This window comes from Aquarana catesbeiana, linkage group LG01, assembly GCF_042186555.1.
Source record: "Aquarana catesbeiana isolate 2022-GZ linkage group LG01, ASM4218655v1, whole genome shotgun sequence".
Lineage (NCBI taxonomy): Eukaryota > Metazoa > Chordata > Amphibia > Anura > Ranidae > Aquarana > Aquarana catesbeiana.
The window spans coordinates 338416226-338488314 of record NC_133324.1 but is presented as its reverse complement, the minus strand read 5'-3'; the positions used below and the strand labels follow the sequence as shown (position 1 = coordinate 338488314).

The following is a 72089-nucleotide window of genomic DNA, read 5'->3' as shown; positions in this document are numbered from 1 at the left end:
TAATCACTGTATCATTAAATAAATTTGAATTTAGCTCCAACAGCATTTAAATACTAGGAGGTACCAGACTGAATTGGTAACACACCCACCAGTTTGTGAGGGGCATTAAGAGCACTAGAACATTAGGAGCTACAACTAAGAGAAAAGAGAAAAATGGCCAATATTCAAATTTACTTAGTCTTTTTATAGGCAAAGGAACATATGTGTGTGTAAAAAATATGTAAACAGCCTACAATATAGGAGTGCTTTTGTGAATAAGAAAATTATTGTGTAGTACCATTTATCTTCAAAATCTGGCTTTGAAGAAAAAATAATATTATGACATGAAGTCCTTATGGGCATTGAGTGATTAGTGATTGCTAACTTGGCAACCCTTCTTGCTGTTCCACTGGGTTGATGTTATATGCCATTACAACAGCTATTAACTACACTGGTTCAAGTGACATCAGCCTTATACTCAGCACCCGCTTTCACAAATGCCTATGCTCACTATGTCAACCAGTGACCCCGACTGACCAAACATGTTTGGCTTGTTGAAAAGAACTCCTGAGTTACAAAACTGTATTTGAGCATCATCCCTCTGTTCTTCGTGGGTTTTGTTCTCAATCTCATTCCCTTATGGGCATCGGATCTGATGCGGGCCCTGGACCTCTAGGAATGCTCAGCTCTCTAATCCCAGGCTCTCCCTGGTGCAGACTTCTTTCCCTGAACCAGTGGGTTGGACCCAGAAAAACCTGCCAAGAGATCAATGAACTGGGAAAGGCATTACCTCCTACCCTCCCGCCCAGAACAGTACCTAACTGGCTATTTCAATCCGCTTACAAACTTCAATCTTTACTGAAAAGGGATTTATTCCCTTTGCCCTGATGTAAACAGTGGGCAAGAGGTGCAAATATCAAAATGTCTTGATGGGTGGATGTCAGTCTGGAGGAATGGGCATTTCTAGGCAGACTGCATTTGCATGCAGACTGCAATAGGTAGCTCCCATCTGTGATTCTCAGCCTTTATGCTTGAGAGAGCTGAATTTCTATTAATGAAAGGGTTAGGTCAGGGGCAGTAAGGCTTGGGGAAGAAAGCACTAGATCATGGGTACTTAACCTGGGGTCCATGGTTTCAGGGGGTCTGAGAGGGTCAGATAAAAAATAACATTTAAGGGGAGTGTGAACTGCGCCTGGATAATCAATTTAAAAAGATTACTGCTGCTGTCAAAATTGAGACAACCTTAACTTAAAGTTACATTAGCAGGATGACAGCGCTGTGAAAAAGGAAATAAGACCTACCCTGAAAATAAGACCTATCTCAATTTTCTAGGATGGCTGCAATATAAGCCCTACCCTGAAAATAGGCCCTAGTTTAAAGTCCTTGTAAAATCATATAATCCACGCTGTAAAAGGATTATATAATTATTATACATTATTGTAGAAAATACCTTATTTACAGCGTCTCTGGGCGCTCATGTGACCCGCCGGAGCTCTCCTCCTCTCCTGCCAGCTGACATAAGCGTCCCCTCCCTCAGCAGTGCTCGGAACAGGGAGGAAGAGCTCCGGCGGGTCATGCGAGAGCCCAGCAGCGCTGTAAAACAGGTATTTTCTACAATAATGTTACATAAAGACACACACTGGACATTATATAATCCATTTACAGAGCAGATTAAATGATTTTAAAATAAAGTAAATGATTTTACAAGGACTTTAACTGGGGTTTATTTTGGGGATTACAGGGATGCTGACTCCTGAGCTGACAGGGAGGGAGAGGGGGAGAGAAGACAGGGGACAAATAAGACATCCTCTGAAAATAAGCTCTAATGCATTTTTTGTAGCCAAAATTAATATAAGACCAGATCTTATTTTCGGGGAAACACGGTATATGTTTTTCTTATCCGTTATTGCTTTGGTGATTAAATAAAATGTTGCAATTATTGTGTGTTCTATCATTATGTTGTAACTATTAAATACTTTGTGTGCTAATATCCAAACTTGTTTGAGTGTTTTGCCGGAGCCTACCTGGCTAAAAACCTATGCTTATTTCTCTGTGTCAGCTGTGTAATGATTTTTAAATAAAACTGAATATTGGTTTTCAAAGATTTTATGCCATGTAGAGCTTTTTCTCTTTCCTATATCGGGGACGATTGGTTCTATTGAGAGATTGTCCAGCATCCTGGGAACTAGCAGAGGATTGCACCTCAAAGATCGCTGCAGAGGATTGCTCCCGTAATAGGGAAGGCGCTAAAGGCTGACCAGCAACGAGAGTTGGAAAGTTATTTTTGGACATAAATGGTGGTGGATCACATATGGAAGTAAAAAAGAAGAGAGATTGAATAGATATTTTTGAGATACATTGCTGGATAGTACTATGAATCATGCACATTGCTAATTATTTTGGGACTTTTTTTATTCATACAGTTTTGTTTCAGCATATTAGCACTTTAATATTTCATATAGTTTTGTTTTAGGACATTAGCATTTCTAATTTTGATGTTTGCACTACTGCACAACATTATTTGCACATATTATGCACTGAAAACTTTTGGGCATTACATACTGTACATTTATCAATAGGGAACATTTTACATAAGCATGCTGGCACTTTCTCGTGGGAGAGCACGGTTCTACACATGAACTGTTGTTTCTATTTAAGAATTGGATATTAGCACACAAAGTATTTAATAGTTACAACATAATGATAGAACACACACAATAATTGCAACATTTTATTTAATCACTAAAGTAATAACGGATAAGAAAAACAAATAGCTTTTTCACAGCGCTGCCATCCTGCTAATAAAAAAAATAACATTTACATTCACTATACAGCCCTCCCCCTTGTACCAATCAATGGCTTCCCACTGAAAAAATCTCAAGAAAAATGCACCCTGCCACTGCTGATAGTGCCAACCGCTAAGTGTCTCTTGTTGGCCTATGTTTACCATTTAAATTTGTATAACTGTTCTCTGCACAGCCGCCATCTTGGCAGCATCACGTTGTGGGGTGCCTTTCTTCAGCAGGGACAGGAAAGCCAGTCAGAGTTGATGGGAAGATGGATGGAGCCAAATACAGGGCAATCTTAGAAGAAAATCTGTAATGCCCTGTACACACAACCGGTTTTGCCGTCGGAATAAACTCTGAAGGTTTTTCCGACGGAGTTCCGACGGAATTCCGCTTAAGCTGTCTTGCATACACACGTTCACACCAAATTCCGACCGTCCAGAATGCGGTGATGTACAACAGGTACGACAGGACTAGAAAACGGAAGTTCAATAACCAGTAGCCAATAGCTTCCATCTCGTACTTGCTTCAGAGCATGCGTCGTCTTTGGTGCGTCGGAAAGGCATACAGATGAGCGGTTTTTGCGATAGTAATTTGTTCCGTCGGAAAAATATAGAACATGTTCTCTCTCTAAGTCCGTCTGAATTTTCGACAGAAAAAGTCCGATGGGGTATACACACAGTCGGAATATACGATGAAAAGCTCCCATCGGACTCTTTCTGTTGGAAATTCCGCTCGTGTGTATGCGGCATTAGGGTATGCAAAAGACTTGAGACTGGGGTGGAGGTTCACCTTCCAGCAGGACAGAGACCCTAAACAAACGGAAGGGTTTAGATCAAAGCATATTCATGAGTTAAGCCTCGTACACACGCTTTGATTTTCGGACGACAGAACGTCTGTTTTTTGTGGCATGCTAGTTTCAAGTTGAAAGTGAAGAGGTTACTAACAATACGAAAAATTTTGTTTGACAGAATACAACGTCAGAAGTGATGTAACGTGTTGAATAGTTTTGTATGTGTTCTTTCGTTTCTGAGCTTGCGTAGTCTTGCTCTTACGATTTTTTTCTTACAAAAACCATACTAATGAAATGAAAATCAGACGTTGAGTTCACATCCGACAAAAATGTTATAGGCTGCACATCCAGCTTTTGTCTGACAAAAAAGTGAAATCGGCTGTCTAAAGCACCATACTAACAGTAAGATTTGCGGATGATCGGTCGTCGTCACACAATTGATGTCCAAAAATCAAAGCGTGTGTACGGGCCTTTAGAATGGCCTAGTTAAAGTCCAGACCAAAATCCAATTGAGAATCTGTGGCATGACTTGAAAAATGCTGTTCACAGACGCTCTCCGTCCATTCTGACAGGGCTTGAGCTATTTTGCAAAGAAGAATGGGCTAAAATTTCATTCTCTAGATGTGCAAAGCTGGTAGAGACATCCCCAAAAAGATTTGCAGCTCTAATTGCAGTGATAGGTGGTTCTACAAAGTATTGACTCAGGGAGGCTGAATACAAGTGTACACCACACTTTTCACATATTTATTTGTAAAAAATGTGCAAAACCATTTACCATTTTCCTTCCATTTCACAATTATGTGCCACTTTGTATTGGCCTATCACATAAAATCCAAATAAAATACATTTAAGTTTTTTGGTTGTAACATGATAAAATGTGGAAAATTTCACAGGGTATGAATACTTTTTCAAGGCACTGTAGTTGAGTTCTACTGAGGAAGGCCTGTGATTGGCCGATACGCGTCTAGAAGGGAAGTGCTGATAGTGACGTTCAGCCAGGCACTGTGTATGTGGACACGGTGGTGCTACTCTGGAGGTTTTTATGTGATTTTTAATGTTTTTTTTTTTGGAAGTGCAACTTGTCTGTTTGGGGGCTTTGAATAAATTTGTATACGGAGAACACTATGGTCTCTATACTTATTATTTACATGTTCTGAACTCATGGAATCTTGAGCCAAGCTGGGAGGTGATTCGTTTCTTTGGATGTTAATGAGCTGAGTTATCATTAACAAAAGAGCCATCTGGGTTACCCGCCATTGATTGGGAAGAGGAAGTGAGAGCAAAGAGCTCGTGGGGAGATCCGCATATGAGTTTTGACTCATCTGGGAGGTGAGCGCGCATTTTACTGGTGGTGGTGTGCACTCCTTTTGAGGACGAACAATCACTGTGGTGGAATTGTGTGGATACACTGATCACAAGAAGAGTATTTCATGTTTTATTTCTTCATTTTTTCATTTTATGGACTATTTATTTATATGTAGGATTTATTTATTTTAGAGATTTGCACTTTATATTTGTATATATTTTTACATATAGCGCTACATTTATATATTTACTATCCATTTTGAAATTAGTGTGGTGTACCACTTGGAATGTTTAGCAGCTGTGCACGTTTATTATTAGGTTATCTTATTTAAACATCACAATATTTTTTACTTGTGGCGCTGATTGTTTCATCTTATAGAGTACATATATATTTATTGCATGCAAAGTTCTGCCTGGATGTCCTCCAGTCAGGGAAGTAGGCAGACTCTATCTCAACTGCTGCAGTTTCTAATGCACACTGTGAGAAGCTCAGAGCAAGTACTTTCAGTACATTAGAGGAATTATACAAATTTGCAAGACTGAACTTAGGGCTGGGGTTTAGCTTTGATTATCAAAAACCTTTCACTTTTTCGGAGATCTACTTTTCTAGGAATTCAGTGTTTTGCATAATCTCCTTCTCCTCTGTCTGCATGGTAGAAGTGATGAGTTGAATGTTAATAGGTTCAGTTCAAGGTTGATTCACCAAACATTAATAAAGATCGGGTGCCGAATCGGATTGTTGGTACCTATAGTTAAGCTTATAATAAGGCTTACCTATAGGCATAGGTGTGCGCAGCCTATTGCATTAGGGTGTGCACCCCAAAGCTCAAACACACATGCCTATCTCTGCAGCCTCAGCTGCATTGGACAATGAATTAATGGCAAGTGCTGAGTACTGAGAGGCTTCCTGTTCATTCAAGCATAGTAAACACAGTTTAGATTCACTGATTCACTTATAAATGGACACAGTGAGCAAATGTGCTTACTGTGTTCATTTAGAAAAGGAAGGGGCAGGGCCAGGACAAGGGGTGGATGAGAGGGAAGGCTGCCCTGGGTGCAATGGTTTACTGTAGGGCAAAGGTGTATTTTGGTTTTGTGCTACCCTAGGCAAGACTAAAATCTCACCCCTTTCTTCTCAAGTGGCTGTGTGGGGTCTCTAGTGGCTGTGTGGAGCCTCTAGTGGCTGTGCGGAGTCTCTAGTGCTTATGCGGGGTCTCTGGTGGCTATGCGGAGTCTCTAGTGTGTCTATATGGGGTCTCTGGTGGCTGTGTGGGGTCTCTGGTGGCTGTGTGGGGTCTCTGGTGGCTGCGTGGAGTCTCTGGTGGCTATGCAGGGTCTTTGGTGGACTGTGGTGTAGTGATCCCCCCACTAGCCTGCCACAGGCCTCCCCACAACATTTGGTTAATGCATCCCAGCAGTGTGCAAATCCACAACAGTCCCTTCTCTCACACAATGGTTCTGTGAGGATGAGGATATTCGCCATTTGGAGATTCTGACCAGTCCCCTAAAGGATAACGAAGAGAAATGAATAGGACCTTGTCCTACTGCCCCATGGGTCTGACCAGTGGTGTATTTAGGTTTTGTGCTGCCCTAGGCCTGACTAAACGCATGCACCCCCCTAATTTAAATACAACCCACCCCATCCTGTCGAGGCCACACCCCTTCCTGTTTAAGACCCACCCTATCATCTGTAAACCAAGCCCCTTCCTCTTTAGGCTTATTTGGCACCTTTCAGGGGGGAACGGGTACCTGTTTCTGACAGGTACCCTTCCCCACTTCCGGGAGCCTGCGCTGTCCCCTCTGAAGTTTGCCCCCCCTCCTCCTTCCTCCACTGGGCCATTCAGAAAGTGCAACGCGCTTCGCACATGTGCAGTAGGGAACCGGTCGGTTTCCCTTACCATGAATGATAGTGGTAAAACCCGAGAGCCAATCCGAAAATCGGCTGAGGTGTCGACATCGCTGGACCCTGGGACAGGTAAGTGTCCTAATATTAAAAGTCAGCAGCTACAGTATTTGTAGCTGCTGAGTTTTATTGCTATCATGGGGGGGGGGGTCTCACTGTGCCCATCAATTGCAGCCTCACTGTGCCCCATCAAATGCAGCCACTGTGCCATCAAATGCAGCCACTGTGCCATCAAATGCAGCCACTGTGCCCCATCAAATGCAGCCACTGTGCCCATCAAACGCAGCCACTGTGCCCATCAAACGCAGCCACTGTGCCCATCAAACGCAGCCACTGTGCCCTCAAACGCAGCCACTGTACCCATCAAATGCTGCCACTGTGCTATCAAACGCAGCCACTGTGCCAAATGCAGCCACTGTGCCCATCAATTGCAGCCACTGTGCCCATCAATTGCAGCCACTGTGCCCATCAATTGCAGCCACTGTGCCCCATCAAACGCAGCCACTGTGCCCAAACGCAGCCACTGTGCCCATCAAACGCATCCACTGTGCCCATCAAACGCATCCACTGTGCCATCAAATGTAGCCATTGTGCCATCAAACGCAGCCATTGTGCCATCAAACGCAGCCACTGTGCCCATCAAACGTAGCCACTGTGCCCATGAAACGTAGCCACTGTGCCCATCAAATGCTAACACTGTGCCCATCAAATGCTAACACTGTGCCCATCAAATGCTAACACTGTGCCCATCAATTGCAGCCACTGTGCCCATCAAACGCAGCCACTGTGCCCATCAAACGCATCCACTGTGCCCATCAAACGCATCCACTGTGCCATCAAATGTAGCCATTGTGTCATCAAACGCAGCCATTGTGCCCATCAAACGTAGCCACTGTGCCCATCAAATGCTAACACTGTGCCCATCAAATGCTAACACTGTGCCCATCAAATGCCACTGTGCCCATCAAACGTAGCCACTGTGCCCATCAATTGCAGCCACTGTGCCCATCAAACGTAGCCACTGTGCCCATCAAATGCTAACACTGTGCCCATCAAATGCTAACACTGTGCCCATCAAACGTAGCCACTGTGCCCATCAAATGCTAACACTGTGCCCATCAAACGTAGCCACTGTGCCCATCAAATGCTAACACTGTGCCCATCAAATGCTGCCACTGCCAGTGCCCATAACACTGATATAATTTATTTAATCATTATACCTGCTGTCCTGGGGGTTTCCCTCGTGCTCCTCTCTCTCCTCTATCTGACGTCACAGCCAGATCCCGCCCCAGGGCCGAGGAGAAGATTCACTGGAGGGGAGGGGAGGCGGAGCTTAAGGCTCCACCTGTCACCTGCTGATTATAGAGGAGCGAGATACACACGCCGCCCCCCCGCATGAGAAACACCCCCCCCCCCACCTGTCTTGCCGATTCCCGGATGCCGCCTCCCGCACACATGCAGCCCACGGCGGCCGGCTTTCTGTAGCGGCGCAGCGGTGTATGGGCGTGCTTGGCAGAGAGTGGGGGGCGTGAGGTACACGCCCCCACCCTCTGCCAAGCACGCCCATACACCGCGGCGCCGCTACAGAAAGCCGGCTGCCTTGGGCTGCATGTGTGCGGGAGGCGACAGCGGGAGCCGGGAATCGGCAAGACGGGTGGGGGGGCTTCCTCTCATGCGGGGGGGCGGCCCTTTTCCCCGCCCCCCCCAAAGTGCCGCCCTAGGCCTAGGCCTTGTTGGCCTAGGCCAAAACACAGCCCTGCTGTAGGGATGAGGGTGCCTTCCTTCTGCTACAAGGCTGACAAGAGTAGTGACAGAGGCTGTAATTTTGACAAGCTGGTGACTGTTGAGCGTAGGATCCCTTAGGCTGGGTTCACACCTATGCGAATTGGATGCGGGTTTCACATAGCAGGAGATTGTGATCAGCTCTCTATGGAACCCATTCACACATCTCCGCAGCAGCTTCGGTGCTAATTGCACAGGAGCCCTGTGCGTCTTTTGGTCCATTTCATCCCAAAATTCGGACTGAAATCGGACCTGAAACGGTGAATGGAGACGCACCGGACTCCTGCTGTGAGCCGCTGCGTTCTCAAGTGTGAACCCAGCCCTAAGCTTGCATCATGAGTGGTGGAAGGGGGGGGGGCATTTGGCATCTTTGCCCTCTGCGTTGGATGATCTTGTGCCAGCACTGGGAAGGGGCCTGAAAATTACATATTTACTAGCCCCTTACCCCACTCTCCATCCTGAAACATTGCCCGCAACAGCCAAGGGGAGAGGAGAGGAGGGAAGCCAGTGGGGTGGAGGGGCCAACAGGGGAAGCCAGGGCAGTAGGAGGAACCAGCACTGCACGTAGTGATTAGGGCAGTGGCAGCTGGTGCTCAATATGCCCCCCTGACGGCAGACAGACAGGAATGCAGCGATTGATACCCCCATGGGTGACGGATGGGAATACAGAGATCGACTCCAAAACCAACCCCCTGCCCCCAGGAGATGGATGGGAAGGCGATCAGAGGCCTTGCCTTAGAAGGCAGGGGAAAGGAAGAGCCGGGGCATTGATTCTCTTCCCGACCAAACAGGAAGTGTGTCCTGAGACCCGATTGCCAGTTGGTCTCAGGACAAGCTTCCAGATTGGCCGGGAGGAGAATCAGAAAAAAAATAGTGAATATTAATTCGCTATTGTCACACAACTGGGTGGACAGAGGGCGCAGTGGGCAGAGAGCACAGAGGGCGCAGTGGGAAAAAAATTAAAAAGGCAGCCCATTACTTCCTCTTTAACCACTTACCTGCCCAGGCCATTTTTCATCTTTCAGGACTGTCGCACTTTGAATGACAATTGCGTGGTCGTGCTACACTGTACCAAAACAAATTTTTTATTATTTTCTTCACACAAATAGAGCTCTCTTTTGGTGGTATTTAATCACTGCTGGGTTTTTATTTTTTCCAAAAAAAAAGACCAAAAATTTTGGAAAAAAAATGTTTTTTACTTTTTTCTGTCAGTTAATTTTGTAACTAAGTAATTTTTCGCCTTCACTGATGTGCGCTGATGAGTCGGCACTGATGGGCACCGATAGGCTGAACTGGTGGGCATTGATGAGGTGTCACCTATGGGCACTGATGAAGTGGCACTTATGGGCACTGATGAGGTGGCACTGATGAGGAGGAACTAATATGCCGCACTTATGGGCACTGATAGATGGCACTGATGTGTGGCACTAATGAGCACTGATAGGCACTGCTAGGTGGCACTGATGGGCACTAATAGGCACCACTGGTGGGCACTGATAGGCGGCACTGGTGGGCACTGATAGGCAGCACGGATAGGCGGCACGGATAGGTGGTACTGATGGGCAGTGATGGGCATTGATGGGCAGCACTGATAGGCGGCACTGATTGCCAGCACTGACTGGCATCACTAATGGTCACTGATTGGTGACACTGTATGGCTATATTGTAATCAGGGCACTGATGATCAGTGCCCTGATTACATTCCTAGATGTCCCCCTGCGTGGAGATGCCGCTGATCGGCTCTCCTCGCCACACACTCTGTCAGTGTGAGGCAAGGAGGGCCAATTACCGGCATCTCCGTGTTTACATGTGACCGGCTGTGATTGGACACAGCCGATCACATGGCTAAAGAGCCGCGTATGCGGCTCTTTACAGAGATCGGGGTCGCTCCGTGTCCTAGCAACACTGTGCAACCACTATCGCCTCACTGCGTGTGAGAGCAGCCATTCTGGGACGCCGTCATATGACGGCGTCCCAGAATGAGAGCCACATCGCCCCGCCGTCATTTGACGGTGGGCGGGCGGCAAGCAGTTAAAGTCAATGTGAAAAAACAGTAATGCCCATTTTCTAAGCTAATAGGCAAGGGATTGCAAAGAAAATTGACATGTGGACTAGGACATGTACCAAAGCAAAATACTTTTTGGAAAAATTCTGTTCAACGGGAGCAATTTATTAATGCTTAGAAGGTAACATTAACATTTTAAAATTTGTTTGTGTTTGATGTTTTTTTTTTCTCTTTCATTATATATTCTTTGTTGGGTGTTTTGGTTTTATATGTAGCCAATATCTGTAACTGTAAGCAAAATGAAATAAAATCAGAAAAAAAAACTGTAAAATTCCTTCATATAACATGCGCCAAACCAAGTTTTGAGGTTTCTCTTAAAAATACATACCAGACCCTTACCCTTGATAAGGGACTTTTATGGATGCCAAGGGACCCCACAGAAAAAAAAAACAGTATAGGCTCGACCCTTTTGGTCATTTAAGGATATTAAGGATGACTCATGCAAAAAAAAAAAAAACAGCATTGGAATCCCAAGTTTCCTCCAAAGTCCACACCAAACCCTGATCTAAGCATGCAGCCAGGAGGGTCAAGAAGGATAGGGAAACCTTTTACCTTGTGACATCACTGACCACATAAGGTCAAAGACGTCATCCAGTGAACCCCCCCCCTCCCTCTTTGTTTCAAAGTGAGTGACAGGATCACATGCGTCAACAACGTTTTTTTTCTTTCAGCAGGTTGGCATCTTTTATTGTGATTGACATGCATCTATATCACTGGGCAATGTGACTGACCCAGACAAATCTCCTGTAGTGAACAAAGAGAGGAGGTGAAGCTGAGTGGCTGGGTCTACTGGGTCAGGGCAAGGAAGGGGGCTATGGGTACCATCTCCCAGCTCTATGACCAGAGACTGCACCTCAGCAGCCTTTGCAGCACTACGAGTGACTACTAACATTGATAATATATCATCGTTAGAGCTAACAAATAAATTTTTTGTATCGGACATGTATTGGGTAACTGTGCTTGCAAGGTGATTGCTCCATTCCTGTCTCCTTCTTTAGAAGAACTATGGTCCCCTACTCCACTTCCTCCCTCTGTGCATTCCCAAGTTGCCCAGATGTCATCTCATCTTTACAGAGTATATTGGTATGACAGGAGGGTCTGGTTGGTAAATCCTGGGTGTCATCAACAGACGCAAAGTAGGAAACCAGAGTCCTCAAACCTGTGCCCAGCAGCACTGGTGTGGGAATCTTGTTCAAGACTTTGACATCTCTCATACTGCTCACCCCCCTACTTGAAGAAAACTGATGCAGGGGTATACATGATCAAGTTCCCCCAACTCCAGTGAGCAGAGCCACTGACTGGGCAGTACAGCCCACCATCCTGTATGGGGCCTGGGACCCATAAGTTCAACAGGGGGACCCTGATACCTGACAAGCAGGAGAATTGGCTGCACTGCCTTATCGGCGGCCCTGTTTGTACACATGAGCATAAAACAGTATAGAACAGTGAGTGCTTGTGGAAAATAGAGGAGGCAGCCAGCAAAGACAAAGGTTGGTACACAAACCTTAAAAGGTAGTTTAAACATATGTTTTTTAGCACCAAAGATAAAATAGATTAACATTTTGCACAGAGATATTCTTCACCATTTGGATATTTGTTATTTTTCACCTGTTTGCATATTTTCACTCACACAGAAAAATAGGAAGCTATGATTGCCTGTTACAATTTTTATATCATTTTTATTTTAGATTCACATTTTGTTGATCACAGTTTAAGGCCTAGTTCACACCTATGTATTTTTTTTTTGTGCATTTTCAGTTTTGCAGAAACACACTACAGTCCATTTAACATGGTTTCCTATAGGTCATGTTCACATCTGTGCATTTTATGGAAAGGGCCAGGGGCTTTTTTCTGGTTTTTACTTCCATAGACTTCAATGGATCAAAAATGTGTATTGAAAAATACACAATGCACCTGGAATATGCAAACCTACATAGGTGTGAACCAGGCCTTAGTATCTTTGGCTCCGCAAGCCGCCCTCTCTGCACTTACTCATGACCATGAGTATGGTTAAGAGTAAGCGCTGAGGTGGCATGAAATGCATTGACTTCTCCTTCAGCCCACAAAGAGTCTTGAATTGACTTCTCCTTCAGCCCACAAAATGTCTTGCTTCTACTATTGAAGATGTCATCACAGCAATAAAGCAGATGATTTTTTTTTCCAGAGTGCAGCTGTCCAAGTTTCCTGCATTTATCTACCTGTACAGTTCAACGATCTGGGATAGCACCTGTCTTTAGTGGGAGGTGTAGAGGATTGATCACGGCAAGCTTCCCTTGAGCAGCGGCTTTACTGTTTACTATATCCTGTTGTGTGTCTGTTGTTTCTGAGACATTTGAAACAGTACACCACATACTCCAATGAACAATTACTAAACTGAGTAATGTGATACTCTTTCCTTACCCCACCCTTAAATGTTTTTGACTATGATTGACAAAATCACAAGTGAATTATTTCCTTTTTCCAATGGTACAGTCACTTTAGGTCAGCAGAAAAAATAAAATTGGTTTTATTAAGTGCCACCCTTTTTAAAAAAAAAAAAATACATTTGGAGTCTTAGGCCTGATTCATACTTGTGCAGGTTGCAGTTAACATAGTGCAGGTGCATTTTTCAATACACATCTTTAAACCATTGAAGTCTATGGAACCAAAAACCAGATAAAAAACCCTGGACCTTTCCATAAAATGCACAGGTGTGAACTACATCCATAGGAAACCATATATAATGGACTGCAGTGTGTTTCTGCAAAACTGAACATGCACCAGGCCTTAGGACATAATGGTGCCAGCTTGGGATCTTCTAATAAAATAACCCTAATTACTGTGCTGTGAGTAACACACAAACCTAGTAAATTATCTCTCCCCATCCTCTGCGCTGAAACTTTACACTGGAAATTACTGCAAAGATCAAGAGACACATTTTGCAACAAGGGTATTGGCACTTGGCTCAAAGGTATGGCCTAGATCAGTGATGGCGAACCTTGGCACCCCAGATGTTTTGGGACTACATTTCCCATGATGCTCACCTTCACTGCAGAGTGCATGAGCATCATGGGAAATGTAGTTCCAAAACATCTGGGGTGCCAAGGTTCACCATCACTGGCCTAGATGGATGTTTGCGAGGTATGTATGTAACCGGGCGGAAGGGAAACCTTTGGAGTATTGGGCCAGGAGCAGCTGCCCTGCCATGTCTGCCTCTAATTATTAAGATGACTTTGCACTCATGAGAGGAGTGCAGCAAGAGGTAGCACAGACACAGTCACACTTAAGAGGGGAGCAGTGAAAGACTGCAAAGACAGTCTCATACAAGAGGGTGCACAGACACAGTCACACTTAAGAGGGGAGCAGTGAAAGACTGCAAAGACAGTCTCATACAAGAGGGTGCACAGACACAGGCAAACATCAAAAGGGAGCAGAAAGAAGGTGCACAAAATACAGCCCCACATGAGAAAGAAGCAAAAAGAGGGTGCATAAATACAGCCACACATCAGAAGGGAGCAGAAAATGGTACAAAGGTACTGTCAAACATTGGAAGAGAGCAGCAAGAGTATGCACAGACACAGGCAGACGGGCAGGAAGCAGTGAGAGAATGCACAGGCATATGCATTAAGTAAGGCTCCGTTCACACTAGTGTGATTTCAGATGCGACTCACACATGAATCACATGACCATAGAAATCACATTGTTTTCAATGGTGCCTGTTCAGCACGGCTTGATTTTAGACAAGGTTTCTGGACTACTTTGATTCCAGCGTGATTTGGCCCCATAAAAAGTGCAAACTACATCCATGTTGCACTAGATAAATCGCACTAAAAGATTTGTGCAAATTCAGATTTTAGCAGTGTAAGCCTAGCCTAAAAGTGATGAGCAACAGGCTGCAAATACACAACCACACATGAAGAGAAAGAGAGGCTTGCAAATGCATCTCCACTCATTAGGGGTGCAGTGAAATGGTACAAATATGGAGCATAACAAGCATATTACATAGACAGCAGAGAGGCAGTAGATATCCAGTCCCAAGCTGACTCGACTAACACAACACAAGCAAAGTGTGTGATGCAGAGAGTGTAAAAAATGTAGAATTTGTTTGTTTTGGATGGGAATTTACACAACTCATTTCCTCCAAGATGCGTGTCTGGAATGACATTTTGGGGAATAAAGACGGTTGTAGTAGCTAGATATCAAATGTGTTTCTGTGTCCTTGATATAAAAGCAGCTATTGGCTATTTTTGTACTAGAACTTGTAATAGATGAGACGGGAAACAAGCAATCAAGTAAGGGAATCACTAAGGAAAAAAAAAATAGACTGGATGTGGTGCACTTATCCTTAGTGTGTCCCTTTTCTTGTGCCTACAATTTTATTAGCAGTATACTGTATATAAACCTGTAGCTCTTACCTACACTGATTTTTTTTTTTTTAACACAGGTTGCTTGGCACTGCACATCCTTTCAAGACCTTATGAGCTGGTCAGTATCCTTTCCACACAATTTTACAATTATATGCCCTTCCCACATAATCATGAAATTAATAGGCAGCAGAATACATTAAAGCAGTAGTAAACCGCTGAAAAAAACAAAACCCTGCAAGACAATAGCATAGTGTGCTAGAATGCTTTGCATACTAGCACATTATGAAATACTTACCTTAGAACGAGGCCCCCGCAGCGTGCCCGGTCACCGCTGACATGTTCCCTCTGTGTTTCTTTCTGGGTTCGCTGGCTCTGGCGCTGTGAGTGGCCGGTGCCATGATGGTGTCACTCCCGCGCATGCGTGGGAGTTCTCCGTTCCGACAAGGAGCTCTGAATTACCAGCACGATCCGCTGGACCTTCAGAGCGCATGCGCCGCTGACATCAGCGGCTGCATGCAGGGTGAATATCTCCTAAACCATGCAGGTTTAGGAGATATTTATTTTACCTGCCTTATTATAGGCTTACTTGTAGGTAAAAATGACCAAGCGGGGGATGCAATCGCTATCAGAAATAGGCCACTTGTCTGCAATTTCTCTTATAATTATAACAATACTGTAATATCGGAACAGCTATATATTTTTAATATTGCTATATGTTGTGTGAACTCCACAAGTTTCCAGGTTATTTAATGAATAAAGGACACACATTGCAATTTCAAATATATTTTATTTATGCATTCTACAAAAAAGCTCTATACACAGAATAGAGGTATATATAACTTTACAAGGGAATGTTTGGCATAAACAAGAAACTGTTCAATCCACACAGACATGAGAGGCCAGTTCTATGAAGCTCTAAGAAATAGGAGTTATTACTCAACACAAGAGTACAACTACTTCTATTATCTCAAGCGTGTTCGCACACTCCACGTGCAGAGTCCGCCAGGAAGTCGTCACGGCGCTGCGCTAATCACAGGCAGTGAGACATTGTCCTCGATGTGCGGCTGCAGAGATCGGGAAATGTCTCACTGCCTGTGATTACTGCAGCACCGTGCCGACTTCCTGGCGGGCTCTGCACGTGGAGTGTGCGAACACGCCCAAGCCCATCTTTAATCTCAAGGGTGTAGAACAGTTCATTCAAAACTGAATTAGTAATGGAAATATCATAGTAGCAATGCTTTGCAACAGTAATAATATTTTAGACATTAAGAGAGCAATTTGCTACAGAAATAAGCCAATATTATATAAAAAAAATACGATTTCATATTTCCAGCTCTGAAGCAATGCTGTGTGGACGATTGCTGAAAGCCATCTAAGAACTATAAATTCAGTGTTTAAAGTCACTTTTTTCAGTTCAAGAAACTGACTGTCACCATTAAATTTGTATTCTGTGAAACTTTAAATTTACAAAAGGATGCTAACAGATTAGGATCTATTTATTTTGAGTCAGTCAAAAGGCTTTATATCAGGCTAAGTACTGTAAAACAGTAGAATGGGTTAAGAAAGTTAGCCTGAGAAATGTGCATGTGCACCCAGTTGAATAACAAACAGCACCATTACCAGACACTCTAATATGGTCACTTAATGTGCAAAGGAGCCAACAGGAGCATTTTTTTCAACAACATTTAGTATAGTTTCTTAAATCAGCCTGTCACTGCATTAGGATGAATTACTGAAACTATACGCCCTAAAGTGTTACTAAACCCACAACAGTAAAAACAGTCCGTATATGCAGGAAAGCATGCTTGGTATACTCACTGTGAAACCTAAGGGGTTAATCCTGCGCATTGTATATAAAGGCCGTTTGATCCCATCTTCTCTGATCCTCCTCTTTTTTTTACTGTCTCCAAAAAATAACCTGGTATTTACCAAGCCAGGGGACAGTCTGCACATGCTCAGTTTGGTGTGTATTGCTAGAGTTTTTTTTTCTTGGGAGAGTGCATGTGATCAGCACAGGGCCAATCAGCACTGTCCAGACAGAGGATCAGGGGAGAAAGCTTTACTATGAACTGATAGAAGTCACAAGACTGCTATATACTGCTGATGAGAATAGGGTATCCATTTATATTTACTAAAATAATTGCATTTCCATGTTCTGTGTAGTGTGGGAGACCAGATATAGTGAATGCAGGGTCCTGGGTTTAGTAACACTTGAAGTCCCTTGAAAACCTTGATTAGCAACAGATTTTATTATTTGTTACAAACACCTTTAAACAAAGGTAATGAGTAATTGCTAATGATGAAAAGAACAGTTAACATAAAGAATGTTGTGCTGTATTACATGTGTACACATGCATTATGAGTTGGCCCCTACTCCTGATCTTGTACCTCAGTCATTTAACCTTTAAATTATTTATTCTTCCTACAACCTATTATCTTACATGTTTACAATTTGGACCGTCTTTTTAAAAAAATGTAATATGCTCTTAAGATTTTCAATAATAAAAATAAATAATAGTTATTAAAGATAAAGTAGTAACATTATTCTCCAAAATAATTGTCTTATTACAAAAGACTTCAGGATCGAGGTAAAATGAGAGAGAAATGGAGTGAATATTGGACACATAAATAAAAGTATCTACAAGTGTGAAACACGTCGTAAACCCTTAAAGATTGGTACATGTCAGAGTGTGCAGCAGAGGAATGGATTGTGGACATTAGGATAGTTAGAGATTGGTTTGCAGTTGAGGAATGTGCTGTTGTGCCACATGCTGGTATGTGGGTACAGTTAACATGTAGAGAATAAGTTAATGTGTCTTTATGATTAGATGACTCTTATGCTCAACTAAGAGGCAATGAGTGTTTGGCCCTATTTCAAGAGAGCATAGAATAGAGTAGCAGCCTTATGCTTTCTCCATCCATGAAGTTCCACCATCTTTAAAACACATTATTGTTCGGTTCTATGCGTTGAACCAATAGAGAAACCAATTTCTCCAGGAATTTGGCACTGTCTTTTCCAGCCTGCAGCACTTCTTCATGGCTAGCAATTGCTTCGGTGTTGTAATCCATGACAGCCTTGTTTGTAACAAGAGACATGCCCAGGACCCTCAGGCCACAGTGTCTGGCCACAATTACCTCTGGAACAGTGCTCATTCCTGGATAACACAAAAGGCAAAAAAAATAGGTGAGAGGTGTTTGAAACACTACAAAAGCCACAAGCTTTACAAAAGAATACATATTACAAATATAAAATAATTTACACAGGCTGAAGTAAACAGGTTGCCAAGAATGATTGTGCATGCTATTTGTAGATTTCTGCAAGCTATGTAAGCTCAATATATGCAGCACTAAGTTTTATATTTACAAAAGGAGTATATACTTTATATCAGCCTGGCTTTCTTACACATTTTTTGGAACAATAGATTGTAAATGACTTTGCAGCATGTCAGGCTGCCCCTTGTATTTAGAACAATTAGATTATGTTTCCTCTGTGTACATTGTCTATTTGCAGTTTGTTTAGATTGTAAAATTACTACATACCCACTGCATCAGCCCCAAGACTGTTCAGCATTCGACATTCAGCAATAGTCTCAAAGTTAGGTCCCCCAAGGCTACAGTATACACCTTCTCTCATTTTGTCCACGTAGCCCAGCTCCTGCCCAATTCCCAGAGCCAGCTTTCTCAAGTCCTTGTCATAAGCATCAGACATGGGGGGGAAACGAGAACCAAACCTGTTGGAGATAGAAAAGTGAGACAATAAATTAGGCAGTTTGAACGCTGAGTGGTTACTTTAAAATAACTTCACATTCCATTTTAACAGATTGAAGCACTATGTAATAATTTTGGCGTGAGAATTTTTGCATGGATTAGGGCCAAGATGCCATACCTATGAGGGGCTTCAGACAGTCCTGTCCAATCACCCCAATGCTTCTTGGGGAAACAACTGCTTAAAAAAAACCTCACCTGTCTGCAATTGTTTTCCCTGAAGTAAGGTAAAACAGGATTTGTTTGCATCTCCCACTGCTATCTCTTTGGGTAAACACATGAATGTATGGCTGAGCATTCATCTTTATGACAGTATTTTTAGCACTGTGTTGCTCTACTGTATAATAATTACATTTTCTTTTGTGAAAGTCATATAGTGTTCACTAAAGTAACAGGACAAAACCAGTGATTTAAATTGACCTCACCTTTCCTCATTTGGACCAACGAGTGGATTCTGTCCTGCAAAACCTGGCATATTGATGTGATCCATTATGACCATAATGTCCCCAATCTTATAGTCCTGATTCAAGCCTCCAGCAGCATTGGTGACAATCAGTGTTTCTATACCCATAAGGCGGAAGACACGAATTGGAAATGTAACCTGAAAAGAAATATAAAGTTATGTTAACACAGCTTACGATTCCTATGCTTAAAGGACATAAAGTACACCCTATTAGAGTTTAAATTCAACATCACGCACTAATAAATTCTGATTTCTGTCAAACCCCGCTTTTAATCACATTTCCAAAGGCGCAATAACTGGCTACATGCAAGTGACATTACAATCCCCAATTCAAGACATATTTATTGTAGAATTCTTCAAAACATTGAAAACCAATCCTGTTGGCCAGCTCTATCCCGAAAATGAGTGTCACCAGGAGTGCAGGCTAAAGCTAGCTGGGCTGATGTTGGTCCTCTACGGTAATCTCTGTATTGAAGATGTTTCTACAAATAAAGAGTTTTTGTTGGAGATGTTGGACTTTTGCCTGGATGTACTAGTTGATTTGATGAAATTTGGTGACTTATTTCACACTTCATAATGCCACATGAGAGCATGTAATGAGCAAAAAGTAACCGATTTATATATCAGCATTCACCTGGTCTATTAATTGTGAAGTCTGTCTGTTTTAGGTAGGAGTTTTCCTCTCTGTTCATTTATGTTCTGTGTTTTAAAGATTGACTAGCAAAACAGTAACTGTTGCTAAGGCACATAAATGGTCAAACAAAGAACCATGCCTCACCGACTTTCTTTGTATTATTTTGCATTAAACAAATACCTCTGCTACTGTTCTCCAGGCAATAGCCATGATTATAAGCCTTTATATAAAAAGTTCTCACCTTCCACAATGGGTAACCCTCGTAGGAGTGAAACCGTCCCTGCATGCACACACATGGTTTCCCACTCAGTTTCCCGAATATAAGACGTCCAGCATGCCCAGGAACTGTAGAAGAGAGGAAAAAAAGATTAACCAGGAATAGTAGAGGAAAGTGGGAACACATTAGCCAGGGACTGGACAACATTAAAAAAAAAATTAGTCAGAAACTGTAGTAGAAGAGAGTAGAGAGGAGTGGAGAAAGAAATCAATCAGGGATTATAGTAGAGGAGAGTGGGGAATAGATTAGCCAGGGATTGAAATAGAGGACAGTAGAGAAAGGAATAGCTAGGGACCTTAACAGAGGGGAGCAGAAAAAGGATTAGTCATGGACTGTAATAGAGGAGAGTAGAGAAGGGATCAACCAGGAACTGTAGTAGAGGACAGTACAGAACGGATTAGCCAGGAACTGTAGTGGAGGAGATTAAAGAAAGGATTAGCCAGCGACTGGAGCAGAGAAATTATTAGCCAGGGCCTGTAGTAGAGAAAGAATTAAGCCCTGTACACACGGGCCAAATGTCGGAAGACATCGGCCAGTTCAATTAAAGCCGGCCGACATTCGGCCTGTGCGTTTGGCACCCTGTCCGACAGAAGCTGTTTGGATGGCTTCTGTTGGACGAGCATGCTGGAAAACCAGCAGCCGACCGGCTCTGGATCAGCGCTTTCTGCCAATGGTGGAGAGCGCAGAACGGAGTGTTCTGGGGGTCCATCCACCTGTCAGAACACAACAGCTCAGCGGGGGAGATCGCTGCTCTAACTTCGGATAGTTAGTACATCGGCTCCGACCGGAGCTGACAGTTTTTCTTCGTTCAACCCAAAAAAACTCATAGTGTGCACCAGGATTTAGCTAGAGCCTGGATTAGAGAAATTATCAATCAGGAACTGTATCAGATAAGATTAGAGAAAGGATTTGCCAGGGACAGGAGAGTAGAGAAAGGATTTGCCAGGGACTGGAGAGTAGAGAAAGGATTTGCCAGGGAATGGAGAGTAGATAAAATTAGAGAAAGGATTAGCCAAGGACTGGAGAGTAAGGCTCCTTTCACACTGAGGTGCTTTACAGGTGCTAAAGTGCTAAAAATAACGCCTGCAAAGCGCCCCGAAAGAGCTGCTCAATGCACTCCAATGTGAAAGCCCCAAGGGCTTTCATACTGCAGCAGTGCCCTTGCAGGCGGTCTAAAAAGTCATAGAAGCCGCATCTTTGGAGCGCTGTAGGAGCGGTGTATTTACCGCTCCTAAGGTGCCCCTTCCCATTGAAAACAATGGGGCAACGCTGCAAACCCGCCTGCAAAGCGCCGCTGCAGCGGCGTTTTGCGGGCGTATTTAACCCTTTTTCAGCAGCTAGCGGGGGGTTAAAAACGCCCCCGCTAGCGCAGCTAAAACGACGGTAAAGCGGCGTTATATTTAGCGCCGCTGTACCGCCAGCGCCCGCACGCCTCAGTGTGAAAGTAGCCTAAAGAAACTATTAACTATGAACTGCAGTAGAGCACAGGAAGAATTATACATTCCTTTCTGTAATCGGATCAGCCCCTGTATATTTATAGTGCCACAAGTTATCTTTACAAATGTGTTAAATATTTATCACACTAAAAAAGCAATTTAAACAAATGTATGTATTTTTTGTAGGTTCTCAGCCACCCCTTGGTCTTGTACTTAACTATATTCTTAAGACCCTGCGTTAGCGCTAAAGCTCCGCTCGTTTAGCGGCACACTTTTAACCCTAAAGAAGGGGTTTAACAGCACATGTGTTGCAGCACTTCTGAATCGCTTTTCAGATGCTTTGGAAGTGCTGCCCATAAATTTCAATGGGCAGGGCTGCTGCTTGCAGGACTTTTCCTAACGTCCCGCAAGCGCACCACCCCAGTGTAAAAAGTCACACTGAAATGAATGGGAGGTGATTTTCAGGAGCTTTACAGGCACGATTTCTAACGCTAAAACGCCTGAAAATCACCTCAGTGTGAAAGGGGTCTTAGAGGAATAGATCTTTTTATTGCCTTGGTTAACATACCTGTGCTGTGTGGAAAGTTGGGAATTTCACTGTAGGGGAAAACCACCTGGTCCTTCAACAGTTCACCCAAAGCTCCAAGTCCAGAGCCACATACAATGGCCAATGTAGGACGGTGATCTGTGTTAGCCAAAAGCCAGTCTGCAGTTTGTTGGTATTCTTCATAGGTGTACCTAAAACACAATTCAAGATTACATTACTTGTGCAAATGCCTCTTTAGATGCCAAGATCACATCATAATCCTATGAACCAGTAAGTCTCTACCTCCTGTAAGAGCTGTGAAGTACCCTATAGTAATCTTTTACCATTTGATTGAAAGCACGCATGCATCTAGATTTAAACGAGTTCTATTATATTTCTGGACTGAAACAGTATTGAGATGACGCCCTATTTGAGGATGTAGAAGGAGGGCAGCTCTTACAGTCATTGCAAAACCACCATTTAATTTTCCATATTTCATATTTTTTGGGGAAACAAGTGAAAGTAAACATGTCCTCCATTTTACATTTTTAAGAGTAGGTCCCAAAAGCAGACACCACCAGATGTCGCCTTATTTAGTTTCGCTTTGTTAAAGGAGTCTGGTCTTCCATGATTTTAATGTCTAAACTCTCCCAGCTGCCACCCACCTGTCCAATGTGAGTGCCATCATTGTCCATTAAGGTTGTCTCACTGGACAAAGAAGGACTTTGCAAGAACTTGGCAGGGCTTAGCAATAACGTCATGCCCCAATAATAGTACTAAAACTAAATTTGAGAGGGGCACAGAAGCAGCTTTTCTGACTAGAAAGTAGCAGGCATTTTGTGGAGGCTGCATTTAGACAGGAATTTACTTTTAGAAATTTGAAAAAGAACACAGAGATTCACCCTAAAGCAGAATTCCAGTCAAAAACAACAAGATAAAACATGAATAGCTAATTAAAAGGATAAAATAACAAAACCAACTTTTGCTGAAATATTCAGCTTCATTCCAGAGATTTCTACCTCAGTACTTTTTTCTGCCACTTGATGTCCTCAATTTGATGGCCAACATCATTTAACTCACTCAGTCTGAGCCAAGGTCATCATGGACCCTCCTAAGCCTGTGAATGGTCAGTGAAAGGATAAGCAGCACAGTGATTAGCTCATCTCACTGTCATTCTTTTTTCTCTTACTATCCCCATGCTCCCTTACAGCACATGAATAGACTAGTTCCGTGTGCTGGTTCTTCCACTCACACTCCAGTCCTGCTGTATAGGGGCTACAGGAGACTGATACCAGGTTACATACAGGTATTTACACTGCTTGCCTTAAAATAATTTATTTGTTAATGTATTTATGATAACAGGGCTTTATTTGTGTCTTCTATATCTTATAGAGTTTAAAATACATGGTTAAGCTACAGTTTTGCCGCTTGCCCCCCCCCCTTAAGCTGCAATAGGGGTGTTTACACACCGCGGCAGCCATGTTTCGCTAAGTCCACCTGACTTGTAATGATCGCTACACATTTAAGTAATGGAGAAAAACTGCAAACGCAATGCACGCAGTTGCAGCGCATTTATCGGAAAAAATTGGGTTAAAACAGGTGGTAGGGAGGCATCGTATTGCTTCCTGACTGCCCGTCAGTAGCCTCTGGAGCATGATCCTAATACGGATCAGGTTTCATAGGCAAGGGAGATTTAGATGTGTGTCGAAATCTACTTCCCTAGTTACGTGCCTTACCAAATGCTCGTAGTAATAGTAATAGTAATAGTAGTAGTAGTAGTAGTAGTAGTAGTAACGTGAGAAACTCAGGCAACCATCCCACTGCTACGCTGAGAACCACATGATGAACTTGTTTCCTATACATAACTCTGGCCTAAGCTTGATCACGTTACTTCTATTCTTAGAAAAGGATGGAAATTAAGAGCTCAAGGATCACAAGGCAACCAACACCGCAGGGAAACTTTATTCAAAAACCTAAAACATACCAACATATTTCCTTTCTAGGCTTTAGGAACCAAAATTCTTTATCTGCTTAATTTAACACTTTCTATACTGATGTACCCATACTCTCTCCTTTAGATCTATCGCCAACTATGTAGTGCAAAGGTCTGCCTGATTAGATACAAATTAATTTCATAGTTTAGGTAGGTCGACAAGCTACAATCTGAAGATCGAAGGAGCTAGGAGGAAAAACGATCAGCTGAACAAGGGCAGCAGCCAATCCGCTGCAGTCACTGTTTGGGAAATTCTGACAGCCATGGGCGACAGCTGTCAGAAGACAGCAGGGGAGATTTATCACTTTTTTAGTAGCATGGGTGAAGGGATCTGTTGGCCAGTAGGAATAGCAAAACAAACCTATTCATGTATGGTCAGCTTTAGTCCGATTTCTGCAAGTGGCGACTGTGCAAACATTATTTAAAGGGCAAGTTCACCTAATTACAGAAAAGTCTATAAGGTGAACTTACACAGGTCCCCCTCCTCACCCCTCCCACGGTCTCACTGACCTGGACCATAGTAATCTCCAGTACTAAGCCTCAATATATCCACGCCAGGTATCCAGGGCTTAGAAATCCTCTTGGCTGAATGTATTCTAATTGGTCAGCGCCCTCACATGGGCGGCGCAGACCGATCAACAGCCGCATAGTCCGTCCTGTCAAATATGAAGATGCTGCGTGGATGCAGAGAGGATTTCTAAGCCCCGGGCTCCTGGCGCGGATATACCGGGGCTTAGAACCAGAGATTGCGGAGGTCCAGGTCAGCGTGACCGGGGGGGACCTGTAAGTTCACCTTACAGATTTTTCTGTAAAAGTGAACTTACACTTTAAACTAGATTTAAGCTATACTAGTTTCATAGGTTGAAAAAAAAAAAAAATAATGAATAAAGTCCAAGTTCAACCAGTAGAAACAAACAGACAAATAGGAAGCCTCTATATACAGTTGAAGTTGAAGTAGAATCAGAGGAAGGCAAAAGAAAAACCCCTATAAAGTATGGTCCAACTTGCTCCAGCAGCAGAAAAAAAATTCTTCCTGATCCCCCAAAGGCAGCATTATATTATAAAATGAATCTAATAAAATGTAACTGAATACACAGCTCACCTTTGTGTTATTTTCTAATTACTGGGGTTTTATTTGACGTATTTAGAGGTTATAAATCCTGAGCTCTTCAGCTTTCTCCTACATACTTTCACCTACTTGTCTACACACTGCTACTCTTTTCAATAACAGGGTTTAATATAAACCCGCGGGTGGTGAATGATCAGCCAGGAAAGAGTTTGGTAATTAAAAGTAACATAAAATGGTACCTTTCTTTTTCCCTTCAGAATTTGGCCAGATACATAAAGAATCTCTATCACTACAAGTTTACTTTCAGATTCTAGACCATAGAAAGCAGCTGTGTGTAGGCTGAATAACACTGTCGGCTTCTTTTTGTGAATCTGCCAGCTTACATTTTAATCAGATGCATGGTTAAGCCAAAACAATATAGTCCCAGGAACATAATGACCCTTTTCTGTGAGAAAGATATGGGTGGAATTTGTGCCCGGCAATGCCACACACAGAATCCTTCCCGGTCAGCAGAAATGAAAAATCCCATTATAGTATTATTAGAAAAGCTCTGATACACAGCTAGATATAGGGGGTTATTTACTAAAAGCAAATCCACTTTTCACTACAAGTGCAAAGTGCCCTTGAAACTCCACTTGGAAGTGCAGTCGCTGTAGATCCGAGGGGGGCATGCAAGGAAAATACAAAAAAAGGCTATTTTAGCTTGCACATGATTGGATAATAAAATCAGCAGAGCTTCCCCTCATTTCAGATCTACCCCTCAGATTTACAGAGACTGTACTTCCAAGTGCATTTTCAGTGCAATTTGCACTTGTAGTGCAAAGTGGATTTGCCTTTCGTAAATAACCCCCAGAGTCATTAGATTTACCTAGAAACTGGTTTGTTCAGGGACGTTCAGGGGAGTGTGGATCTGGCCTGACCACATCTAGACAAGTTCAAGTAATACTAAGGGCCAGTCCTGTTTTTTCTTCTAAAAAAATGCCTGCTCTGAGAAATGGTTTTGCACAGAACAACCCCCGATCCTTCTGTTCTTGCCCCCCCCCCCCCATCAACATTCCTGGCTCCCCCAACTGAGTAGCCCCATAGCAAGGCAGTTGCTTTGGGGGCACCCGTGTGTGCTTGTTCCCGAGCCCTGCCCTGTGTGTCCACAAGAGAGCCTCGGCTCTCCTACATGTCGCTGGATTGAGATCAGGTTCAGGTATGTATTTGGGGGGCTGCAGGGGAAGCTGCATGCAGGAGGTTTTTTTACCTTCATGCACAGAATGCAGTAAAGTAAAAAACTAGAGATGCACCGAAATTTCGGCGGTTGAAACATATCAGCCAAAAATGGTGTTATCGGCATTTTGCCAAAAACAGAAAAAGGTGCCAATAATAGCACTGACAGTGCACACGATTTTGCTGCAACTTTACAGCGATTTTGCCGCAATTTTACTATGCTTATGGTGTATTTTTCATCGGTCATGTGACTCAAGAACCGCATCAAAAATGTAACATGGGTGCATTATTGATGCGCTCTTGCTGCGTTTTCAATGCATTTCAATGGGGAGGCGTGTTTTTAGTGCTTTTTTTTTTTTTTAACTGACCAAAAATGCAGCAAGTAGGATTTTTAACACCTCAACGTAAGTGCAATGGACCGGTTTGAAGACATACATAGAATTTAAAAGGGATAGTTTTCTTGTGCTTTTTTAGTGTTAAAAGTGCCAGTAATGGCCGACAATACACCCATATTCATTAAAAACATTTACAGCTTCGCTTTTCGGCCAAGTGCATCCTGCATTTTCGGTTTCTGCACCTCTATAAAAAACCCTCTGCCTTACAAACCACTTTAAGGCTGGCCATAGAAGGATGTTTTTTTTTTTCAATTTTTTTTTTAGTTCGGCCAGCGGGCTGAACGAAAAAAAAAAAAAAGCAAACTGATTCCCCCAAAAACACAAATGAGGTGGATAGAAAAATCCTCCCCATTGAGACAGTGGAGTTGATTTAGTAAAACCAGAGCGTGCAAAATATCATGCAGCTCTGCACAGAAACCAATCAGCTTCCAGGTTTTATTGTCAAGGCTTAAATGAACAAGCTGACTTAAAAGCTGATTGGCTACCATGCAGAGCTGCATCACATTTTGCACTCTCCAGTTTTAGTAAATCAACCCCATTTTCGTCTGACAGTGATAGAAGTCAGTTGTTAGGTTGACTTCTGTTGAGCAGGAGCAACCACATATGGATCAAAATTGGACAATCCCTGCTGAACTGAACGAATTTCGATCCATCTATGTCCTTGTTTAGACCCCTTTCACACTGAGGCACTTTTCAGGTGTTTTAGCGCTAAAAATAGCGAATGTAAAGCTCCTGAAAAGTGCCTCTCATTCTTCCCCAGTGTGAAAGCCCAAGTGCTTTCACACTAGTGCTTTCACACTAAGGCGGTGCGCTTTCGGGATGCGGAAAAAGTCCTGCAAGCAGCATCTTTGGGGTGGTTTGGGAGCAGGGAACGCCCTGCCCATTTAAATAAATGGGTAGCGCTGCTGAATCGCCTACAAAGCGCTTTGGCAGCGTCGAAACACGGGTGCTTTTAACCCTTCCTTCGGCCGCTAGTGGGGGTTAAAAAGAGCTAGCGGCTGAAAAGCGCCACTAAAATGACAATAAAGCGTCACTAAAACTAGCGGCGCTTTACTGCTAATGCGGCGTGACCCCAGCGTGAAAGGGGTCTTAGTGTAAGTATAACAAAAGGTAAAGTTTTTGTTTTGGATAGAGTGGAGAGAGATTAGAACACCTGTCAGGTTGCAATTGCTGTCTGTGTCACCATTAGAGAGATTCCTGTTCTATGTTTGTACTGTTTAATGTTATCACTGAGATGTGAAAGAAAACCCCAAATTTTGGGTCATTACCCAAATCTTTCAATAGGGACAATAATTCAGGATTCCCTCAGTTTGGAGGGACTTCCCCTCACTTCCTGTTTTGGCTTTGTGACAGGAATTGATGGGAAATCTTCCCAATGGAACACAGAGGGCAAAAAAACTGGGACACTCTTACAATATCAAAAATGAAAATTAAAAAAAACGTTTGCCTTTTGTTTTTGTCTTCGTTTGCCTTTAGTTCTTTAAACATGGATTGTTTAACCATGGAATAGTTTATTATGTTTTATCTATTGTCTGTGGCCAATGCCTTGTGAAACCCAAGGAGGGTGCAGTTTGACGGTAAGCGATGAGTCAACATTTCCTGAAACTTTGAGAATGTCAGAACACACACAAGTCTTCAAGCAAGCAAGCAAGAAGTTGGTACAGTCATTCTAGAATTACTGCCAGGACAGTATTTTTGGAACTGTGGGGGAACGTCACTTCACGGTCAGCTACCCATGAATATACTTTGGGAAAGTCCATGGAAACATGATCTATTTATAAGGACATACCACATATGGGGGTATGACATACCCCCATTCATCGCCTTATCTCTGCAGGTGCGGGATGGCATGCGATTACACGACGTCCCATAGCCCGCACTAATGGGAAGCTAGCCTTAGAATGCATCACACTGTTTACCTTTTTCATCTTTATTTTTTGTAACTGAAATGTCACACAACAACATTTCACTCATCTTTGTGCAGCACGGTGAGTTGCATCGCAACACACTGTGCTGTGTAAAAATGTGGCACACTACAGCCATGGGAATTGGACTCATAAAGGCAAGGCGAAATGACATGTCTATGCATTGGGGACTCCATGGGCAATGCTTCCTCCCAATGGATATGGTGACAATGGACCCTTATGGCTCGTTTGCATGTGCAGCAGCACTTGCTGCGTATTTGAAAAGCGTTTCATGGTGGTGGTGGTGAGGAAGTGATCCAATCCTATAAATGCCACACCAAAATCCTCTACATTAGCCATGTTTGTGGGGCAGCTGTGACATAGCGCCCCCCCTCGAGTTGCAAGCGTTTAGCAACGAAGCACAATGTCGCAACCATGCCATGTGCACAGCTCTGAGCAGCTGCATCTCTGTGTACAAAGTGGGCGGCAGCTCAACTGCCTGGTTTTACCACACCCTGGACCACGTGTGTGACCAAATTCTTCTTTTCAGTATTTAAAGTGCAACATCATCCTCACAGTAGTCATTGACTAATATGAATCCCTATTAGTATTAGTAAATAGATAGGGAAGTATATCATATCATCTTTTTTTTAAACTTTTATTATTACATTTCTTTAATACTTGGTTGCCGGGCCTAGGCAAATGATGTCATGCATCCCAGAAGTCTTCAGGAGGGGAGAAGGGGTTTTCTCACTAAGCACACCCTCCTGCCTGTGTTCTGTCAAAAGAGCCAACTCGCCAAAACCTCCAATTACGCCACTTCCGGTTTCTCTCTAGCAACGGCAATTGCAGATTTTGACGACATGCCTGTTTACACAGAACACAGCTACCGTATACACTACAGTAGACTAATGAGTGGGCATTGTTAGTCTGCTCGCTAGTAACCAACAAGATGGATGCCTCAAAGGAGGGGACAACTTTTTTTTACTGTTTAGCCGTTGTATCAAAACAGCCAACTTGTCGTTTACTGTAGTGTATACGCTTGCTGTGTTCTGTAAAAAGAGGCACGTAGTTGAAATCTGCAATTACTGTTGCTGGAGAGAAACTGGAAGTGACGTAATTGGAGATTTTGACGAGTTGGCTCTTTTGACATAACACCTGCATGCCTGAGCTAGAAGCACCTGGATTCCAGGAAGTAAATGCTATATGAATCATCTGCCCTTACTCAAGATGGCGCTAGGGGTGTAATTTCAAAGTGATTTCTCAGCAAAGTAAAGAGGAGACACGGGTGGATGAGTTTGATGTGAATATTAAAAATGAATTAAATGGTGTCTTGTGGTGCTCAGATGCAGTGTAGTTCTGCTTTAAGTATATGTACAGTATCTGCTGTTGGGCTAACGATCATGAACTATGTAAATAGCTGAACAATTCTAGAGATTAGGAATCTGTGCACGTGCAAAAAAAACAAAAAAAAACAGTAATTGTGACTTTCTATTGTGTAAGGCTGGCCATACATGGTTAGAATCCTGGCTGGTTCAGCAGGAACTGACCAAAATTCGAACAATTAATGGACAGGTTGAATGTACCAAGTTATATGCTAGCTATATTCACGTCTTCTTCCGGAGAGGGGGAGGGCGGGGGCGGCTCCGACCCCAGCTGGAAGAAGACAATGTCTCGGCAGGAATGATTCCCCTGTCAACACTGTGTGTTGATGGGGGAATCGTGCAAATTTACGGCTTGCAGGAATGAAATTCCCACTATGGCCTGCCTTAAGCTGAATACACACTATACAATTTTCTTTAGATTCCTTCCTTTCGATTTACCAAAACCATATAATGAGGTCAAACCTTAACAGTTTCAATTTGTTTGCAATCAGGCAGGCCCTTGCACTACATGGTTTTGGTAAATCTAAAAGGAAATCAAACAACAATATAGAGTTATGGTTGTGGCCCTATGACCAAAACAGATGTGGATCACAAACACGCAACAAGACTTACAACATAAATAGACTTGAGGTGTGGCTTTGGTCGTCTGGTCGGCACGCCAAGAAAGGGGGCTTACCCAAAATAAGCGATGGATGATTGTGGAGGAGAATGTGCTGGGAAGTGCTGAAAAAGGGGGAATGGGAGGGAGGGTATAGAGGTCGACCGATATGGGTTTTTCTCTGGCCGATGCCAAAGCCGATATTTAGAAATCGCGGTGGCCGATATATGATGCCGATTTTTTTGGGCCGATATATTAGGCCGATTTCTTTTTTTTTTTTTCCCTTCATCACATAAAATCTAACAGTTAGACCCCTTTCACACTGGGGCGTTTTTCAGGCGCTTTTGGGCTAAAAATAGCGCCTGTAAAACGTCTCCCCTGCAGTCTCAGTGTGATATCCTGAGTGCTTTCACACTGAGGCGATGCGCTGGCAGGATGTTAAAAAAAAGTCCTGCAAGCGGCATCTTCGGAGCGGTATATACCGCTCCTCCACCACTCCTGCCCGTTGAAATGAATGCACACCGCTGCCGAAGCGCCTGCAAAGCGTTTCGGCAGCAGCGCTTCAGGGGCGCATTTAACCCCTTCTTCGGCCGCTAGCTGGGTTATAAGCGCCCCGCTAGCTGCCGAATAGCGCCGCTAAAATGACGGTAAAGCGCCGCTAAAACTAACAGCGTTTTACCGTCAACGCATGCCCGCTCCAGTGTGAAAGCAGCCTTAAGTAATAAGTGATACAGAAAATTTTTTATATTTAAACATTTATTAAACAAAACAAACCTCCAATCAGTTCACTTGTATGTATAATTTAGATTAAAAAAAAATAACCATCTTAAATATTAAATACACAAAAACAGGTAATCAAAACTTTTGGACGAAAAAAAAAATGGGCTAACTTTACCGCTTTTTTTTTTTTTTTTATTTCATTAGTGTATTTTTTTTTTTTTAAATTGCGTTTGAAAGACCGCTGCGCAAATACCGTGTGACATAAAATATTGCAACAACCGCTATTTTATTCCCTAAGGTCTCTGCTAGAAAAAATATATATAATGTTTGGGGGTTCTAAGTGATTTTCTAGCAGAAAATACAGGATTTTTACTTGTAAGCAATAAGTGTCAGAAAAGATTTAGTCTTTAAATGGTTAAACTGAGAACTTCTCCACAGAGTTCAATCTATTGATAAAAGAACCTGAAAGAGATACAATGTATCTTCTTATCAGACTTGGCAGGCTGCCCAGAGGAGGAGAGAAGAAAACTTGCATTGACTTCTATTACAAAAGTCATTTGCAAGTCCTGCTGAAGGTATAATCGGCTTTTTTTATCAGCACAATCGGCAGATGCCGATTAAGTAAAAAAAGCCAAATATCGGCCGATATATCGGTCGACCTCTAGGAGGGTATAGCGCACTGGAACCGACAAAGAGCAAGGGCGAGTGGTCAGCTTTAAATACCCTTCAGACTCCTCCCATAAACTCAGGCCACCATACTGGCCTTCATAGATAGATATCTAGCTATAGACACACACACACACACACACACACACACACACACACACACACACACACACACACACTTTTATCAGTTCATAACCTACAGCTTTCATTGTTTACAGAATACAGTGCTGGCCTCTAACTTGTGCAATTTATCTCAGCAGTCATTACCTCAGCTATAAACCTTCATTTTTAGCTGCTGCCTGGAGACAAATGAAGGTGAAATGTGACATAGCACATGACACCACATGGCTTTTCAATGAACAGATTTGTGGTTGTACGGCTAGATAAAACATAATCCAAATCAATGTCCTAACCCCAAAGAATTAATGGAATTTTCCACCTTCCCCTCTATAGTGACTCCGTGAATCAACCACAATGATACTGATTGCACTCCAAGTAATAGTGTTTGGTTGCGTTGAAAAGTTTGCACAATTATGGTTCTGTACTGTACAGGGAACAGATCTATCGTTAAGCCCAGTAATGCTAGATGAGGAGCTGGTGAGGTTAGAATACCCGTGGTATAAGATATGAGGGAGAACACCTTATTCCAAAAACTGCAGAGTGACCTGCAATGAGTCACACTAATGTTGTTGGCCAGTGCGTGTTGCCACTGGCCAACAATATTAGTGTGACTCATTGGGACAACGCCCTTAAGATTCTACACAGAGGATACCTAACCTCATATAGACTGTCTAAATTTTATCCTGATGCCTTCCCTTGTGTGTTGGTGGCTTGACCGGAAATTTAATGCATATATTGTGGGACTGTAGGTCTCTCCGCAGTTTTTGGAATAAGGTGTTCTCCCTCATATCTTATACTACGGGTATTCTAACCTCACCAGCTCCTCAACTAGCATTACTGGGCTTAACGACGGATCTGTTCCCTATACAGTATAGAGCCATAATTTCACATATCTTTATAGCTGCAAGATTAACTATAACTAATACCGCGTACACATGTACTGGATTTCGTCGGACAATTCGATTGTGTGTGGGCTCCAGCGGACTTTGTTTTCTCAAAAGTTTGATGGAGTTATGCCGCGTACACACGAGCAGACTTTACGGCAGACTTTGCCCGGCGGACTTTGACGGACTTTCCAAATGAACGGACTTGCCTACACACAATCCACCAAAGTCCGTCGAATTCATATGTGATGACGTACGACCGGACTAAAACAAGGAAGTTCATAGCCAGTAGCCAATAGCTGCCCTAGCGTGGCTTTTTGTCCGTCGAACTAACATACAGACGAGCGGACGTTTCGACCGGACTCGAGTTCGACGGATAGATTTAAAACATGTTTCAAATCTAAGTCTGTCCAACTTTTGAGAAAACAAAGTCCGCTGGAGCCCACACACGATCGAATTGTCCGACCAAATCCCGTCCGCCGGGTAAAGTCTGCCGTAAAGTCCACTCGTGTGTACGCGGCATCAGATTTGAAACATGTTTCAAATCTATCCGACGAACGAGTCCGGTCGAAAAGTCCGCTCGTCTATATGCTAGTCCGACGGACAAAAACCGACGCTAGGGCAGCTATTGGCTACTGGCTATGAACTTCCTTGCTTTAGTTCAGTCGTACGTCATCACGTACGAATCCGTCGGACTTTGGTTGATCGTGTGTAGGCAAGTCCGTTCATTCGGAAAGTCCGTCGTAAAGTCCGTCAGGCAAAGTATGCCGTAAAGTCCGGTTGTGTGTACGCGGCATTAGGCATGGAACACTACACATGTACCAAACATCATGGGTGATTAGTAGAGTTAATACCCATTAATGACCAGGGCCTTAAATACTTTCATTCTAAATGGGCTCATTGGGATTATCCTGACAAAGTTTCTGATTTATAACAATATCAACACGATAGTTACGGTCTGCTGATTGTTTGTCTTTAGTAAATTACTGGTGCTAGTTCTATCAGTTTTATTTGTTGGTTTTCTTTTCTTGAATGACACATATTTTCTAGTACTGAACTCCAATCTCTACTGGGATACAGTAGCATAATATGGGTTATTATCAGTATATCAACGTATCTGGTCACAGCACAAAGCTTACAAAAAAAAAAAAAAAAGTGTATTACAATTAGCAAAACTTTTGTTTGGTGGAAATTGTATGTAGACAATGTGCTAGTGGTACTGTATTATTTATTCAAATTTACATGTGGCATATCTACATGTGTCTTTCTATTGAGGCTTTAAATCCTCTGATATTGTGTTTTGCCTTTTTTTTTACTTAAAGTGGATGTAAACCCCAAATTTTTATATATATATATATATATATATATATATATATATATATATATATATATATATATATATATATATATATATCTCTCACATACTGTAGAGTATAAGATTTCCTATTATTTGGGCCCAGTCTTGCCACACAGAGTTAATCCATCTCTGAGTAATCCTCTTATTGTTCAGTGAGATAAATCTTGACAAACTGAGAAAAACTTTGTCAAATCCTCCCCCTTGCTGTGAGTGACAGGTGATTTAAATATCTCATGCACTAGACTAAGACACAGGCATTATTTTTTAATTCCCTCCCCCACTCCTTTCTTCAGCAGCTCTGAAAGGATTGGCTGTTCCACACCTCAGCATGATTTGGCATGCTGAAGTCATGTGGTTACTTTCCTGTCTTTTCACTGGATGTTAGAGATCATAGCAGAAGTTCAGTTAGAAATACACAGGAGAAAATGCATATTGACAAGGGGAGTGTAGAGGTGGGCGGGGAGTCTACTGACATCACGACTCCACCCACCGAGCTCCAGACAACAGACCCACCCACAGAATCTGCAGTTTTTCGGATCTCATAACAGACAGAGGGGAGACATTTGACAGGTAAAGATACATGCAGGAGGCATGTATATCCTTATAGATAACCCCTATGGCAGTAGTTTAGAAAGGATGACATTGGGTTTACATCCACTTTAATTTTCAATAAAAAAAAATATTTGAAAGAAGAGTTTGTACAAATAAAAAAAACTGTATGTAAACTACAAAAAGAAAGCAGACGGTCACATATAAAGTGAACTGTAAAGACATAACACCACTTATATCTATAGATAACACGGCTGTATAGTAAAATATATCCACAGATTAGAGAAAGGAATTGTACCATAAAAGGTTTTACTGTTCACTGCCAAACAAATACGTAGAATATGATCATATTTAATGTGTCTGCCAATGTTAGCACAATAATTCAAATGAATCAGCAAGAATGTTTTGACTGAATGTGACAAGTTCACAGCATGAGGGATTTAAAGCTTAAATAATGGCATGAGAGGCTAGGCAAGCCAGCCATAGACAAACACACCTCTAATCAGTTTCGACCAAAGATAACGAAGTTACTTGTGCTCTAAGTGAGCGGGCCTCTTTGTTAATTAGAAGCGAACTGCTCCATTTTCAATGCTGTATCTGTGGCGGACACAGCATAGAGCAGGGGTCTCAAACTGGCGGCCCTCCAGCTACACTACAAGTGCCATCATGCCTTTGCCTGAGGGAGTCATGCTTGTAACAGTCAGGTTTGCAATGCCTCATGGGACTTGTAGTTTCGCAACAGCTGGAGGGCCGGCAGTTTAAGACCCCTGGCATAGAGAGTAGGAGAGCTGGAGCTGCTTGCTTCAGCCCCCTCTCTCTGGCCCTGCCCCCCCACCTTGCTCAGCTGAGAGCGAGTAGGAGGAGGAAGGTTATTAACCCTGCATTTGCTTTTCCTGCCTATATGCAGGTTCTTCCCATATAGTGTCTTCACTGCATAGACAGAGAGTGGGCTGTCTGCCAGGTTATTCGCATACAGTTCCAATGTTGAAAGCCAAGTCCAAATAGCAGGAATCTGTGTAGTCCCAAAGGCGGCACAATAATTATATTAAAAAAAAACTTACCATAGAAGTAAGGCACTCACAGGCATTTAAAAAAGCTATATCAAGCATACCTTAAAGTGGAGGGCCACCCTGAAAAAAAAAAATTCCACCAAAAATCCTAAAATAATTTAAAAAAAAACATTTGGAAAAAAAAAAAAAAATTTTATACTTACCTAAACCCTTGTTGCTAGGCAGTCTTCCTAATCAGCCTCTTCCTATTCCGCGGCGTGTTCTGCTCCTCGGTGAGCGGCCTCGTTGTCTTCTGGTAACTGTGTGTGTTCCCAGAACACCACGGGGCCATTCTCAGATCGCCGCGCCGCTCGCGCGTGCGCAGTAGGAAACTGGCAGTGAAGCCGCAAGGCTCCACTGCCTGTTTCCCTTACCTAGGATGGCGGTGCCGGGACCCGAGAGCAACAGCTGGTGCAGGCTCCCCCTATCAGTTATAGGACGAGCAAACCTAATAAAAATGGTGTGGGCACCACAGCAATTATATATCTTCCATAACTCTCCGACATGGATACCAAAAAAATGGTTTAAGCAAATTGACACACTAATGAGGGAATTGATATGGAAAAAAAAGACACCCAGAATTAGCTTAGAAACATTGCAATATGAAAAGGATAGAGGAGGGCTTGCAATACCCAACTCTAGGCTATATTTCCTAGCATCACAATTCCAACAAATGGCAGGATGGGGTCGAAGGGGAAATGAGGACCCTACTTACCAATTGGTGACCATGATGGAACCCACACTAGAAGCGGCCTCTCATCTGGAAATGGACTTGCCAAGTATGAAGGGAGTAGAGCCAATAAGCACGCTTTTTAAAAAGGTATGGGGTGAGGTTCGGAAAATCCTAAAGATAACAGGCGTGCTTTCATTCACGCCGATCTGGCACAATAGCAGATACTCTGAGATCCAGGGCCTACAAGGGTTCACACAATGGCAAGAAAAGGGGATTCAGTTCTTCCCACAATTATACGAGGGAGAGGCGTTGAAGACATACGAACAATTATGTAGGGAATTCCATTTGAATCCGAGGGGTTTTTTCCAGTACCTCCAATTGCGCCATGCGATACAGGCACAACAAATAACACACTCCCAGACAGTACCGGCAGCTTCACTTCTGAATGAGATCTTTTTGGCAGACACAAGGAAAGGGTTAATATCCAAGATATATAAGGAGTTGCTGAGGTCAGCTCAGGACCATACATTGTTAAAGTGCCGAAATAAATGGGTAGAGGACATAGGAGAAATAGATGAAAAACAATGGGAAATGGCGCTCGAGGCTATTCCAGTGGTGTCACTCTCCGCAACCCAAAGACTGTCACAATTACTCATTCTTCATAGGGCCTATAGGACTTCAGTACAGCTCTATAAATGGGGTCGAGGAGACTCCCCACTGTGCCCCAAGTGCAAGGTACACAGAGGGGACTTTATTCATCTAATTTGGAGGTGCCCAAAGCTGCATAAGTACTGGGATGAGGTTTCCCAACATATTTCAAGGTTGGCGCGGGTCCCCATCCCCCTTAACCCGACCGTATACCTGCTCGGAGCTATAAGTGTAAAGTCGTACCCGGGAGGGAAGTACCTTATGTTATCTAGACTGATGTACCTCGCCAGGAAACTCATTGCAAAGTACTGGATGGCTCCAACTGTCCCTACAGCTAAGCAATGGATTGCCTACGTCAATTCGTCTCTCCCCAGAGAACGACTGGCTTACGCCCGTAGAAACGATCGGAGTAAATTTAACAAGATATGGCACCCTTGGCTGGGGGATGCGGTCCTGGCCCCACATCAACTGATTGTAGAGAGGCTTCAGATGTAGTGATTGGGGGGGGGTGTTGTAGAGAGGAAGAACGAGATTGAGATACCCGAGGGGAAGGAAAGCGAGAGTAAGTACACAGAGGGGGGAGAAGAAGGAGGAACAGGAAGATGGCCTGTAAAACTAATGACAACATAATCAGATAAATAAGAACATTGGATAGGAGGGAAACTCGCGGTAGTTGTATAGGTGGTGCAAGAACCATCAAAGGTAATATGAAAGGTCTGCTGTGACGGAGGGAGGTGGCGTAGGGAGGGGTGGAGGGGAGGGTTGTAACAAAATGAAGGGAAATGGAGGAATGAATTAGCAATTGAGATATGATTTTGTATGGAGGAAGGGCGGGAACACGAGAATAGGACTACATAAAATACACACTTTATACCATGTTTTGCTTTACAATACAATATGAATGATTGAATTTATGCTCTTCCTCTTTTGCCAGATATAGCCCTTGTATGGGTCGACCTGGCTTTTGCCTCACATTGTTTTAACTTAATGGCATATGTGCAATAAAAATGATTGAAAGAAAAAAAAAAGCTATATCAAGCATACCTTAAAGTGGAGGGCCACCCTGAAAAAAAAAATTCCACCAAAAATCCTAAAGTAATTTAAAAAAAAACATTTGGAAAAAAAAAAAAAATTTTATACTTACCTAAACCCTTGTTGCTAGGCAGTCTTCCTAATCAGCCTCTTCCTATTCCGCGGCGTGTTCTGCTCCTCGGTGAGCGGCCTCGTTGTCTTCTGGTAACTGTGTGTGTTCCCAGAACACCACGGGGCCATTCTCAGATCGCCGCGCCGCTCGCGCGTGCGCAGTAGGAAACTGGCAGTGAAGCCGCAAGGCTCCACTGCCTGTTTCCCTTACCTAGGATGGCGGTGCCGGGACCCGAGAGCCGAGGAACGGGTCGGCCAACATCACGAGCACCCAGGACAGGTAAGTCTACTTATTTAAAGTCAGCAGCTACAGTGTTTGTAGCTGCTGACTTTAAAATTTTTTTTTTACCTGGCCGGAATCCCGCTTTAATAAAGACGGATGGTGACTCACGGAAACGTCAGTGAATACCTTTTAACAATAAATTCTTTTACATGGCTGCACGTGCCCCATCTCTATATTTGTTTTATGTGCAAATGCCTTAGCTGGATATATACTGTATAGGTTCTACTAAACATAAATTAGATGGTTCATTTTAAATTCATTTGAATTTAAAATAGTTGGTGGGGGTCAAACTGACGTTCATTTTCAACTGCTGTAATGAGAACGTTTGGAGGATGGAAATTTTTTCTCAAATGAACTAATTTCTAATAGTATGCGTTTTTTGTTCAGGAAATTCTATTCATACCAAAACCAAGTGAGCGAGAAGCTGAATCTCTCTTCCCGTACTGCACATCACACACACAATAAAACCCGTGAAGACTGCCTCAAAAGTACTGCAAATTAGGAAAAGCTTGATATTAAAGTGAAATTGAATGGTGAGTGTACTGCTAGCATCAATTACTAAAACGTTTCCTTGTGTCGCAATTTCCTTTGCAAGTTTCACTTGATAACCTTGAAATATAAAGACACCGGCAATGTGCCATGGCTTTTCCATTACTGGTTTGACGTCAGCTGCAGACAATTCATTAGCTTACTCATTTATGGGCAGTCAATATACCCAAATATAGATGGGAATGAGTAATATTCTCATAAGAAAAAAGGAAACAGATCTTTTATCTTTTAGATAAGATGAAATATAAAAGTAATAACAAAAAATATTTTTTGCAGAAGTGAAAGAACCTTTGAACCTTCAGAATTTCCCTTTCACCCACTGAGATGTAGCATCATTTTAACCAGTATGAACAATTTGCTATCACGAGAACTGGTCCACAAATAAGTAAATAATCAATAGATAACGCAGGATCACCTTTGTTCCACTGGGACAACCTGTACAGACACACAGGGTCGATTATGTGATTGTTATTGTGTAGAAATAAGGCGGGTTGTGTCATAAAAACACCCTCTTGGTGATGTTAGGGAAAGCCCTTGTGTTTTTCTATGTGTACAATTCACAGTGAATTGAGGTTTATGCTTCCTGCCAGCTGCATGGCTATTCCTCAGACTTAGCAAGGGGGGGATGTCGGACCACTGCAGTATAACCGCTGTTCACTTTATTGGCGGGAAGGGACAGCTTGTGTTAAATGCTGCGGGACATTCTTACAGCGATATAACAGCTAAAGACAACGAAGTGCAATTTCCTGATAGAGTTCAATTAGGCTTTAAAGCATATCTACGTCCAAGAACAAAAAATATGGATGTATCGCAGCTTACCTCATTTAAAGTCCCACAATGTCCAATAATTTTCCGCAATAGGGATGGAGGCACACTTCAATATGTGCCTCATTTAAAGTCCCAAAATCCCCCCTCTTTTCTCTATCGCAGCTTACCGGTTCTTAGATGTGGTGGCTGCATTAGTTCTCTTTTTGCACTTTTTTTAAACCTTTGTTTTAACCTTTTTGCTGCCAGAGACATTTTTTGCACACATGTTTAAAAAGGATTTTAGTCCTGAAGATAATTAATGTGAAACTCTCAAACATATATTTTCTGAAAGTAGACAGGCTATGGAATAAAATAGTGGTAGCTCCAATTTTTTATGTCGCACAATATTACCGCAAAGGTCTAGGAAATGCAAAAGTTTAGCAAAACGCTCTGAAGTGAATTTTAGGGCAAACAAATGCAATAAATTACCCAAATGTTTGGTAAAATATAAAAAAAGGCAAAAAAAAAAAAAAATACCCAACATGCCGAATCTTACATTTATGTGCGCTCGTGAAAGTGCCACTAACTTCAGTACCCTATATTTTCTATAGGTGAGGTTTCAAAACCCCCCCTACAGGTCATCAGTTCAGTTTAGTGTTATGTAGGAGGTCTGGTGCTAGAATTATTGCTCTCACTCCGACATGCGCTGTGATATGTAACATGTGTATTGCAATCAATGTTTTCACGCGCAAGTGCCCCCGTTGCATGCATTTACGTTCATATGGGCATATATGTGGAGGTAGGGGGGCCTCAAAAAAAAAATTGTAGGGGGGGGGGTTTATGTGCAACTTAATTTTTTTGCAAAAAATTTAAAAAATTGTATTTATTTTTTCATCACATAGGGGACAAAAAGTCCCCCATGTGATATTTTTTTAGGTGACAGGTTCTCTTTAATGAGACATGCAGGGTTTAAAAAAACCTGCATGTCTCCTCTGAATGTTTTACAATGCAGATCGCATAGCAAAACATTTTTTTCCCGGCTATGCTAGCCGGGGACACCGAGAGGCTAGCCCGGAAGTGACGTCACAGATGTCGCTTTCCGGGTCACAGCAAGAAGGGGAGGAGAGCGGACTTGTGTCTGCTTATCTCCTTTGTCCCCAGCCGCTGGCACCCGCCATGTCAGTCCCGGGCCTGCAGATGGGCAAGTGGAGCTTGGAAAGCATCCATCCAAATGCTTTTGAATTGACAGGCAAGAGTCCGCCTCTCAGTTTCACACCCAATCCCAATGGCCACAGCCACCGGATTGTGTGTGAAACCCCCCCGCTGTCAGGTCCCTAGGATGTACGGACCTGGTATCGAAAAGTGTTAGTGCGACAACTAGTGTTGTCACTCTAGTATGGGAAGTGTGTTAGGACTACATAACAACTCCGTTATGGAGTTGGAGAGCACAGGAAGTAATCAGCTCACAGGATTTCTGGCTGGATGAACAGCACTTGTCAAAAAGTCTGACATACCATTGAAAGTGTTTTATTTTAAAACATCAAAAGGGAGCAAATAAGAAATGCATTGTTAGAGTTTCGTTACACTTTAATAAACTCGCCCAAAAAAGCTCAACCAAAATCAGCCTCATGTCTCTACACGTAGCAGTGCAATTACCTAGTGGCAGCATTTTCTACATACTAACTGCAGAGTGAATCTCATTTACCTGTTGCTGCCTGTGTAAAACATATGTGTGGCAACAAAAGGGTAGGCTTTAACACCCACACACCAAACATATGAGTCACTGGGCAACTGACTGCACACTCCCAGCACAGAGACTGAGCTGATAAAGGCAGCTCTTGGTCTAGACTAGTGACCGTCGCCCGATCATGTGACCATTATGACAGTTAATCACAATGGTCACATGATTGCTAATCTCCCCCCCCAATACATTTTGTATTTGGCGTCAAACAGTATAATATACCTTTAAAGTGGTTGTAATGCCTTACATATACCCAGTGAAGTGACTGGCCTCGGGTGATACACAGAGATAAAACAAACCCTCCTACATAAGTTGTACATGTTTATCTGTAGTCTTCTCTACATCCGTTCAAAGTGCAGAAGTTATAAAGCTTGTCTGAGCTGTCAGAAAGAAAAAAAAAAGGGGTCGGAGATCTGAAGTTACACTCTACAGAGCTCAGTGAGGAGAGCTCTGAGAGCTAATTGGAGGGAAGGGACCCCCCCCCCCCACAGGAACAAAGCTGAGGCTGTCAATCAGCTGGAGGTTCCTTCTGTCACCTGTTTTTCTCTTGGTGTCAGGATAACATGTCAGAAGCGATTCATGCTGATAGCAGAGGAACAAAGCAGCAGACAGAAATGACACTTAGTGCTCTGGATTGAGACAATTACACACTATACAGGGATATGCTTTATTCATATTTCATGTCTAGGGCTGGGTTCACACCTCTGACAGATGCGGCTCGCAGCAGGGGGCCGGTGTGTCCCTGTTCTCCATTTCAGGGACGAACCAGGGCCAAATTTTTGCCTGAATTCGGCCCTGAAACTGAGCCAAAGATGCACAGCACTTCTGTGCAAGCCGCTCCGCAGCCGCAACGGAGATATTAGAGCCATTCACAATCTCCTGTCATGTGAATTGGATGCGGGGAAAACCCACATCCAATTCACATAGGTGTGAACCCAGCCTGAGGTTTACAACCACTTTAGGCTGGGCTCACACCTATGCGAATGGAATGCAAGTTTCTCAGCATCCAATTCACATGACAGGAGAGTGTGAACGGCTCTCAATGGAGCCGGTTCACACATCTTCGGGGCGGCCGCAGAGCACACAGCAGGAGAGTCCGGTGCGTCTTTGGCTCCGTTTCAGGTCCGAAATCAGGCAAAAATTCGGACCTAATTTGGACCTGAAAATGGTAAACTGGGATGCACTGGACCCCATACTATGCTCCGCGGTCACACAGTGTGAACCCTGCCTAAAGCAAACCTTCAGCCACAAATAACAGGATAAAAATAAACAGCCCATTAAAAGATCAAGTTATTCACTTTCATTCCAGAGCTCTCCCATGTAGTACCTAATTTACATCACCAGATGTCCTCAGTCAAACATCCGGCATCATTGATCCTGCTTCCACTGGGCCCAGGTCATCCTGAACCCGCCCCAACCTGTGAATGGACAGTGAAAGGAGAAGTAGCTCAGTGATGAGCTCTCTGTCACTGTGTGTACAAGGCTACGCTAACACACCTCTTTGTCATTTTTCCCAGTTGGGCTATACACAGTGGCAGCAGTTTTCTTGGGATAGAATTGTTTTTATCAATACTTCCCAAAAAAATCCCAATCAGTTTCAATCAACCTCACACCACTCTTACCCAAGACTTATGGCTCGTACACACGATCTGAAAAATCGGACGAAAAATACCGCACTTGACGAGATCGCACGATAATCGGATCGTTAGTAGAGCTTTTCGAGAGTAGATCACGACAATTCATCCGATTATTATTCGATCGGACAAGCACGAAGATTTTCCTCGTACGATACCAAATTGTACGATTTTCATTTAGTCAGTACAGTTGTCGTCCGAAAATACAATACAAATACGTTACGTTACAACACATGACATCACTTCTGATTTTTTTTTTTTTTTCGGTCATACGAGAATTTTCGGGACTTTAGTAACCTATTCAATTTCTACTTGCGACTATTAAAGCGAAAAAAGTCGTACGATATTCGGATCGCGTGTACGGACCATTACACATTTCCAGGTGAATCTTATGTGAATAACGTATGCCTCTTGGGTATAAACATAGACAGACCTCACATATCTCTGTGTATACAGGATGATAGAAGAAGGATATCATCAGTGATATAAGACGGATATTATCAGTGATGGCTCACTTACCCAGTACGGGACTCATACTCTTCTATCCTTCTGGATTCGTGATTTACCGTCCCAGGTGCTGGAGGAGACATCTGTACACGTGATTCAGCCAATAACTTGTTATACGGGGACCCTATAGCCGCCTGTGTATATATAGTACATGCGCTGTATACGAACTTTTGCTTTGCAGCCCCGCCCCTCAGAGATGGCACGCATTACAGTTTTCATTTTTGATTGGCCGTCCTGCACACTCCCCCATTCTGATTGGTAGCTGATCTTTTTAATGATACCCTTTCATTCCAGACAGGAAACGTCACGGATAGGGGGGTGGGCAGGATGTGGGAGGGGTGTTGTCGGCTGATTCTAGAAATGACTGTCGGTGGACGTGACACATCGTGCTTGCCGCCTTGTGACAACACAGTATATGTCATAATAATAAACAGCGTGTACCCGGAAGCCGTGACACTGCCCCGATCGTCCCACTATATTACATTGGATGACATCAAAATAGCATGGAAGACGGATCCATGCAGTACGTGGCCTCTGATTTCCTGGCACATTACAAGGCTTTTCTGTCTTCATTGTGAGCTTCCAGGGAAGGGACTAAGTCATAGACAGGAGGCAGAGCTCATCCATATACTGAAAGCACTATCAACTTTTATATTCTTTCCTATGAGAGGGGGTTTACTAAAACTGCACAGTAACCAATCAGCTTCTAGCTTCACCTTGTTCAGTTAAGCTTTGTAAATGAAAGCTTGAAGCTGATTGGTTGCCCTGCACAGCTGCTTCAGTTTTGATAAAGTCTTACTTTCTTGGAGTTCCACCCCAAAAAAAAAATTCATTAATGTACATAAAATAAAAAAACATTTGGAGAAAAGTTTTTTTTTTACTCACCTCTAATTACCTGTTGCTAGGGGGTCCCTCGTAGTCTGCCTCCTTCAGCGCCTGGGCTCTTGATGTCACTTCCCTTGGCACCGGAAGGAAGATCAGCTCTCCCCCCTCCCTCTAGGCAGTCATCTAGGACACGTCACAGGTCCCAGTTGACTGCACGGCCAATCGCGGCTTGCGCATGCGCAGTGAGTTCCACAGCCGGGCGCCCACAGTTACAATGCTGGCACCGCCTGGCGGAGGGGGAGACGAGCGTGGCTTTGATCCCTCTCATCGCTGGACCCTGGGACAGGTAAGTGTCCAGTTATCAAAAGTCAGCAGCTGCAGTATTTGTAGCTGCTGACTTTGAATTTTTTTTTTAAGCGGAACTCCACTTTAAACAGGAAATAAACTCCCCTGGTTTGTTTGTACCTAAAGGTAAGCCTATAATAAGGCTTACCTATAGGTACTGTAAATATCTACTAAACTTGCGCCGTTTAGGAGATACTTACTGTATACACCTCCAATGTCATCATGCGCTCCGAAGGAAAAGCTGCCAGTGCCATTTCTTCAGCACACCGTGCCGTGACCGGCAGCTCCCGTGTGGGAGTGACGTCATCGTGGCTCCGGCCAATCGCAGCGCTGGAGAACCCTGAACACTGGGGAAGATGTCAGCCAACTCAGCGGTTTGTGGGCGCCACTGAGAGGGCTTAGTTTTAAGGTATTTCATAATGAGCTAGTATGCGATGCGAGGCTTGATTGGTCGAATTTCGAAATCAATGGTGGCACCATCGGATCACATAACGCACAAATTTTCTGATTTTCAAAAGAAAATTCTTTCGAAATTCGACCATGTATGGCCAGCCTTATTGAAAAACGCAAAAAGCACCTGGAATATGTAACCTGCATAGGTGTGAATCAGGCCTAAAAGCAGATTGCGGCCAACCCGCAGGTATGTGAACCAGCTCCCTTGAGAGGGCTACTGGTTCACATGTCATGCGATTTGGATGCGGTTCAAAAAGCATCCAAGCAACAGAAAAATACTTCAGTAAAACAAAGCAAAGAAATTACAAATAAACATGAGCCCATCAGAGTCCCGCCTCACATCAGGGTCCCCATCATAATTTCTCCTTTCATCCGGATCCCTATTAGAGTCCCCCCTTACATCAGAGCCCCCTGTTACATCAGGATCCTCATCAGATTCCCATCTGTGTCCCCCCTTACGTCAGGATACCCACCTGACCCCCCCCCCACACCCCTTCACATCAGAGCCCTTGCTTAAATCAGCATCCCCATCTGAGTCCCCCCTTACATCCAGGTCCGCTTTAGAGTCCCCCCTTACATCAAAGTCCACACCAAAGTACCTTTACATCAGAGTCCTTATTAGAGTTCCCCCCTTACATCAGGGTCCCCATCAGAGTCCTTATTAGAGTTCCCCCCTTACATCAGGGTCCCCATCAGAGTCCCCCTTACATCAGGGTCCCCATCAGAGTCCCCCTTACATCAGGGTCCCCATCAGAGTCCCCCTTACATCAGAGCCCCTTCTTACATCCGATGGCCAGATAAAATCTTGCAGCATGCCAGATTTGGCTCACTGGCTAGAGTTTGGGGACCCCTGACTATGTTTTCAGGAGTGAAAGGAAAGTCCAGTGCAAAGTTTTCCAGAGTCCTAGCATGCCAATGTCCCATGCACCCATCACCCTGCACCCTCTGGTAGCAGCCGCAATCAACACAATTTAGTTGCAATTTCTATTCTTCCGAAGACCAAACTCAATTTCTCTTGTGCCCTTTGGAACTCCCACTCTGTCTGCAACAAACTCACCTCTCTCCATGACCTCTTTATTGCCAACTCATTTATCCTACTTGCCATTAATGAAACCTGGCTCCACGAATCTGACACTGCGTCTTCTGCTGCCCTATCCCATGGTGGTCTTCTCTGGACTCACTTCCCCAGATCCAGTGGATGAGTGGGAGGAGGTGTTGGAATCCTTCTAGCCCCACATAGCACCTTTCAGGTACTACACTACACCCACTACGTCCCCGTCAACTCTTCTCTGCCTCCAACTCTCTACTTCGTCCTCCACCCGCTAACTCACTCACTGCCCAGGAGATCGCCAATCACTTCAAACAGAAGACTGATAATTCGTGAGATCTCTACTGTTCCGATACCCTCCTGCTTTATACTTCATGCCCACAGGCACAATCATTACTTCCCTCTTTCAACCCCATCACTATAGGCGAGGTTGCTAAACTACTTGCTAATGTCCACCTTACCACCTGCCCTCTGGATCCTGTTCCCTCACAAATGCTGCGTTCACCCTCTGGCTCTATGCTACACTCTTTAACCCACATCTTCAATCTCTCCCTCTCTTCTGGCATCTTTCCCAACTCTCTAAAACATGCACTTGTCAGACCCATTCTTAAAAAGCCCTCACTGGACCTATCCAATCTTAACAACCTACGCCCCATCTCCTTGCTCCGCTTCTTATCCAAACTCCTCGAACATCTGGTCTACAAGCGTCCACCTCGCTGATAATAGCCTTCTTGTTCCCCTCCAGTCTGAATTTGGTACCTCAACATGCCACAGAAACTGCTCTCCTAAAACTAACAAACGATCTACTAACGGCCAAAACCAATCGACACTACTCTGTACTCCTACTCCTGGACCTCTCTGCTGCCTTTGATACGGTTGACCACTCCCTCCTCCTCAAAAAACTCCATGCCTTTGGTCTCTGTGACTGTACTCTTCGCTGGTTCTCTTCCTACTTATCCAACCGCACCTTTAGCGTTTCCTACAACTCTACCTCCTTTTCTCCTCTTCTTTTCTCAGTTGGGGTCCCCGAAGGTTCTGTTCTTGGACCTCTCCTATTTTCAATCTATACCTCCTCCTTGGGTCAGCTTCCAATACCACCTCCTCTACGCTGACGACACCCAAATCTATTTCGCTACCCCTCAGCTCACTTCCTCTGTCTCCTCACGTATCACTAATTTACTATCAGATATATAAGTCTGGATGTTACACCACTTCGTCAAACTCAATCTATCCAAAACCAAACTTATAATTTTTCCTCCCCCATATGCCCCTTCCCCTGATCTCTCTGTCAAAATCGATGGCACAACTATAAGACCATCCTCACATGCCAAGGTCCTAGGTGTAGTCCTGGACTCTGAACTCTCCTTTAAGCACCACGTCCAATCACTGTCCAAATCCTGCCGCCTCAACCTCTGCAACATCTCCAAAATACGCCCCTTTCTAACCAATGACACAACAAAGCTCTTAATTCACTTGCTGGTCATCTCTCGCCTCAACTACTGCAACTCCCTTCTCATTGGCTTACCTCTACATAGTCTATCACCTCTTCAATCCATCATGAATCCTGTTGCTTTGCCCTCAGTGGAGAAAGTACATAATTGCTTTAAATGATAATTGCATGCTTGGTCTGTAGGACATGTACAGTTTGGAAGAAAGGCTGCAGAGGACTGGGTAATAGCTCCCTAGAGTGGGGTTGCAGGTAAGTATGAGCTCTGATAAAACCAAACATCCATTGCATGGATAGTTACTCTCTGAAGTAGAGGTTGGTGTCTATTTTCAATAGACTAACACTGATCGTACTTCATGATGCATGCTCTGTGTGTGTCCAGTACCCTCCATGTTTAGTGGCACCTATATCTTCCAAAGAGAAGAAGAGTAAAGAGTGATGACAGGGTTCCATTAAATCATATATTACAATATAAGGTAAGGCTCCTCTTTAAAAGGAACTCTAGGCAAAATCATAGCCCTAGGAGCTCAGTTAAATGCCATGTCTATAATTCCAACCGCAAAACTTTTCCCTCCCCCTAAAATCATGGTAATGGTACTAGCTCACATATGTATATAATCACATAATGTCAGGAGCTCTGGGAGTCACAGATGCAATGAATTCTGCTTTAAATCACCCCCTGCCTTCCCATAGCTTTCATCTGAGCTCCTTTGGTGAGATCTCTCTGTTGAAATACCCAAATCTTATTTCCTGTCCTTGGTAACTCACTGCTCTTCTTGCAACAGTAATGTAATATACATAAAAAAACTAAAAGTGTTTGTTTAACAGCTTAATACAGACATCCACCCAAGAAACAAGAGAAGATAGTGGGTATTGTATGCTTCTAACATGTATTTAAACTGGAAATATCAATGTTGACTGGACTGTTCATTTATTCTCTTAAAGCACAATTCAGGGCACCATCCATTTCATAATCAGACCTTTACTATCCATATAAGTTTGTTTCATACAATTTTCTCTCTAAATGATGTTAAAAATGTTTTAAAAAAAAGATTGAAAATAATTACATTTGTTCTGGAATTCCTTTAATGCTTCCTCCCTCTGATGCCAAGCATATGATCAGTAGTGAGGTATGGGTCATGTGGTCTCTTTCATGGGAATTTGACAGATTGATCATCTGGCAGGGCTAACAGGTCAACACTTTACCTCCTCTTCAGATGAGAACATGTGACCAATGCTCAGGAAATATATAGCTGGATTATGTCCTGCTCTTTATAGTACACCTACAGTATGTGGATGCATGTTTGGGAGAGTTTGCAAAAGTGCCCATACATTTGTTGGAACCTTAGTTAACTTAGCAGTGTATACTTGCTACTACCATTTACAACTAATGCAAAGGGATGGGTGTAGGAGCTGCTCACATTAATTCCCAGACGATTATGGTAATCTGTCCATGATCAATAGAGTAAAGTGGTTGTATACCCCGCTTTCTTATTTTTCTATAATACGGCTTACCTGTAGGTAAAATTAATATCTCCTAACCTGCACGGTTTAGGGGTTAAGGAGATATTCAACCTGCATCCAGCCGCTGACATCAGCAGCGAATGCGCTCTGAAGGTCCAGCGTATTGTGCTGGTGTTCTGTCACAATAGCCAATTCATCGAGATCTCCAATCACGCCACTTCCAGTTACTGTAAACAATCAGTAATTGGAGATTTCGACGACTTGCTTTTTGACACCACACCGGCTACATTCCGGTACACGGTATTATGAGCGGATATTGTTAGTCTGCTCCGATAGTACCTGACAAAATGGCCACCTTCAAGGCGGCGACAACTTTTTCCTCGTTAGCCGCTGTTGTGTCAAAACAGCAACTCGTCGAAATCTCCAATTACTGATGGTTTATAGCAACCGAAACTGAAGTGATTGGAGGAGATCTCCATGAACTGGCTATTTTGACGGAACACAGAATCTTCAGAACTCCTTGCCGGGACGAGTGACATCATCGCATCTCCGGCCACTCACAGCGCCCGCGAACCCGGAAGAAACGCCGGGGAACATGTCAGCCCCCTCAGCGGTGACCGGGCGCCGCTGCGGGGGCTTTGTTCTAAGGTAAGTATTTCATAATGTGCTAGTATAAGATGCATACTAGCACATTATGCTATTGTCTTGCAGGTTTTTTGTTTTGTTTTGTTTTTTTCAGCGGTTTACTACCACTTTAAAGAATCTGTCAAAAATAAAAATATGTCTCCTACCCTAGGGGGAAGGCTTAAGTGGCTGAGGGAAAATCAGTAAAATCAGCTGAGCTTTTAAAAAAGATATCTACAGATCTGCATAATGAATGCAATGTTATTATGATACAATAAGTACACCATTTAAAGTCACACCAAAATAACTTTCAAATGCTAAAATGATAATTCAAAATATGCTCTCACACAACATACCCTTTATGTATCTCTTAAATAAAGTGACTGAACAACTTTCATACAAAAGGGTCCTTATTCTACAAGGGAAGGACAAAATAACAGAAATACTAAATGAAAAGCAAGACTAGAAGCCTTTTTCTTCTTGAATAACAATACAAAATCTCGCTACATACAGCTCAGGATTTGTAGAGTAAAGGCAAAGGGTGGCATTGTTCCTTACTTGGTCCCTTATATAGTTATTTTGGGTCCTTTATATAGTTCTTTTTTGTTATTTGGTTTACCACATGTATACTATTTAGTACAAATTTATTTGCAGTAAATTTTTACAGGATCAGCAGATTTATTATAAGGTTTTTTTTTTCTGAATTTCAATGTATGTATCTAGTTCAGAAGAACTAAAGAATGGAGATGGGAGAGACCAACATTTACAATGGGGTCTGGAATGCAGATGTCTCCTGGTTTGGAACAACAACTGTATTGGCTGCTTCAAGCATTCAGGCACATTTTTGTACCCTTGTTTTAATGTCAGTATTCCCCGTCTCATCTAATAACATGCTTGTAGTTAGTACTTACTTTCTTTTCCACTTAATGGCCCTTTAACACTACTCTGCTGAAAAAATGGGCTAAAAACACATATGTGTTTTTGCTGCATTTTCTGGTTGCCTGACTCCCAGCATGCACCTGCGAAGCATGGAGATGTTACTCAAAAAAGTGCACAACAAAGTCAACCACAGTGTGTTCCATTGATTTCAAAAGAGATCATTTGGTGGTATTTGTACTGTTCTGGAATGTTCGGGCCTCAAGAAATGAGATCAGTACTTCAGGACTGAACGATTTTCAGATATACTGTATAGACGATAGTTTGTGGATTCTATAACTTTCCTACAGACTAAATAATAAATACTGATTTTGGTTATTTTCACCAAAAAAATGTAACAGAATATATTTTGGCATAAAATTATGAAGAGCAATGATTTATTTGCAAAATTTATAACAGAAGTGAAGAAAAATGCATTCTTTCCCCCAAATTGTCTTTTTTCATTTAGCTAGCAAAAAATTAAAACCCAGCAGTGATTAAATACACCCAAAAGAAAGCTCTATTGGCATGGGTGTCCGCAGGTAGGGGCAAGGGGGGGGAATCGTCAAAAAGATGTTGCAGTTGCCAGCTGCAGTGTCTGCCGTGGCCGCCGCTGACTTTTTCTGAGTCAGACGGCTGCTCTTTGCCCTGACACATCTGATGTCCCTCCCTCACCCACCGGCCCGTTCATCGGATGAGATGGCTTGGCCGCTCGGCAGCTCGGCCATTCCGCCGCTCCTCTTCAGTGATTGGCTGCCTGCCTGTGTATGTGTTCTGTAGATCCGGCCGGCGCCACCCACTCAGTGCAGTCAGTGTCCGAGCCGCTGAGTGATACGCTGCCAGTGCCTACTCATCATCACATCACAGGAAATACTAACCTGAAGTGAGTGGCATATACAGTTGCAAGCAACAGAAGAAGAACCACAGGTAACAGCAGTTAGGATGAGCATTTTGATTTATATATTGCTGGACAGTTGGACAGCTATTACTGGAAAGATATGTCTATGTATTTTAAGAGATAATTCATCTTCTTCACTTTGTATAGGCTGTTTTCATCAAGATCAAAATATGGCCACAACAGATGTATTGCAATACACTGCAGTATGAAAAGATGTACATTCTCTAGGCTATATGTATACGGACATGGACTGGGGGTACGCCTGGCCTGAGTAACTTCCAATACAAAGTGAAGCTGAATTATCTCTTATATAACACATACAGTATCTTTCCACTGGAAAGATATATGTGTTATATAAGAGATAATTCAGCCTCACTATCTATTGGAAATTACTCAGGCCAGGCATACCATGTCCATATAAATATAGCCTAGAGAATGTACATCTTTTTATATTGCATGGGTGACCTTAAAATGATGACCCCCCCCCCGAAAAAAGTTCTGTGGACGCCCATGTCTATGGGCACTAAAAAGTGCTAAAAATTTCATTTGGGTTCAGTGTTGCATGACCGCACAATTGTCATTCAAAGAATGACAGCACTGAAAGCTGAAATGTGGCCTGGGCAGGAAGGGGGTGAAAGTGCCCAGTATTGAAGTGGTTAAACAGGACACCAAAGATGCAGCATACATGACTTTTAAAAATGCCCCACACCCAGAACACTGGTGTGAAGAGTTCCATAGGATTTAAAGGAAAATATTTTATTGAATTGTTCATCAGGGTAAAAGGGCAGCAAAAATGCATCACTGTGAAAGGGCCATTAGTTGTTTGTTTGTTTTTTAACAACCTATTTGCCACCATATTAAATTCACAACAAAAGTATTTATGCTTATGCTAAATAAAGTTTGATCATCACAACCATATTTACTTTGTATCAACAACTACAAGGTTATTAACAGAACAAATTGTTTATATTTTTTCCTGCCTTGCTTTTGTTACATTCAGATTGCTGATGATACAAAAACAAATCTGCAGCCATATTGTTACTCTCGCTTGTCTCATTATTGTTTCTGCACTTAGTACGCACATTATCCTTGACAAAAACGAATATATTATGCAGCATGAACTATAATCACCTTTGCAGTTGTTTATGTTTTCTAACGGCGAAGGCCATAGGCGTTTGCTATCAGACCACAGTGCTTAAAGCAAAGTTCATGGCCTAGGTAGAAGGTGGTATGAGCTGTAATGGAAAAAACATGCTGGGTGTGTACAGGTTTCATTAAAGTGTTAAGTGACAGCAGCACAAAAAGCACAACTTTTCAATCTTTAATGCTGGAAGAAGGAGGGATGCCCTCCACCTATCAGAGCAGGCTATTTCTCACACCCACCGTGGAAAGCCAATCAGGACGCGGTAGTTTAAAAATCACAAGTACACACCCTCTTGGTAACGCAAAGCCATGAAATCTATTACTTCTCTAAACAAATGATCCCTCTGTCTCCTGTATACAAGTCAACAGTACAGTTTCTGTGCTGGGAATCTTCCTGGTTGGCATTTTCTTTAGTACCCTTTCTGTTAGAGCAGAGGTAGGCAACCTTTTGAGCACAGTGTGCCGAAAAATGTTTTCAAAGAAATTGAGCGTGCCGATTTTATAACAAAAAAATGTCAACTTCACACTGTCAATTACCAAAAGGATTTTTTATAAAGTATGCTGTAAACTACTTTAGTAGTAAGAAATTAACATCCTGCACTCTCACGCCTCAGATCAGCCCCAATTCATGCACCTTCACACCTCAGATCACTGTACCCTCCGCTCATCTGCCCCACCACTGTACTCCCCTGCTCATCTGCCCCACCACTGTACCCCCCGCTCATCTGCCCCACCACTGTACCCCCCTGCTCATCTGCCCCACCACTGTACCCCCCGCTCATCTGCCCCACCACTGTACCCCCCGCTCATCTGCCCCACCACTGTACCCCCCGCTCATCTGCCCCACCACTGTACCCCCCGCTCATCTGCCCCACCACTGTACCCCCCTGCTCATCTGTCCCACCACTGTAACCCCCTGCTCATCTGCCCCACCACTGTACCCCCCGCTCATCTGCCCCACCACTGTACCACCCTGCTCATCTGCCCTACCACTGCAACCCCATGTACATCTGCCCCACCACTGTACCACCCAGCTCATTTTCCCCACCAATGTACCCACTTTCTCATCTGCCCCACCACTGTACTACCCTGCCCATCTGCCCCACCTCTGTACCCCCCTGCTCATCTGCCCCACCACTGTAACCCCCTGCACATCTGCCCCACCACTGTACGACCCTGCACATCTGCCACACCTCTGTAACCCCCTGTACATCTGCCCCACCATCTTCTCATCTGTCTTAACACTGAACTTATCTGCTCATCTACCCCACCACTGTAACCCCCTTTCTCATCTGCCCCACCACTGTATCTCCTGCACATCTGTACCACCTCTGTTCCCCCTGCTCTTCTGCCCCACCCCTGTAACCCCCTATTCATGTGTTCCACCGATGTACCTCCTTTCTTCTCTGCACCCCCTGCACATCTGCCCCACCTCTGTACCACCTGCTCCTCTGCCCCACCGCTGTAACCGCCTGCTCATCTGTCCCACCAATGTACCTACTTTCTCCTCTGCCCCAACACTCAACCCCCCTGCTCATCTTTCCCACCACTGTAACCCCCTTCTCATCTGGCCCAACACTGAACCTCCCCCTGCTCATCTGTCCCACCACTGTACCTCCTGCACATCTGCCCCACCACTGTACCCCCCTGCTCTTCTGTCCCACCACTGTAACCCCCCTGCTCATCTGCCCCATCAATGTACCCCTTTTCTCATCTGTCCCATCACTGTACCTCCCTGCACATCTTCTCCACCGCCGTATCCCCATGCTCTTCTGTCTCGTTACCGGATCACCTTCTCATCTGTCCTAACACTGAACCCATCTGCTCATCTGCCCCACCACTGTAACCCGCTTTCTCATCTGCCCCACCAATGTACCTCCTGCACACCTGTCTCACCTCTGTACCACCCTGCTCTTCTGCCCCACCTCTGTTCCCCCTGCTCTCCTGCCCCACCACTGTAACCCCCTGCTCATCTGTCCCACCAATACACCTCCTTTCATATCTGCCCCACTGCTCTACCCCCCTGCTTTTCCGCCCCAACACTGTACCCCCTTCTCATCTGCCCCATCACTGTACTCCCCTGCTCTTCTGTCCCACTGCTGAACCCCCATCTCTTCCACCACTGTACCCCTCTGCACATCTGCCCCAACGCTGTGCCCTCCTGCTCTTCTGTTCCACCTCTGAACCCCTCCTGTTCATTTTCCCCACCGCTGTACCATTCTGCTCATCTGCTCCACTGCTGTACCATCTTCTCATCTATGATATGTGTGATATGCAGAGTGGTGAAAGGAAGCAGAGATGAGACACATCTACCTGTCCTGGCACACTCATCCTGCTGTCTACCTCTCGCATCCAGCCCACTTGCTTGTATGTGATGTATGTGATGTGTGTGATGTCACGTGGTGTCGCATACAAGCATCTGGAATGGATGCGCAATGATGAACTCAGGTCAGGGGCATTTTCTGAAAGCAGTGGGCCTGTGTGCAGGATCATAAGTTGAGCCCCCGCAGCTGAGAAAAAGTGTGGCGCTCTGTGCCATAGGAAAATTTGGGTGTGGTTTTCATTTTCATACTGGCTGTGGCTTAAAGGGACACAGAGTTCAGGGGTTCAGTAGTAAGTGACGCAAAGGTTCAGGAATAATTTCAACAAAGTTCCCAGAAGCTCAACAGTAATTCCACAAACCGTCACCTGATTGGGGTTTTCTCAACCACAGTGAAGTCACAGCGAGTCATCTTCCTCCAGATGGTAGGTGGGGCTAGCAGGACTGTGATTGGCTTTAGCAGTGGCCAATGACAGTCCTTCTCCTCCTGGAAACAGCCCCCCCCCCCAGTACAGGTGTGGTGTGGGGAATTCTGAAATTGGAATGCAGTAGACCCCTTTCACACTGGAGGCGTTTTTCAGGGGCTTTAGCGCTAAAAATAGGGCCTGTAAAGCACCTGAAAAAAACCTCAGCTGCAAACTGGGGCACTGAGCTAGTAGGGCATCACAAAAAGTCCTGCAAGCAGCTTCTTTGCAGCGCTATAGGAGTGGTGAATACACCGCTCCTATAGCACACCTGCCCATTGAAATCAATGGGCAGCGCCGCCGTACCGCCGGCAAACCGCCGCTGCAGCGGCGTTTTGTGGGCAGTTTTAACCCTTTTTCGGCTGCTAGCGGGGGTTAAAACCGCCCCACTAGTGCCCAAATAGCGTCACTAAAACGACGGTAAAGCGGTGCTAAAAACAGCACCGCTTTACCGCCGACGCCCAGGCGTCGGTAGTGTGAAAACACTCTTAGTTTCTCACTGACACTTCCCTGCGCTGCTCTGTTGATGGGGAGGGAGCCGAGTGCCGGCAAAAGAGGCTTTGAGTGCCGCTTGTGGCACCTGTGCCGGGGGTTGCCCCTGTGTTATGCCCTGTACACACGATCGGACATTCTGACAGCAAAATCCATCTGATTTTTTCCGACGGATGTTGGCTCAAACTTTTCTTGCATACAATCGGTCACGCAAAGTTGGGTGGAAATTCCAAACATCAAGAACGCTGTGACGTACAACACGTATGACAAGCCAAGAAAAATGAAGTTCAACGGCCAGTGCGGCTCTTCTGCTTGATTCCGAGCAAGAGTGGAATGCGTCGGAATTGTGTACACACGATCGGAATTTCCGACAACAGATTTTGTTTTTGGAAAATTTTAGATTCAGCTCTCAAACTTTGTGTGTCGGAAATTCCGATGGAAAAATTCCGATGGAGCCTACACATGGTCGGAATTTCCGTCAACAAGCTCAGATCGCACATTTTCCGTCGGAAAGTCCGATCGTGTGTACAGGGCATTATAGTGTTCCCTTTCCCAAACCTGAAGAATATGATTAAATTAAAGTTTGTCTACAAGGATTTTTCTGTTTTCTCTTCTGAATTTCAATTTGGATCCTAAATTGTGAACTTTTCTGATTATTGCTTTTGCTATACGTTGTATTTTTATAAAAGAAGCATGGCCTATTCCACTGAGTTGTAACAGTTTTTTTTTCCCTAGAGGCATGTAAATGTGATGTTTAAGCACTTTGTGAATGCATGGCAAATATGATTGCAAATTACAGCATTGTAAAAAGCAATCCTTTTCCTCCAGATAGATTCTAAAAGCATGCTTTCTCTTGGCTGAATCTAATTCTAAGCCTGGATCCAATATATAGATCTATATATACTGTAGGTATATAAAGGCTTAGTACAGATAACAGATACAGGGCTTGGCTTACCAAGGGTAAATAGACCGATCCCCATGCAAGGGATTTCCCATTAGCTTAGTGAATTACGTAAATATCCGCTGATCCCTTTTTTCCCCTTGCACATGATTGTGTACTCTTTGCAAAGATAATTTTGCAGCACATTTATTAACCTAAGGGAGAACCCCCTTGCAAAGTAAACAGCTTATCAGTAAATCAACCCTATAGTGTTACATTTTTCAACAATTGCAAATGCAAACCACTAGGTATTAGAAAAAACATTTTCAGTTTCATGTCTATCTGCTTCTTGATTCTGCCATTTTTATCCAGATTGGCAAACAATTTAATGTCTATGGAGCACCAGCACAGGCTCACAGGTGAGGATTGTGGGGGTGGGAGCAATTGTGTGTGGCACGGGGGAGCACTAATGTGTGGGGTATGGAGGGGAGGCCGAGCAATCATGTATGTTGGAAAGCCTTACCTGATCATTTTTATTTTCCCCTAAAAACATACCTCCCAACTTTTTATATAAGTAAGTATATAGGCATAGGACACACCCCCTGCCATACCCCATTGACAGAGAATCTTATATCTGTACATGTTTATAGCATTTCTACTGTGCTACATCCATATATCCAATACTGACCTGTCATATATGGTAGCGTGGTTGTTCTTGGAGTTTGGTCAGTGTTCCACCAATACACCATACTATAACTAAAGGTACCCACAAAATTTATTTTAAAAAAATTAGTGAATACTGTTGCCCAGTTTCATATTTATCAGTACATGACTGTTATATATCTGATTCCTACTGTATTAAATTGTATTGTAATTGTACTTCCTGCCCTTATGTTGTAAAGTGCTGCGCAAACTGCTGGCGCTAAATAAATCCTGTATACTAATACTAATGATAACAATGAACTGCATGTTTATCTCTTCTTAGAGGAACTACTATATATGGCAAAACGTTGTCAACACCTGACCATCACTCCTACCTACAGTATATTGCCAAACCATGTGGACAACTGTTCAGTTTATGGAGTTTATATGTTTTCAGTGACGGGTACAGTAAATTCTACAGCATGCAAAGGCATATTTTAGACAGATGTGCGATTCTGACTTGTGGTAACAGTTTGGGGGAGGCCCCTTTATGTTCCTGTATGATTGTGCCCTTGTGCACAATCCAGTTATAAAGACATGATGGTTGGATGTGTTTGGTGTAGAGGAACTTGAATGGCTTGCACAGAGCCTCCACCTTACCCTTACTGAATACCTTTGGGATTCATTAGAACACAAATTGCAAGCCAGGTCTTCTCATAAAACATCAATACCTGACCTCACGAATGCACTTTTAGTTTAAAGTGATTGCAGTGGATTTGCACAGAGCAGCCTGGATCCTCCTCTTTTCAGGTCCCTTTTCGGTGCTCCAGGCCCCTCCCTCCTGTCGAGTGCCCCCACAGCAAGCAAAAGATAGGGGGGGGGCCAACATCATTTTAATGTCCATAGTTTTGTCTATAAATCTTTTGACCTTATAGTTTAACCACTTGTCAACCGCAATACGTAAATATACATTGCAGCTTGTAAGTGGTTTACAGGGGTTACGGCTGAAGTTACGGCCACTTGCCAGTGTTTCTTGCGCTTACTGTTTTCACCAACGAGTCCAAGAAATGATCCGACTTTGCACGGCTGCCCATAGAGGTGAGCAAAGACCAGATCATATCTATGATCTAGGAGGACCAGAGCGATGTCATGACATCACTTCTGGTCTACAGCGGAAGTAAACTATTTTTTTTTAACCACTTCAGCCCCGGAAGAATTTACCCCCTTAAAGACCAGAGCACTGCGTCGCTTTAACTGACAAGTGCGCGGTCATGCGACGTTGCACCCAAACAAAATTGACATCCTTTTTTCCCACAAATAGAGCTTTCTTTTGGTGGTATTTGATCACCTCTGCAGTTTTTATTTTTTGCTCTATAAACAAAAAAAGACCGACAATTTTGAAAAAAGAACAATATTTTTTACTTTTTGCTATAATAAATATGCCCCAAAAATATATAAAAAAAAAATAATTTCTTCCTCAGTTTAGGCTGATATGTATTCTTCTACATATTTTTGGTAAAAAAAGTTATAGCGTCTACAAAATAGGGGATAGATTTATGGCATTTTTATTATTTTTTTTTTTTTAATTAGTAATGGCATTGATCTGCTATTTTTATCGTGACAGCGACATTGTGGCAGACAGATCAGACACTTTTGACACTATTTTGGGATCATTGACATTTATACAGCGATCAGAGCTAAAAATAGCCACTGATTACTGTGTAAATGTCACTGGCAGGGAAGGGGTTAAACAATAGGGGGCGGTCAAGGGTTTAAGTGTGTTCCCTCAGTGTGTTCTAACTGTAAGGGGGGTGGGCTCACTAGAACATGACAGAGATCACTGGGAGCAGTAGATCCCTGTCATGTCACTAGGCAGAACAGGGAAATGCCTTTTTTACATAGGCATCTCCCCGTTCTGCCTCTCCGTGCCAGGATCGCGGACAACCGGCGGACATCCAGTCCGTGGGCACGCTCCCGTGGCGCGCTGCGGGAGCACGCACGTCGTGCATTCGCCCGCTAGCCTGCGTTGATGGAGGGACGTACGGGTACGCCCATTTGCACCATTCTGCCGCCGTACATTGTCGTGCAGGGGTTGGGAAGCGGTTAAAGCAAAAGATCAATTTTGTTTTTTTGTGATCTTTTGCTTTCAAAGGTAAAGGATAGATATGGGGTCTTATAGACCCCAGATCTCTCCATAAAGAGGACCTGTCATCTCGTATTTCTATTACAAGGGATGTTTGCAATGATTGCCATTTTATTCTCTAGGGTCTCTGCCAAAATATATATATATATAATGTTTGGGGTTGCTAAGTAAGCAACAAATCCTGACTTTTAATTGTAAACACAATGTGCCAGAAAAGGCTTGGCCCTTAAGTGGCTAGCTACTGCTAGGGTGTTTTTTTTATTATCTTTAACTCATGGTTAGATCAGTGGTACACAGTATATAGGATTTCTCCCTCTTTTTTCTAAATGCCTTTACATGCAGGCATGAGCAATCCAAACATAAAGATTGTTTTAAACAACTATACACTACCAGTCCAGCCTCCTAGCCTGTTGTCTTTGATCGGCTGAAGTCTACTCAGTAGTAAATCTACCCTGATCAAGCATTTCCACTGGCATTTGTATATGTCTAGCTTTTCACACAGTTCAGACAAACTAAGTCTGTGTTCATCAAAACATACCCTCATCCCAAGGCCAATCTAAAGTTTCAGAAGGACAAAGCAGTGTATTTTCAAATGTTTCACTTGTGTATTGCCTACAAAATAAGTACACCACCCAAACAGATATTGAATCCTTAGAAGGCTTTGTTTTCATAATGGATAGAGTAAGTGAGGGTTATAACCCCTGTCAGTTTTTTTCTGTCATTTGTGTCCCATTGGGGAGATTTCCCTTCACTTCCTGTCTCATAGCCAAACAGGAAGTGAGAGGAAAACACTCTAAAGTGAGGGAATCCCTGATAGCCACCAGGATCACCAGAACTGATGTCACCCATTGGAAGATCCCCCTCTATTCCTTTTTTGGTCAAACCCACAATTTAGGACTTTTTTTTCACTCTCACTTTCCACAGGTGTGCAAATCCTTTTTAGTTTTAGTTTAGTTTACACATTATAAAGCAGCACAAGGGGCAGTATGATGCAGCAACTAAAAGCAACCATTGACATTTACCTTCATGTGGTGCTTTACATAGCTACCAATCCCTATCCCTGATTTGGAGGGACTGTCCCTGATTTGGAGCAATGTCCCTCTGTCCCTCTTTCCTCCTCATTTGTCCCTCATTTTGGTATGATCTATATAGTTGTATATAAAATGTAATATTTATCTTTAAAAAAGTGTTTCCCAGTGCTAAACCTTTTCTAAATTGCTGCATTTGTACATTTCAAAAGCCAACATAAAGGAATATTAGGGATAAAAAAAAAAAGCACTTGTGGGTTTAACTAATCATTTTTTTTGTATAATTTTTCCCTGTAATCGGGAGCGGTGATCATTTTCGTGTCACACATAGCCCCTCCCCCCCACAGTTAGAATCACTCCCTAGGACAAACTTAACAACTGCAGCGCCCCCTCCTGGTTAACCCCTTCACTGCCGGTCACATTTACACAGTAATCAATGCATTTTTAATCGCACTGATCACTGTATAAATGTGAATGGTCCCAAAATAGCGCCAAAAGTGTACGATCTGTCCGCCATAATGTCACAGTCACAAATAAAAATCGCCGCCATTACTATAAAAAAAAAAAATATTAATAAAAATGCCATAAAACTATCCCCTATTTTGTAGACGCTATAACTTTTGTGCAAATTGTGATTTTTTTTTTTTTTACCAAAAATATGTAGAATACATATCGGCCTAAACTGAGGGGAAAAAAATTTTTTTTTATATATATTTTTTGGGGATATTTATCCTAACAAAAAGTAAAAAAAATAATGCGTTTTTTTTCTAAATTGTCGCTCCTTTTTTGTTGATAGTGTAAAAAGTAAAAAAAAAGAAAACTCTATTTGTGGGGAAAAAAGGACGTCAATTTTGTTTGGGAGCCACGTTGCATGACCGCGCAATTGTCAGTTAAAGCGATGCAGTGCCGAATCACAAAAAGTGCTCTGGTCATTTGCCAGCCAAATGGTCCGGGGCTGAAGTGGTTAAAGGAGAAGCAGGGCCAAAGATCTTTAGCACTACTTCTTCTGTGGGTCACAGGAGTGCACTTAGTTCTGTATTTCTGTGACTCAGATTCAGCTGACAGAGGGCTTAAGTCCGCTGTCATCTGATGTCACAAAGCCAGTCCAGGCTCTACAGGTATCCCGACAATAATGTCGGGATCTGCCATTATTGCCTCAGTGTGCCGCTGGGAGACTGAGCCAGCTGCTCCAACTCCCTCCACAGCCCAGCACTCCAGTAAGCGCTGGAGGTGCAGAAAAGAGAGCCAGTGACTGACAATCATTGCTCTGTGCTCAGAGCGGACCCGAGAACTGAGCAATCAGCAGTCTTTGATTGCTCAGTTCTTGGTGTAGAGACAGCTAGTGACAGATGCTGCATTGGATTGATACTGCATCCTCCTAAGTGAGTATTATTATTTATTTATTTTTTTTACATTTCACACTTCTCTTTTAACAGTAGAGTCCAGCTAGCACAAAAAAGAGAAGCTGATAAGAAAATAAAGAGAAGCTAATGGCTGGCAATTGCTTAATTTGCATATTTTGATGCAAATATACTGGATTACTTAACCCTCTAGATGTGAGATTGCAGATATTTGCACACAACTGCTGCAACAAATATACTGAAATTCTATGGTCACATGACTTTGTGAAATTGAAAAAAGTAATGTGTCCACATCTTTTTCGTCATTTATGTGCATGCAGATTACAAGATCTTCCAGAAAATACGTCAGTAGCTCAGTTTCTTAATAGGATTTCAGTAATATCATTGGGAAATTTATCTAGAACTTCTTTAAATTATGATTTACTTCTATAAGATTTAACTTGAATTAAATCTGCTCACATACAGCTGTTGTCTTCATTAGGCAGAACAGTAGTGGTATTATTAGGAATGTCACAAATCTGCTATTTGGATTCTAATCCATAAAGTCTGCCAATAGATAATGATATCAGTCAGCCATTAGGGCCATCTCACATCAGAACGCAGTGTGGGAAAGGCGTGTCCTGTACGCATTTCCCGCATCATACTCAAACGCATTGCCTTTGCTGTGGCTGCCAATGCAATGTTAACGGCAGCCCAATGCAGTTTGCAAATATAGTATGTTTGCACCAAATGCACCATGCGATTTAGTGCGGTGCGTTTGTTAAAAGTAGTGCATGCACTACTTTTTTCACATTCTGGTGCGATTTCAGCCCATTCAAATGAATAGGCTGCAAAATCGCACCACACGGGAACAGGTAGGAATCATACAGCAAACGTGGCATGCTTTCTTTTACAATCCCGGTGTGAACCGGCCCTATGCTGTAGGATTTTGCAGCCCATTTATTTGAGTTGGCTGAAATCGCACTGGAATGCAGAAAAAAGTAGTGCATGCACTACTTTTTTTTAAAAACGTGCTGCACCAAATCGCATGGTACTGTGCATTTTTAACAATTCTGGACAACTGCCAAGTCTGATACCAGATTTTACAAGACTGTAAACATACAAGTGGGGGATTAATAAAGATTGCCACATGGAGAAAAATGTGGCAATTTCTATATGCACACTTAAAGGATGTTAAAAGCTTTCTTTTTTCTTTTTTTTAAAAATAACAATCATTTTATACTTACCTGCTCTGTGTAATGGTTTTGCACAGAGCAGCCCTGATCCTCTTTTTCTCAGGTCCCCGCCAGCGCTCTTGGCCCCTCCCTCCTGCCAAGTGCCCCCCAGAGCAAGCAGCTTGCAATGGGGGCACTCAAGCAGGCTTGTTCGCAAGCTGCGGCTCTGGTGTCCATTCACACACACAGAGCTGTGTCTCGACCCCGCCCGCTCTCTCCCCTCATTGGCTCACTAGCTGTTATTGACAGGAGCAACAGCCAATAGCACTTGCTGCTGTCTCAGCCAATGAGGAGGGAGAGTCCGTAGATAATTCAATAATTTGTTGCATCGTAGTGGCGGCTGTCCATCCACACCCATCAACTTCTCTCCTTCTACAGTGCTCCCTTCCTCACTACAGTATTTACATCACTGTGCTAATGGTGGATATTTTACAAGTTATTAGGGCCGTTTCACACTGCTGCTCTGTAGTTTGGCTGCAGCGCAGGTTTACGGGAGGTTTTCGCGCAGGTTACCCACGGATTCTCATAGACTTTCTACTATGTCCCACATTTTTGGCACGTTTTGTGAAAGCGCACCAAAAGTCCTGCAAGCTGCATCTTTGGTGTGCTTTCAGAAAATGCACCAAAAATGCCAGACATCATAGAAAGTCTATGGGAAAACGCAGGTAACCTACACAAAAACGGCCAAATCGTAGCGCAGCAGTGTGAAATGGCCCTAAATTGGACTGTTTTGGTGCATGCTATCAGTTATTAATAATAAGTATTCCATATCACTTTTAACATGATTTGGCATGCTGGCACAACAATACATACAACTTGTGTAATAGTATTGTTGATTTGTCACAAAATGAGCTGATAAGTACACTAAAATGTATTTCAATTTGTTAAACCATCTTCCCCTAAGCCTCGTACACACGATCCGATTGTTGACCAACCGAGTGTCTGATTTTTGTCTTAAGGGCGTGTGCCAGGAACTTGTCTTGCATACTAACGGTACACAATTGTCGTGCCACAAACACGAATGTAGTGACGTACTACGAGGAATTTCAGCTCTTGAGCGCCACCCTTTGGGCCCCTTCACCCTTTTGGGCTAATTTCGTGTTTGGTGAGCATTGATTCCGAGCATGCGTGTTTGTACTTTCCACTTTTGTGTGACGGATTTGTGTACTGACCATACGAAAATCTGACGTCAAACCGTTGTCCCCCGAAAATGTACTAGCCTTTCATCCAACATTTGTTTGCGGAAAATTAGACAATTGTCAAAAGGAATGTACTAACAGTAAGATTTTAGGACAACAGTGTGTCAACAGACAATCTCCTGCCAACAATTGTACCGAGTGTACGAGGCTTAACAGTCTACACAAACTTTATTATAGTGTTAAAAATGTTGTACACTAATTAGCTCCAGCTTCTTAGACAGCCGTGCCTAACCAATTATTTTCAACTAGTTGTTTTACCCCTGTCATTGAAGAGCACACAATTACACTACAGTGAACAAAAAACCATGATAGATCAATAGAAGAGCTCAGCTAAGGGAAGAAAAGTGGGGCTCCTTTTATATTAGACATATCAGGAATCCAGATTGCTCTAGCCTATTCAGCTGATGTGTACAAATGTCAATTCAACTCATACAAATCTGATGTATACCCTTTGTCATCCCATGAAAGAATTAGATGTAAAGGATCCCCTATCTCATTCTCTTACCTATGCATGATCTGACTTTCATCCCTGTCTAATCCCATGAAGGAATCAGATGCAAGGGATCTCCTATATAATTCCCTTATGTAAGAATGCTCTGACTTCCATCTAACGCTAATCAGATACAGGGGAACCCCTATATAATTCCCTTATGTAAGAATGCTCTGACTTCCACCTATCTCTAATCAGATACAAGGGAACCCCTATATAATTCCCTTATGTAAGAATGCTCTGACTTCCACCTATCTCTAATCAGATGCAAGGGAACCCCTGTATAATTTCCTTATGTAAGAATGCTCTGACTTGCACCTGTCTCTGATCAGATACAAGGGAACCCCTATATAATTCCCTTATGTAAGAATGCTCTGACTTCCACCTATCTCTAATCATATACAAGGGACCCCCTATATAATTCCCTTATGTAAGAATGATCTGACTTCCACCTATCTCTAATCAGATACAACAGAACCCCTATATAGTTCCCTTATGTAAGCATAATATGACTTCCACCCATCTCTAATCAGATACAAGGGAACCCCTATATAATTCCCTTATGTAAGAATGCTCTGACTTCCACCTATCTCTAATCAGATACAAGGGAACCCCTATATAATTCCCTTATGTAAGAATGCTCTGACTTCCACCTATCTCTAATCAGATGCAAGGGAACCCCTGTATAATTTCCTTATGTAAGAATGCTCTGACTTGCACCTGTCTCTGATCAGATACAAGGGAACCCCTATATAATTCCCTTATGTAAGAATGCTCTGACTTCCACCTATCTCTAATCATATACAAGGGACCCCCTATATAATTCCCTTATGTAAGAATGATTTGACTTCCACTTATCTCTAATCAGATACAAGGGCACCCCTATACAATTCCCTTATGTAAGAATGATCTGACTTCCACCTATCTCTAATCAGATACAAGGGAACCCCTATATAATTCCCTTATGTAAGAATGATCTGACTTCCACCTATCTCTAATCAGATACAACAGAACCCCTATATAGTTCCCTTATGTAAGCATAATCTGACTTCCACCCATCTCTAATCAGATACAAGGGAACCCCTATATAATTCCCTTATGTAAGAATGCTCTGACTTCCACCCATCTCTAATCAGATACAAGGGAACCCCTATATAATTCCCTTATGTAAGAATGCTCTGACTTCCACCCATCTCTAATCAGATACAAGGGAACCCCTATATAATTTAAGAATGCTCTGACTTCCACCTGTTTCTAATCAGATACAAGGGAACCCCTATAAAATTCCCTTATGTAAGAATGATCAGACTTCCACCTATCTCTAATCAGATACAAGGGAACCCCTATATAATTCCCTTATGTAAGCATGATCTGACTTCCACCCATCTCTAATCAGATACAAGGGAACCCCTATATAATTCCCTTATGTAAGAATGATTTGACTTCCAACTTTTCTAGCTCCATGAAGAAATCAGATACAGGAGAACCCCAGTGATCTGACTTTCACCCATTCCTAATCATATATAAAGGAACCCCCATATAATTCCCTGATGTAAGCATTATTTGACTTTCACCTATTTCTCATTCCATAAAATAATCTGATACATAAGAACACTTATGCCCCGTATACACGAGCGGATTTTCCGTCGGAAAAAACTTGGATGGTTTTTCCGACGGAATTCCGCTCAAGCTTGTCTTGCATATACACGGTCACACAAAAGTTCTCTGAACTTTTGACCGTCAATAACGCGGTGACGTACAACACTACGACGAGCCAAGAAAATGAAGTTCAATGCTTCCGAGCATGCGTCAAATTGTTTCCGAGCATGTGTAGGAATTTTTTGCGCGTCGGACTTTGTACAGACGATCGGAATTTCCGATCTGAACTTTTTCCGACCGAAAAATAGAGAACATACTCTCAATCTTTTGCTGGCTGGAACTCTGCCAGCAAAAGTCCGATGGAGCATACACACGGTCAGAATTTCTGACCAAAAGCTCACATCCGACTTTTGCTGGCAGAATTCTGATTGTGTGTATGGGGCATTATACATTTGCCTTATGTAAGCATGGTATACCTTTCACTAATTTCTTATTCCATGGGGAAATCAGATCCCCTGTATAATTCCCCTATATAAGGTGATTTGATTTTAATTAAGTTCTCATCAGATGTAAAGGAACCCTTATATATTTATATAATGTAAGCATGATCTGACTTACACCCATATCTAACCCCATGAAGAAATCGGATACAGGAGAACCCCTACTATATATTTCCCTTATGTAAGGTGATCTGACTTTTTCTCATGTTTCATCCCATGAAGGAATCAGATATAAAGGAACTCCTATTTATTTCCATTATGTAAAGTAATCTGACTTTCACCCATTTATAATCACATATAAAGGAAATCACATATAATTCCCTAATGTAAGCATTATCTGACTTTCATCCATTTCTCATTCCATGCAAGAATCAGATGCATGGGAATGCCTATACATTTCCCTTATGTAAGCATGGTATGCCTTTCACCTATTTCTAGTTCCGTGGGGAAATCAGATCCCCTAAGGATCCCCTATATAATTCCCTTATGTAAGGTGATCTGATTTCCATCAGATGTAAAGCAACCCCTATACGTTTATGATCTGACTTTCACCCATGTGTAAACCCATGAAGGGATCAGGTGATCCCTTCTATCTTTCTGTAAGCAATGTAAGTCATCCAGCCAGTGTCTGGTATGGGTCACACAACTCCTCCATACCTCCTCCTCTACAATGACACAATGATGGCCCTGGGCTGTTTTGGAAATCTGCCTACAACCGGTTTTCTGATGCATTATACAGGATCTGCCCTGCTTTCATCAGATGGGAACATTTGAAGAAATCAGACTCAAAGGTGTGAAGAGGCATAATAAAGTGATTGATGACTGTGTGAATGAGTCCTTCCTCCCTCCTCACTGCACCTGGTGGGTTCTAGGAAACCTCCATCCCCCCATCTACTACTATGAGGACAAAGCAGCCTCTGTGTGCTCTCCTCCACCATGACATATCACTCTCCTCCACCATGACATATCACTCTCCTCCACCATGACATATCACTCTCCTCCACCATGACATATCACTCTCCTCCACCATGACATATCAGTCTTCTCCATCCTAATCAACTTGTTACACATCATCATCATGACCTGGGCTGGAAAATAGGCTTGATGTCTCCTATCTACTGATTTCCTAGGATCTACTATCAGGTTACTAGTGTCAGCCATCGCTTCCTTGTATTACCTGTGCTCCTCTCCGCAGTGTGCCATGGTAGATCAGTGTGGGGAAGGATGATCGACCAGTCCTCTTCGGTATGTGGCTGGGACTTGTCACGTATTGCTCTGCATCCACCTGAAATATGTCACAGATGACGTCATTGGAGGCAAGCCTCTGGGTGACCAATGAGGAGGTTCCCTGTGATGAGGATGCTGACTAAGGAGGGTTCTGTGTACGAGGATGTGTGACTGCAGATCGCACACACAGGGAAGGATAGGTGTATGTCACCACATCACATCGGATCACATCAGATAAGATCACATCATATCACATCAGATCACATCATATCACATCACATCATATCACATCAGATAAGATCACATCACATCATATCACATCATATCAGATAAGATCACATCATATCATATAACATCAGATCACATGACATCAGATCACATCATATCACATCAGATAAGATCACATCATATCACATTAGATCACATGACATCACATCACATGACATCAGATCACATCAGATTACATCAGATCACATGACATCAGATCACATCAGATCACATGACATCAGATCACATCAGATTACATCAGATCACATGACATCAGATCACATCAGATCACATCACATCAGATCACATCAAATCACATGACATCAGATCACATAACATCACATCAGATTACATCAGATCACATCAAATCACATGACATCAGATCACATAACATCACATCACATCAGATCTCCATCTCACTCCTCACATGCTATATTCAGCAAGAGATCCTTGGAGAGGACTGATACTAAGAGAGCAGAGAACATGTGTGTTTTGTTTTTAAATAAACCCTTTAGTCATCTATATACAAGGCAACAATGTTATTTTTAACACTTTAATCACCCATATGTCAGGCAACTTTGTATTTTTTTTTTCAATGTATCCTTTAGTTGTCCATATTCCAGACCCCCTTTAGTCATCCCTATTCAAGGCAATATGTTATTTTGTCTTACATATAGACTAAAGGGTTATTAGCAAATAACATTTTGTCTGGCATATGGTTAACTAAGAGTTAAAAAAAAAAAGTTGTCTGGCCTATGGATAACTGAAAGGTTCATTTATTCATTTTTTTATTTGTTTCAGGTACTTATATAGCACCGTCATTTTACACAGCGCTTTACATATACATTGTACATTCACCTCAGTCCCTACTCTTAAGGAGCTTACAACCTAAGGTCCCTAACACACATTCATACATATACTAGGGCCAATTTAGACAGGATCTGATTAACCTACCATAAAACATAACATTTTGTCTGGCCTATGGATAACTAAAAGGTTAATAAAACATAACAGTTTGTCATGCATATGGAAGTCTAATGCTGCGTACACACGAGCGGAATTTCTGACAGAAAGAGTCAGATGGGAGCTTTTCATCGTATATTCCGACCGTGTGTATGCCTCATCAGACTTTTTCTGTCAAGAATTCAGACGGACTTAGATAGATATAATGTTCTATATTTTTCGGAAGGAACAAATTACTATCGGAAAAAACGATTGTCTGTATGCTGTTCCGACACACCAAAAACGACGCATGCTCTGAAGCAAGTACGAGACGGAAGCTATTGGCTACTGGCTATTGAACTTCCTTTTTCTAGTCCTGTCTAACGAGTTGTACATCACCGCGTTCTGGACAGTCGGAATTTGGTGTGACTGTGTGTATGCAAGACAGCTTGAGTGGAATTCCGTAGGAACTCCGTCATAAAAACCTTCAGAGTTTATTCCGACGCCAAAAAAAACTTGTAATTGCTTGCTATGCTTCATAGACCATTTATATACCCCTAATGAGCCCACGATCCAATCCAATACACCACTAGTATTGCTGTTAGCCAAAGTATAATTGGATAAACAATTGTATAAACAAGAACAAGTTTAGGGTTATGGTAAGGGTTATGGTTTCCCGTTAGGGTTTCCGGTTAGGGGTTAGGGTTTCCCATTAGGGTTAGGGGGTTATGGTTAGGGTTTTCCCCTTGAAGAACAAGTTTAGGGTTATGGTTAGGGTTAGGATTAGGGTTTCCCATTAGGGTTAGAGGGTTACGGTTAGGGTTTTCCCCTTGAAGAACAAGTTAGGGTTTCTAGTTGGGGTTTCCTATTAGGGTTAAGGTTTTCCTCTTGAAGAACAAGTTTAGGGTTAGGGTTAGGGTTAAGATTAGGATTAGGGTTTCTGGTCCTCGCACGCGATTTCTGGAGCATTTCCTCACATATGCTCATTATGGGATCCATAGTAAAAGCACCAAAATTGAGGTAGATACAAGTACACTGCTGCTCTCTCAGCTGCTGCTACTCACTCTGGTCTCACAGAATGGCTGAAATAGTTAAACAATACTGTTTTTTGGGCTTTGGGAGGGTCCTATGATGTTATTTTAAATAAATGCTCCTAGACGCAAACGCAGCATTCAAACGCGGCTAAACGGGCGTTTTTAAACGCCGGTGTCAAGCGGTCAAAAAAATCGTTTTGAGGAGTTTGCCTCAGCGTCCCGTGTACATAAGCCATAAGGGTTAATAAAACATAACATTTTGTCTTGCATACAAATTACTAATAGGGTTAATAAAACCTAACATTTTGTCTGGCATAGGGATGACTAAAGGGTTAATAAAACATAACTTTTTTTTTTTTTGTTAGTTAGTTAGGGGGAAGTGTTAATTGTTTGTAGTGTACTGGTGGTGTGAGGTTTAAAGGGGGGAATTGGGGAAGAAATGAGGGGTGGGGGAGGGTACACGGAGACCAGGGTGGAACTAGGGTGGTGGCTTTTTGCAGCCATCTCTAAACCCACCCCTTAATTAAATAAAGATTTCACAATATTTTAGGTTCTCACGGTTAAAAAGGGGGTGTGGTTATGTGTTTTTTTTTTTTTTGTGTGTTTGGTTGGTTAGAGGGTGAGGGCGAGGGAAAGGGTATGGAAAGGTAGAATAGAGAGGAAGTACATACACATGTATATAAGATACAAAATTTTAAATCCTTTGAACTTCTAAAAGGATTTTTTTTCTTCTTCTCCTCTTTCTCTCTCTTCCTTGGGTGAAGGGGGTAGTCTATCTCTTCTTTTTTTTAAACACATGGAATAAAGCTGGGAGAACCCTAGAATTGTATGTATATTTTGGGGATTGGAAAAATTATGTAATTTATATACTTAAGGAATGTCATGTATATAGTGATCTTTGAATGTCATGTTATGTAATTTTGTGTCTTTTTTTCTAAAAATTCAATAAAAATGTAGCAAAGTCCTTTGAGGCCTAATGGGGACCTCCAGAGTAAGGGACAGCTGACATCCTTCAGTGTAGAGTGGGTTGCAAGGCATGGTGGGTGTAATGCAAGGTTTAATTCATTTCCTGTCCCATAGACAAAACAGGAAGTGAAAGGAAGTCCCTCCAAAGTGAGGGAATCTTTGGTAGTCACCAGAACTAGTGTCCCCATTGGAAGATTTCCATTCCTGTTCTGGTGACAATCCAACATTTGGGATTTTCTTTTACTATGACTTTCAGCTAAAACGCTAAAC

The 72089-nt window shown here is 42.9% G+C and overlaps 1 protein-coding gene across 2 annotated transcripts; it reads right to left on the bottom strand.

Moving 5' to 3' along the window:
• Positions 1–15726: 15726 nt before the first annotated feature.
• PNP (purine nucleoside phosphorylase) lies at positions 15727–68714 on the bottom strand. Of its 2 annotated transcripts, none has more exons than XM_073631937.1 (6): positions 68561–68714; positions 22103–22272; positions 20063–20166; positions 19150–19325; positions 18500–18690; positions 15727–18114 (listed from the first exon to the last, which is right to left on the bottom strand). In XM_073631937.1, the coding sequence occupies exons 1-6, from the start codon at positions 68584–68586 to the stop codon at positions 17897–17899; spliced, it is 885 nt and encodes a 294-aa protein (XP_073488038.1). In that variant the 5' UTR covers positions 68587–68714; the 3' UTR covers positions 15727–17896. The 2 variants fall into 2 exon arrangements, with proteins under 2 accessions (XP_073488038.1, XP_073488031.1); XM_073631930.1 differs by lacking the exon at positions 68561–68714 and adding an exon at positions 43902–44080.
• Between the last annotated feature and the right edge of the window lie 3375 nt (positions 68715–72089).

Excerpts from the sequence above, each read along its gene's own strand:
- PNP (XM_073631930.1), bottom strand. The coding sequence starts at position 43,972 with ATGTCTCCTCCAGCACCTGGGACGGTAAATCACGAATCCAGAAGGATA. Across the intron at positions 20,167-22,102 it reads CAACTTTCCACACAGCACAG|TTCCTGGGCATGCTGGACGT; the intron begins GTATGTTAACCA and ends TCTCTTCTACAG. Across the intron at positions 18,691-19,149 it reads GTTGGTCCAAATGAGGAAAG|GTTTGGTTCTCGTTTCCCCC; the intron begins GTGAGGTCAATT and ends TATCTCCAACAG.